We start from the raw sequence: 72,089 nt of genomic DNA on the forward strand, positions 1-72,089 counted from the left end.
TAACAAAACTATCAAAATCGATGGGTTACAGCCAAAGTCATTTTCAAAAGAAAATCCATAGCAAGAAATGTTGTATTATTAAACAGCAATAAAAACTGAGGGAACTTATCTCAAAAACATTGAATTATGTATGTATATATTCACCAAATATGTGGATATGATAAATTAATACATATGAGAGTTAAATATAATAGATTAAAAAATTGAAAATCAAACCCTCCTTATTAGGATTGTTAGAAAATGTATATATATATATATATATATACACATATACACACATACTTACATATTTTAAAATCTAGAACACATATAGACAGAAAACGAAAGGAAAAAATGCTTCCTGCAAGATGAAACCAAAAAAAATAGAGGTAGCTATTCTTATATCAGACAAAATAGACTTTAAAAACTGTAGCAAGAGACAAAGAAGGTCATTATATAATGATGAAGAGGTCAGCTCACTAAAAGAATATAACAGTTATAAATATATATGCACCTAACATTGGAGCACTTGAAAATAGAAGAAAAATAACTTACAGATCTGAAGGGAGAAATAGGGAGCAATACAATAAGAGGGGACTTTAACACCTCACTTTCAACAGTGCATAAATTATCAAGGCAGAAGATCAATAAGGGAATGTTGGACTTAAACTGCGTGCTAGCCCAGATGGATCTAACAGATAAAGAACAGTCCATCCAACAGCAGCGGCATACATATTCTTCTCAAGTGCACATGAATCATTCTCCAAGCTAGCTTGTATGTTAAGCCACAAAACAAATTTTAATCAGTTTAAGAATATTAATGTTATATCAAACAACTTTTCTGACCACAGTGGTAAAAAAAATCTAGAAAATCAATTGAAGGAAAAGACTAGAAAATTCACAAAATACGAAGAGATTAAACAACATACTTTTGAACATCCAATCAGTCAAAAAGATAAGAAATTTTTAAAATATCTTGAAACAAATGAGAACAGAAACACAGAATACCAAAACGTATGATATGCAGTAAAAGAAAAGTTTCTTCTCTAAAAGAAAAGTTAATAGCAATAAATGCCTAATATTAATTCCAGAATTTGTGGCTCCTTTGTCATAAATTAATTGGCCATATATATGAGGATTTGTGTCTCTCTCTTCTGTTCCATTGATCTATGTGTCTGTGCTTCCCAGATGGTGCTAGTGGTAAAGAACCTCTCTGCCAGTACAGGAGACATAAGAGACATGGGTTCGAGCCCTGGGTTGTATAGTTTGAAATCATGGTGTATAATGCAGCTTTGCTCTTTTTTCTCATTATTACTTTGGCTATTTTCAGTCTTTTGTGGCTCCATACAAATTGTTGATTTTTTTTTTTAATTTCTGTGGAAAAGGCCATTGGAATTTTTATAGAAATTGCATTCTCCTTTTAGATCATTTGAGATATAATGGACATTTTAAAACATTACTACTTCCGATCCATGAGCATGAACTAGCTTCTTAGTTATTTTTGTGGTTCCTCAATTTCTTTCATCAATGTCTTACAGTTTTCAGTGTATAGATCTTTCACCTCCTTGGTTAAATTTATTCTTAAATGCTTTATTCATTTTGATGTTATTATAAATAGATCTCTTTTCTTAGCTGGAAATTACCAAGCAACACTTTCACCTTCATTCCACAACTTTTCCATTAGCTGAGAAATGTGTTTATTGTTATGAGTCCAGCTAAAAATCAATATTGAAGAATGGATATATGCAAATAGTGATCTCTATACTTCTAGCATAGGGAATTATCAAAAGAATTTCAAAATTACATTATCTCTCAAAAAAAATTGTTAGCCTCTTGATTCCCTTAGGCATTGTGAAGCCTGTTAATAGTTTCTCAAGACTGATTTTGACCAAGTTCGTATAATTTATACTCTTACTCAAATTAATCAATTCTTTTTCACTTCAGACATATCTCTAGCTTCCTAAAATCTCATGCTGTCATGAATGAGAATACGTGTACAATTGCAGCTTCCAATTTTGTGGTTAATTTAGCAAGCTTTGTTCGCAGATGTTTCATCCAGTAGTGCTATCTTCTTATTAGTGGTATTAAGGGTATTTTGTGGGCTACAGAAACCTCCTGGGAGAACCACAGAAATTACCAGATATACATTGGTGCTAAATATATCATTCATGCCCATTTGTGTTCTCACCACATTTCTATGTCAGTAGTCCAGGATACAAAATTATGGATAGTTTATCTGTAGTTTGCCCCAAGTCCCACAAATAATAAGCAACCTGGAGCCCAGTTAAAATTAACAATTTTAATTATTTGTTACTAATATTACAAGGCAAAAAAGGAATGCAAGTTTTAACTACTCATACATAAGGAAAATGCAATATATTTATGTATTTTTAAGTTCTGTTCAAAAACTCTGATGGGAGAAATAGACAGGTCAAAGAGTAAGAGCATATTTCTGCCTCTTAAGTACAGTTACCCGCAGTTTCACTACTCCCCCTTTGTCAGTCTACCTCAAAAATATTTTCTCTTCTTTGAGCCTCAGAGAGATTAAATATCATGTTCAAAGTTCCATACCTGATAAATAGGAAGGTTGGATTGCAAATTCATATCCTGTTATTTTGAAAACATTTTCTTCACTCTGAAGAGATCTGAATGCTGTCACTTTTTTTTTTCCCATTTTCTTTAGTATGTAGAATTTCAGAGTATTGTAACTCATATCAGGTTAACTTTAGTTTATAATAATTAAATTCTATCTTATTTTATATTTGAATAAGTAGATGCCAAAGTATTGGGTTCAAAGTTGTTTCTTTTTCAAATATTGTTGATGCTTGCTCATTTTTTAATGCAGTTTTACAGCATACTTTAAAATGGAAAATATCTAAATAATTAAAAACTGGAATGGATGTGATACGACTTGCATGTGTCCCCATCTATAACTGTTCTCAATTCCAAAAAAGAGAAGATTAAGGACACTGAATTATTCTGTCTAGCTGACTGTGTCTCCATGAGTGACTCATAATTTTCTGTATTATTGCACTTGCAGTGTTAGCAAGGAGGGATTAATAGACTTTAATCCCCCTTAATTTAGTCCTGTTTTTCTTCTTATTCTTGTGGCTTAACTGTATTTTTCAGTCTTCAGTGCTCTCCTTTGCCTTTGGTTAAATTAAACGAGAAATACATGCACAGAGCCTATGAATCTTTCTAGAGACTTTTAAGTCTTCTAATGTAATTTATTTTAAATGTATTTTGACATGATGATAGTTTCTTTTCTCCTTGTCTTTCCCATCAGTTGTATTTACTTTTATGCTAATCTGCTGAAGTACAATTTGATCATATTTTCTGACATAAAATTGAAGGAAAAAGAGCTGTGAGTCATAGCAGACCTTTTAGTAATCTTTACCGTTCCAAAACCATTCAAGCAAATCAATTGGTAAAATTTGTTTTCAATAGGATGTTTCTTGACTTTAGAGAACATTTAAAATAAAAAAATGTCAATTTTTATCAAAAGCTCTCAATAGTAGTTTTTCTCTCATAAATAACGTTTACTTTATTGCATGCTGCTACTGCTAAGTCGCTTCAGTCGTGTCCGACTCTGTGTGACCCCATAGGTGGCAGCCCACCAGGCTCCCCTGTCCCTGGGATTCTCCAGGCAAGAACACTGGAGTGGGTTGCCATTTCCTTCTCCAGTACATAAAAGTGAAAAGTGAAAGGGAAGTCTCTCAGTCATGTCCGACTCTTAGCGACCCCATAGACTGCAGCCTACAAGGCTCCTCCATCCATGGGATTTTCCAGGCAAGAGTACTGGAGTGGGGTGCCATCACCTTCTCCTTATTACATGTTAAGAGTATTTTTTTTTTAATTTTCATAGGAATTTTGGTGGTATTCTCTAGCACACTAAATCCCTGACTTCATTTTACTAGTGTAAGTCTAAGAATATAAGTCTAATAGAAGAGCCTGGCAGTCATGAAGTCGAACACGACTGAAGCTACTTAGCACACATGTATTTGTAAGACCAAATGATCCCCATGTAAACGATTTGTTAGTTACCAGCCTCAGAATAGGGCATAATTAGTCCCTGCCAGTGTTTTTGAATTTCTTTTTTTTCCTGGAATAAGATGTAGCAGTTTGGTTGAACACATGTCTTAGAGATGTTTTTCTTTTCAAACAGGTAAGAAAATTTGATGTTGGTTTAGTAACAGTACAGACACTCAAAAGTTCAGCTTTTTTAATTTTTTTGTGAAATGGAAACAGCAAATCATCATTCCAACAAATGGGCATCTCCTCTCTCTGTCAAGTATGAGTAGCTGATAGATGGATGAATGACAGATCGATACAGAGAGGAGAACCAGTCTCTTTTCTAGATGTGTCAGAAGTTGACACCTGCCTCTGCTATTTGACAGATGTCAGACGCATGGACATTTTAAGTGTAGCTAGGACCCCAAGCTCATTGATAGTATTATTTATGGATGGCATCACTGACTCAATGGGCATGAGTTTGAGCAAGCTCTGGGAGATGGTGAAGGACAGGGAAGCCTGGTGGGCCACAGTCCATAGGGTCACAAAGTCCATGGGGTCATAAAGAGTCAGACACTACTGAGCCACTAGACATCAACAACAAGTTTCTGGATTAAGCATCATGTATGCTTTCAGAGATACTATTTATTTATCCAGATTAAGTTTTTTAATAAATGTTTCTCCAACTTGGGCTTGCCAGGTGGCTCAGTGGTAAAGAATCCTCCTGTCCGTGCAGGAGATGCCGCAGACTTGGATTTGACCCATGGATCGGGAAGATCCCCTGGAGTAGGAAATGGTAACCCACTCCAGTATTCTTGCCTGGAAAATCCAATGGACAGGGGAGCCTGGTGGGCCACAGTCCATAGGGTCACAAAGAGTTAGACATGACTGAGCAACTGAGCATGCACACACTCTCCAACTTAGATACATGTTACTCTCTAATTATTTTAATGAAGACAAACACAGACATGTGGCAGCAGATGCCAAACACCAATACAAATAGCTTAGTCTGTCCTGGTCTTCAGAATACTTCCAAACACGGATGATAAAAGCCAGATAGCTTTTTCCACATTATTCAGAAAAAAACCAAAAGGTGGTTTTGAATAAGCCTAACTATGAATTTAAAAATTTTCTACTTGTCTGTGTTTTCTCAACAACTGGAATATAAATTTCTTAATGCTTTTACTTATGATGGGATCTTTTAAAAAATCCCTTGCCTATATCAAAAGGTTAACAAATGTTAATAACTGTGAGCTAATCAGTTCTTAGACATAACAGAATAAATGTCTGCCTTAAAGCCAACATAAGCTCTAAAGCAGTACACTTTTCTATTCATTTCAAAAGCAAAAGCCTGTGTAACAAGTGAACGCAAGTTCTGTTTAGAGCAGCATGCTCTAATGCAGCAAATCTAGAAAGACAGTATCCTTACTAATTAGTAAATAAGATAAAGCACATAATATCATAAAATCATGGCCGCATGTAGGCCCTCTACTGAAAATGATTATTATGTATTCTAAGCTAGCAAGAATCCATTTGTAATTAAACCATGGGTTTTATGCCATGTGTCTTTTCTGAAGTGGACAATGAATTTTACTTAACATATTTATGAGTTTTCAAGTGGCTACATTCTCAAAGACAAGGTCTGAAAGATGAATACAACTGGCAAAGATGGTCAAGATTTAGAAGATAAAATGGAAGCTGCAGGGGATAAAAAGATCAGAAGTAAGTAGGATAAGTGGCTTATTGTTGAAAAATGGAAGAAAAGGACTTTTAAAAAGTGCATTACATTAAAGCCACCATGGTGATTATTTAAAAGAGGTCAGAGTTGAGAATAAAGCATCAGTTTATACAGTTACTGTGTAAGCCATAAAAATCTCTCTTTTCTAAGAGCTCCTATATAGTAGTATCTAGCATTAATACATAAACACTTTCAACTTTACAGTCTTCACAATATCCTAAGAGCCATTCCATTGTTGACAGCTTCAATTATGAGAAAATTCTTATTATAATGAGCCAAAATTTACTTCCTTAAAATTACTATCTTTTGGCCTTTGTTATGCCTTTTACAGCCATGTAGGCACCTTTTTCCTCCTATCCATGGCAGTGCCTTAAATACTGGAAGCTTAATACCATGTCCACTGTTAGCTGCTCTGCTTTAAATAATAGGCCAGTTTTCTTCAAGTCTTCGTCTCAGATAGTTCTGGCTTTTCAGTCACCCTGTTTGAGACTCTTCTTAACATCACTCACTTAATAATCAACTCTTTTAAAATATACCATATGGAACTGGTCATCAATGCTCAAGTTTCCTCTGAAGAGTACCAAGAAGCAGAACTATGGAGGACATTTATTAGTGCCCTCTCAGTAGTTATCCCCTCTGTCCCTACTAACAATACCCTAAATTCTCATTGGGAAAATCTCTTCTCCTATTTAGGTTTTATTGAAGTGAGGTTGCCCACATACCCAAATTTAGCCAGTTGGTCTATCCAGTGTTAAGAGTACATAGTCATGATGGTGGTTTAGTCATTAAGTCATGTCCAACTCTTACAACTCCATTGACTGTAGCCTGCTAGGCTCCTCTGTCCATGGGACTTCCCACGCAAGAATACTGGAGTAGGTTGCCATTTCCTTTTCCAGGGGATCTTCCTGACCTGGAGGTCAAACCCACGTTTCCTGGATTGTAGATGGTCTCCTGCATTGCAGATATATGCTTTACTGCTGAGCCACCAGGGAAGCCCATTAAGAGTCCATGTGCTGTGCTGTGCTGTGCTGTGCCGTGCCAAGTCGCTTCAGTCGTGTCCGACTCTATGCGGCCCCATAGACGGCAGCCCACCAGGCTCCCCATCCCTGGGATTCTCCAGGCAAGAACACTGGGGTGGGTTGCCATTTCCTTCTCCAATGCATGAAAAGTGAAAAGTGAAAGTGAAGTCCATAGTCCTATATAAATCAATTGACTTGAGACAAGTTTGTCAGGACTTCTGGGAAAGAAAAACCTTCTTATCTCAAAAGACCACCAAGAATTAATTCTTACTAACTAACTAAATGTAAAAGAGGAATGTTATAACCCAGGAGTTACTAGAAACCATCTTGCAACTCTGCAAGAACCCTTGTGAGGCAACAAAGTGAAGAAGTAAAGAGCTGTGCTGGCTTTTCTATTTCTGTATACACACCTCACTCTTTCCAGAGCACATGCGCATATATACAAGGCTGTAATAATGCTTTCTCATGCATGTTAATTATTTCTCAACAAAACTAGGAAAATAAATAAATAAGCAGTTACTAACCCAACATGAATAAATTGACAAAGGGTAACTGGAAATTTCTTCTTTCCCAGATGCTGAGAGTCAGACTAATGAAGCCAGTTAAGAAAACTGAATATAAAATAGATTCCCTAATACTTAGTGGGAGCAGAATTCATGAATACTTAGAGCCCCAAAAGTAGAGGGAAGGATTAGTACAATTAGGTAAATGTTTGCTGAGTCCAACCAGGGATAGATATATTCCTGTAGATAAAGTGCAATATGTTAGGACCAGAACAAAAATGTATACAAGATATTGACAGAACATGGAGGTAGTTACTGACATGAACTCAGGAGGTAGGAGATGATTTCATTCATTCATCCATTCATTTAACAGATATTTACTGAGCACCTCTTCGGTGGTAGGTGTTCTTCCAGGGACTGGTTATAGAACAGTGAAAAAGCAGTCAAAAATCCGTGCCCTTTTAAGCTGACATTCTAGTAAGGAGATGTAGAAAATACATAATGTGACAAATGGTTAAAAAAAAAAGTGCTGTGCAGAATAAAAAATTAGAGTAAGGAAATAAGAAAGTAGACAAAACAAGATGGTAAGTAAAGGTCCCCTAATAAGGTGACAGTCAAGCAGAATCTGACCCCTACGATGACATTTGACTTGGTTCTGAAAGGATGTATAGGAAGTCACCAGAAAGAAGTTGGGGGAAGAATTTCCAGGTATAGAAAATAAAGACTGAAAAAGCTCAGAAACCCAGAAGAGTTTGGGGAAATAAGTTGCTTTGTACCACCTAATATCCATTTCCTCTTCTTATGATGGTACCTTGCAATTTCTTAAGAAAACTACTTCTACTCATTCTTCATCTGTATGTTTCAGATCTGGAGTAAAACATGTATCCCAGATCTGAAAAACTAAAGCATTATATTGCTTAAATTGATGAGTAAATAATTCAGAATTGTCCAATATGTCCAATATGTCCAGTCTTTTCTTCTTTGATATGTTTACCAAAAAGAGATAGTCTCCTTTCTGCACTGGGATTTCCAGTGGTTACAATAATATGAGCCTAGAAGAAGCCATCATGCAGAGCCAGAGTATGAAAATAACTCAGTACAAAACAGAGCCAAAAGATGATGAGAAACTGAAGGCTGACCTTCACTTCTGAACTGCTCGATAAAGCTAGATAAATACCTGGCTGAAGCTAACCTTAGCCACGTATTTTTAAGTTTTGTGAATCAATACATTTCTATTTGGCATTGAACTTGGTACTCTATCATTTGCTGGTCACAGAGTCTTAATGTAAAGAATAGATCAAGGAAAGGACTGTCAGATGTTATTTTAGAAATTATGATAGTACTTAGGCAACTGTCCCACAAAGATTCCTATCAAACTATATCACAAAGCTACAGTAATCAAAATATGATATTGGTGTAAAGACATAGATAAATTGAACAAAATAGAGTCCAGAAATAAACCCAAGCTTATACGATCAATTAATTTACAACAAAGAAGCCTAGGTTGTACTAAATAAAGGATAGTTTCTTCAATTAATGATGCTGGGAAAACTGGATAACCATATGCAAAAGAATGAAACTGAATGTCTACCTTATGCCATACATAGAAATCAACTAAAAATGGATTAAAGATTTGAACACAAGCCCTCAAACCATAAAAATCCTACAAGAAAACATATGGGGTAAGATCCTTGAGTTTAGTCTTAGCAATGATTTACTGGATTTGACATAAACAGCAAAGACAACAAAAGCAAAAATAAATAAGTGAGACTACATCAAACTAAAAAGCTTCAGTACAGCAAAGGAAACCACCAACAAAATGAAAAGGCAACCTACAGATTAAGATAAAATATTTGCAAATCATATAGCTGACAAAGAGTTACTATCCAAATACATAAATTCAGTAGCAAAAAGCAAAGTAATTGAAAAACAGCAGAAGAACTCAATAGTCATTTTTCAAAAAAGAATATCAAAATGGCCAAAAGTTATGTTAAAAGATGCTCAACATCCCTAATCATCGGGGAAATGAAAATCAAAATGATATTGAGATATTACCTCACACCTATTAGAACAGCTGTCATCAAAAAGAGACAAGTATTGGCAAGGCTGTGGAGAAAAGAGAAGCCTGATCAGAATGTAAATTGATACCCCTATGGAAAACAGTATGGAGGTTTTTCAAAAAATTAAAAAGTGAACTACCATATGATATAACAGTTTCACTTGTGGCTATATCAAGAGATACACACCCCCATGTTTGTTGCAACATTATTTAAAATGGCCATAATATGTAAAAAATCTGAGTGCCCATCAATGGATGAATGAAGAAGTTGTGAGATAGATAGATATACACACAGAATGGAACATTTCTAGCCATGAAAAAAATATCCTGCCATTTGTGAGTCTTGACAAGATTTTGCCAAGTGAAATAAGCCAAACTGAGAAAGATAAATATTACATGGTATCATTTATATTTTGAATCTAAAGAAAAATTTTTTTAAAGTCAAACTCATAGAAATACAGAGTAGAAAAGTGTTTTCCAGGACCTTGGAGGTAGGGAAATAGGGAAAGGAAAGGGAGAAATGAAAAGAAAAAAGACTTACAGGAAAACTTAATTTTTGCATTTGAAGGATGTGAAGTTGTACAAAGTGGGGGAGGCAGTTTCAGAATATAAAGTAAAATGTTGCGAGATGTTTTGAATGCCTACACACAGAACCCTGGAGAGGGCATCTTCTCTGGGTTACTTACTCATAAAAATGTGCACATGTGTTAAACACAGTAGGTACTGAGGTGAGCAGCACTCTGTGGGTACGAAAATAGATTTAACATTTATATATTATTAAAGAGAAGCACAGCTAGACAGTAGCTAACGCAGTAAAAACAGATTAGGAGGAAAGAGACCTCAGTATAGAACTGGGCTCAGTTCCAAATACGATAAGAGCACGTGGGGATTTATAGCCAAGAAACAGATTGAGGGATCAGTGGATGAAAAACTACTAAAAGGAGATATCAAGGGTAGGAGAAACTCTTGCTAAACTGACCTAATAGGATTGGATTCTTGCTGAAGGCAGGCCAGAGTGATTAAATATCTAGGGTGGTGAGATTCTCTCTAAACTGACTTGGCAGGATTCTTGCTACAACTAGGCTGTGCAGGGAAGTCCAGCAGTGGGACAGGGAGGATTGGGATATATGTAAGGTCTGGTCTCCTTCAAAAAAGAGCTCCAAGAAGCCTGAATGAAGTTGTTCAGGGAGACTGTCTGCGTCGGTATGACCACAAATTTCAGTGTGCTTACAATCACTCCTTGGTTGGTTCATGTTGCTGGGTTTAGAGAACATGAGAGCAGCAGGGGACATTTCTCACAGTAAAAATGACGGTGTCCTTCAGAGTCTTGAAAAAATGTTTGTTTTGAACTCACTAAACCTGTACTTTCCCTGTTTTCTTATAGACTTATCATCTCTGAACTCTACTTACATAAAATTATAAACACATTAAAGTGAACTTATTAGTCGCTCAGTCATGTCTGCCTTTTCACAACCCTGTGAACTGTAGCCTGCGAGACTCCTCTGTCCATGGAATTCTCCAGGCAAGAATACTTTATATTTTGCCATCCCCTTCTCCAGGGGATCTTCCCAACCTAGGGATCAAACTCAGGTTTCCTACAATGCAGGCAGATTCGTTACCATCTGAGCCCCCATGGCACCACATACGACACATCTACCAGTCCACCTAAATGGTTCTCAGTGGTATTCCAACTTAGAGTGTGATCTTCTAAAGTGCACTGACATCAGAATCACCTGAAAGATTTGTTAAAAGGTTTGTTAAAAAGATTTCTGGATCAAAGTTTCTTGTAATGATGCTCAAGAATATGCATCTTGGAAAGAATTCAAGCCTATTCTTATGCACACTAAAGAACTGCTCAACTATGGAGTAAATATTGGTTAGATTTTAGATAAGACAAGAAGACTAAATTTTATTGATGTCTACTGTTTTTATATGCTTTACACACCCAGTCTCATTTAATTATCAGAACAATGAAACACTTACTTTGGCCATTTTAAAGATGCTGAAATTAAATCAGAGAAAACTAAAGCATGCATTCAAATCCACACAGCTGGGAAGTGCCCAAGCTGGTAGGGAATCTAAAAAACTAATACCCTTGACTTGTCCTGACTTCAGCAGGCTGTCTTCTCCCTGCATCCCCAACCCTGCTCTTATTTCTTGGATTATTCCAGGAGAATTTTTCACACACAAAAACATTTTTTAAAATGTTGACAATACTAATTTGAGTTGGAAACACCATATTACATAATGCTGGGTTGATCTCAGACCTCAGGAAAATATCAGATGTTTCCCAGATTATCATTTCTTCATAAAACATAGTCAGTATTATACATATTGAGCCTATATGTATCTCTCTCCCTGTGATTTGAGATTAGCTGACCACTCCCACCCTTGTCTTATAATTCTAAGAGGTGGATTAGAAGACGTCAAGGTAAAGATATCTAATTTCTTTAACCTCTAATTTTATTCACATCCTTTGACCACTTGAGGAAAGTATGATGCCTTGACTGTTTTAATGTGTTGAAAAAAGTAACTGTTCTAATGATAATTAGTCTCTTATTTTGAATTTAACTTTTCTGGCACTGAATAAAGACAAAAGATTCCTGAAAAACCTCACCATCTGGATGGCCTGAGAGATATTACAGTATAGTACAGTGAGTTACATATGCATATCTATGAAGAGATATGTGCAAAGGGATGACTTCTGTCTGGGGAAGTGGATGATGAACACTTCACAGAGAAAAGATATTTGTGCTAAACTATCATAGAGAAGAGAAACAAGGGCCATTCCAAGAAGGAGAATAGATTATTTAGACAGATCCTATACTTGTATAGGGGATGTGTACATCCTATACAAGTGTATAGGGTCCTACACTAGTGTAGACAGAGCCTACACTTGTATAGTGCTTGCCTCTTATTTATCTGCCTCATGTCTTTTCCATCTTCTTCACTCAACCCATCAGGGACCCAGATAAGGGATTTCACCTAATGTCTTTTTAGGGCCCCAAATCCCAGGTGATCATTTTCACTTGGTTTGTTGAACCAGTATCATGAATTATGCAGATTTTAAAGAAGCTATTCCCATTGGAAGCACTTAAATTCACATAACTCCCTTCATATACTTTAATTTCACTGAAATACTTTGAATTAGAATCTGAAAAAAGATTTCTTATGGAATAATAAAAAATACCAGATAAACATTTGGAAATTTCTTCCTAGTAATATTCTAAGAAAAATTGTAAAGTGTTATTCAGTCTAAAAACAGTAGTATGAATGCATATGATCTCTTGAGAGTTTCTTAATACATAAAGGAAGCTATAGACTTTACATGAAACTGTCTTCATTAAAGGTAGCATTAAATATGTACTCGAACATTTTGAGGTTTTATTTGGTCAGTCTCAAACATTGTGTCAGCATGCTTGGTTTACTCTGGGCATTTACCTGTTTACTCTAAATCACCACATTTCAATTTGGTGTAAATACTCCTGGTCTTTCACCTGCAACTGTAATTGCCTCCTCTTTTTAAGACAGTATTTTCTGAAATAAATACTGGTGTCTTATTTAAATTAGAAAAATTCTCAGTTTTAGCACTTCTACATGTTGATTTGTAACTGTATCCCAAAGTAACTGTCTCTATGACTTATAAATACTTAGACTATTATTCCATACAACTATGGAAAATTATTTCAAGTGATACCGCAAAAAAGGGAAATATATTCTCAAAAGAAGATAATTCATCAAGATGTTCCATTTGTTCTTATTTTGGAGAGAATATTGTTATAACATATTACAGATTCAGAAACATTAAATTTCAGTCTTGAAAAAGCATGTTTATGTATAAAATATGTCAAGATTCACATTATATTTTTCCCATAGCATATATTTCAATATAACTTTAATGATACAAAGTAAGGAAAGAACTAGGCATTTAGAACCCATCATCAGGAAAGCTAGGAGTCAATGAAATATTCTTAAACAGCTTGAAATCTGATCTGCACAGATATCATGAGACAGAATGCAACAGTAATGATATATACATCTTAACTCACACACATTTGCTTAAGTTTTCTCCTCCTTCTAACAGATGTCAGGCATCCATATAGCAAATTCATGCAAAGTACTGTCCTCACTGTTTCTCAACATGCTAAACATTGAGTTGCCACCTCACTCCATTTCACTACTTCATTCCTTACTCACACTTTTGCACTTGTCTTAAAAACCAGGGTGGCTATGCATGTTCAACAACAGCACTCCAGTCCCTTATCCCTAAGTTCTCATCCTTTGGTGTGCCAGCACCCTTGTTTTCACTCTGGCCCCATAGAGATCTCAAGTCCCTTGACTCCACATTTGTTTCCAAATCAATGAGCCTGTTCCTGACTCTACTTACTTACAGGTATATCATTTCAACACCTTCAGCCTGCTCACTCATTTGTCCTTCAGATGCAAAACCCCTGAACATCTTAAGCTTTTTTCAACTTACAAAGCCTCACTTTAGATTGGTATTTCCAGAAAATAATAGGGTCGTAATTTACAGATTGCCTGTTTCAGATGCTTTACAGCTTCCTTTCATATCAAACACTGTTCTTCACTTAGTCTAAACATCTGAATCAGTTAACATGTGTTGGTGGCAACAGGAGTCATACACAGGCCAGTTGGAACAGACACCATATGAAAAACGCTAGCCATTAAAACCAACAGATACTGGCTCTTGATGCAAGCAACAAGATACAACTCCAAAAAGGGAAGAGGAGGAGGGGAAAAGAGGGGAAAGGTGGCTCCTCTCACATATTCACTGTGAGCCAATCACTATGGCCAGCAAGATGGATTCGTATGATTGGCCCTCCTCCCAGGAAACCAGGCAGATGGAGGGATTGCCAGGAGAGAAAAAGGGTTTTGTTGTTGTTCAGTCACTCAGTTGTGTCCGACTCTTTGTGACCCCATGGATTGCAGCACGCCAGGCTTCCCTGTCCGTCCCCATCTCCCAGAGTTTGTTCAAATTTATGACCATTGAGTTGGTGATGCCATCCAACCATCTTGTCCTCTGTCGTCCCCTTCTCCTCCTGCCTTGTGAGCAGACAAAGCCACTACAGCTTTCTTGGCTCTCACTGAAAATTTCTTCTATTGATGATTTAAGGAGCCCAGTCCTTAACATTAGAAAGAGAGACAGTATCTTTGTTTCAGTCACAGAGTTCAAGAAAGTTCTTGACATTCTCTTTCCATTTCTCCTGGTTTTTTCTCTAGCTCTCTGATCTTCCTACTCAGCTTGGGATGGAATTATTGGTATTTTTCATTGATTGCCCTTATGCCTTTTTAAGTTATTATTTCTGAAAACCTCCCAGTACAATCCCATTGACACCCTTGGCTTCAGTTTCCATCTATACACTGATTCCTCAAACTGTAGTGCAGACTGACAGCTACCTTTGAGGTAATATGGGGAAATTTCCCACAGAAAATTCAGATATAATATTTCCAAATGAAATCCATCATCCATTTCCCCTTCCATGTCATTCTGGCCTCCTGCACATCCTCACCACCTGAGAATGGTGAGGATTCCATCCAGTTCTGCCTGGAATCCTCCTAGACTCACTCCCTCTCCCAAACTTTCCTTCTGTAATCCACCAGCAAATCAAGACAGGTCTCACTGCTACTGCCCCAGTAAAACATTCATCATTTCTCCTTGACATAACCCTCTGCCTCCAACCTCAGTCACCTCTAGTTTATTGATAGCTTTCAAAATGCTACTAGAATAGTCTGCAATGCTAATTTGGTCATTGTCCCTCTAAAGGCTGCCTACACAATAACATCCAAAGTCCTTTGCCTGCCAGGCAAGAGCCTCCCCAAGCCTCTTGTCTTCCTCTCTATCTAGCCTCATCTTGCCAACCCTGTAGCCAAAAATACAACACTACCTGTACCTAACAATTCTGTTAGCAGAATGTGGCATGCTGTGTGGCGGCCTATAGACAGTCAAACTATGCTAGTGGTGCTTTGTCCAAATACATGTCCTGTAGAATCCATGAGTATAATAAAATGTGTATAGTTTTACACGCCTGAGGTTGGGTTATGTATTACACAGCAATATATAACTGGAATAGGTACTTTTCTGATTCATGATTTTTCCCGTGATTAAAATCTCCACCATTAGTTGGAGAATAGATTCTTTTTTATTGAATCTTACATTTTCTTCTTGTGGGTTTATTACATAAAATCTTAGAAAATACATGAAATGTGAGAATAAATCTGGGTTCAAAAAATATTTATGTCCCTTATTTATTTGTTCAGTTCAGTTGCTCAGTCGCATCCGACTCTTTGTGACCCCATGAACTGCAGCACGCCAGGCCTCCCTGTCCATCACCAACTCCTGGAATTCACTCAAACTCACATCCATCGAATCCGTGATGCCATCCAGCCATCCCATCCTCTGTTGTCCCCTTCTCCTCCTGCCCCCAATCCCTCCCAGCATCAGAGGCTTTTCCAATGAGTCAACTCTTCGCATGACGTGGCCAAAGTACTGGAGTTTCAGCTTTAGCATCATTCCTTCCAAAGAACACTCAGGACTGATCTCCTTCAGAATGGACTGGTTGGATCTCCTTGCAGTCCAAGGGACTCTCAAGAGTCTTCTCCCACACCACAGTTCAAAAGCATCAATTCTTCGGCGCTCAGCTTTCTTCACAGTCCAACCCTCACATCCATACATGATTACTGGAAAAACCATAGACCTTTGTGACCTTTATGACCTTAAGCAATTTCCCTTTGTGAACTATTGGTTATACCCACTTTATAAATAGCTGTAGGGTTTCATTTAGTGAATAAGGGTAAAGTTTCTAGCATCTCAGATGCAGTCAGAAATTATAAACTAGCGACTATCAGTTCCTCATGGTGATAAGCAGTAAACCTCTAAAGAGAATTAAGTAGGAGAACAAAATACAAAGGATAAATATTTCAAGATCATACCATTGTACATTTGGAAAGTGCAAAAGAATTAAGTGAAAAAATTATTTGAAACAGTAAGAAAATGTATGTGGTAGTTAGCTACAAAATTTATATATAAAGGTCAATAGCTGTTTTATATTCCAAGAACACTAACTTGAAAATAAAATTTTAAAAAAAGACCTCAATGAAAACTAAACATAAAATACTCAAGAATATGGCTAACAAGGTGTATGATTATTTTAAAAAAACAATATAATTCTGCTAAAGTATATCAAATAAAACTTTAATCTCATGTTCAGTAATGCATAATTGTTTCAGTGATTATTAGTCCCCTTCCTTAAGACTTCAGGGATTACATGGTGCAGTGGAAAGCACTGTAGCCCCTCTGCACAGCCAACTTGTCTTTTCTCCCAAAGCAAGTAGGGCAGATATCGGCAACTGAGAGGTTGGAAAGTGCCAGGTTTATTAGTAGGAGAACTTCAATGAATGAAAATATAATGTGGAAGCCAATTAAAAGGCCAGTGTAGGACATCCTTTAAAGATTTCCTGGGATCTCAAAGAAATTTTAGAGGTCAGCCACCTCAAATTGACTTGAGCCAAGGATCAAAAAAAACAAATGTATAAAGTTCCAATTTTTAACAAATTACCCATATTGAAGGAGAGATAAGTAGTTTACTTTTCTGAAAATATGAAATTCAGAAGATAAACAACCCAACCAAATAAAAAAGGCTGATGTTCCTCAGATTTACAGAAGAAAAGTATGCACCTGTTTAGGGAGAGTTGGGTTCATTTTTAATTGTTTTCAAAGGTTTGCATTTGGTTTAATGATATGATCCTGATATTATTATGGTAATAAGATGTATTTACTAAGTATGCTGCACAAGATAATTATTAGTTATTTTGTATCTAAATTCTTAGAGAAAAATGTTTAATCATATGCTAACTTGATCATAATTATGCACATTTTAGGGATAGTTGTAATAATATGGATTTGGATACATCAAGTTTTATATTAGAAGGAAAATGATGATGTTCCCACAAGGTGCCTGGACATTTGTCTTATTTATGAGTCAATCACATTTTTACATTTTGGTGGAAACTTTGGTTCTGTCCAGACTTTGTGATAGAGCCCTGATATCCCTCTTCCAATAATGTATTTTCTCTTTCTTTCCCTAAACCCTGATATTTAGCTAGACTCATGGCTAATGGCAAAAACAGTTTCCAGCATCCTTTGAGTATGGTCATATGAGTAATTTCTAGCTGAAGCCAATAAATAAACATCTTGTATTTAACTTTTGAGAAAAAGATTTGCCTTTTTTTTTCTTTGCTCATTCTTGCTAGCTGGAAATTATTTTTCATACATAGAGAAATAAACTTATTTTTTAAGACATTGTTGTTTTGAGTATTTACTGTTACTTGAGCTAACTTAGTTCCACCTAAAGCAAAATTAAAGAATTAGATGAAAAAAGTAATAATAAGGCTACTTTCATGTTAGTAAGAGAAATTATGTAGAAGCAAATAATTTTTAAATATTGTTTAAAAAGTATTGGGGGGTGGAATCCTATAATTCTCCTTTTTTTAGTTAACTACTTAAATTTATTAGTGTGTATATGACTCAGTTAATAATTATAATAACATGATAGAAATCTCATTTTGCATAACTACTGCAGTGCAAGTTTGCTGTATTATTTAAGAATTTCAATTCTACATAAAGAATAGAAGAAACAAATGGGCTAGATGAAATTTATAAGATAGGCTGAGCACAATTAATAAACAATGTAATACTTATAAAGACAGGAAAAACTCTTAAGGTGAGTTAGATATGTACATATGGACAAAAAAGTTAATGTAAGAATCATGTAAGACATAGATATGATAAATGAAATGTCAGTGTTAAATAGAAAGGGCAGAAAAAAAGCAAGAGATGCTTAATATTCATGATTGGTGAAGAAAAGTCTTAAAAGAGTTATTTGGATTGCTCCTCCGGTTGCTCCTCATTTGCTACAGTTAAAGATGATAGCTTCATTGTATTGACTTTTTATTTTACTTTTCAGAGAGAAAGCAGTAAATGCTTCAAATACAGTTGAGAATAGACCTCCTGAGATTATTGTCATGCCTTATCCAGTCAGATATCCAGAATGACCTTTGGAATTGGCTCATAACTTCTAGAAAGTCTCTCTCATCCCCTAACATTATGCCTAGGTTTCGTAGCTGGTTTAAACCTTGTCACTGCCCAGTAATATATCAGGCAGTGTGTGCCAGTTCTGTTTGCTTGCTCAAAGGTCTTACTAGTGAATTCCATTACAAAAGGACTCAAATTTTCAAATGATGCATCTGTGCTCTCACTTACCATAACTCCTTTCTACAAACTACAGACTTCCAGAAGTTGTGTGACGAACTTACTGATTCTTGAGCTAAAGGAAGCCTTGTAGGATTAATAAGCTATTTATAATGAATGTGGCTGTCACCATCAACAGAACTATGAAATATTATAGCTCTGAATCCACTCCTTAAGAGCAAATAAGAAAATGAATTGACTCTTCAGAAGAAAATAACAGTCACAGGCTGATATTTCATCATTTCATCGTGCCACCAATTGACATGGCAAAGGTTCTAAAAATAAATTTATCCTTAGCTTAGTCAAAGAGATTAATATCATATACATTAATAAATTTAAAGTCAAGAGATTAATATCATATACATTAATAAATTTAAAATAAAGGTCAACTATTTTAATGATCTATGGATAGAAACTTAAAAAAAATTCTAAGTAGGCCCAAACACTTGCAGAGATATAAAAATGTATTAATTTTTTAAAACCTATGAGTGTTATTTCATTTAGAGGAAAATCTACATTTGGTTATCTCTGCTATAATTTTTTAATTCACAAAATTCAATCGTATGTAGAAAGGGCTGCCACTGCTGGTTTTATATCAATAGCTCTGATTTCCCTCTGTGTGCTCACAAACTATTCTCCATCTTGCTACCAGAGAGCTTTTTTCCCCCAACTTTATTGAGGTATAATTGAAAAATAAAGATTGTACATGTTTAAGATATACAACTTGATATTTTAATAAACATATACCTTCATACATATCCATCACCACCAGATGACTCTTTAAATTGACATCATTTTGTCAGTCCTTTGCTTGAAACTCTTCAGTGATTCCTTAAAAGGTTAAAATCTAAAGTCCTTTACATACCAAGCAATCTCCTAACTATGGGGCCTTTTGTCCCTCTCCCTTCCCAAGTTCTCCTCACTCCACTCCCAGGTATCTTGGACAGTAAACACACTGGGTCCTTACCTGGTGAGGACACCTGACCAGTGTAGCCTTTGATGGCTTCCTTCTCTAGATGCTTCTGTCCAGCACTTCCTAAACAATAGCCTCACTCTCTGTTCACACTTATAGCTTGGAGACTCCTTCCTTCCCTCCTATCCCATTCTTTTCAGCAGCCCCTGTCCAGTCTCACCAGTCACACATACATACAGACACATCTCTAGAATTGGATATTATCTCCTTTCTTAAGATCTGGAGAGTTTTTAAATAAAATAAATAGGTATAATAGTAATAGACACATGGGCACACACATAGTTCTGCAGTTTCCATTCCTTTGCTGCTGATGAGGATGAAGAGCTGGGCAATATTTGCCTTGTAAATTAACAAAGGCTGAAATATACACATATACATATGCAGATATATATATATATATGTACACATGTATAGTTCTTCTGTGTATTCTTGCCATCTTTTCTTAATATCTCCTGCTTCTGTTAGATCCACACCTAAGTTGTGTTAGGTCCATACCTAGAAGTTAGGTCCATACCTAAGTCAAGTGGGCCTTAGGAAGCATCACTATGCACAAAGCTAGCAGAGGTGATGAAATTCTTGTTGATCTGTCTCAAGTCCTAAAAGATGGTGCTGTTAAAGTACTGCACTCAGTATGCCAGCAAATTTGGAAAACTCAGCAGCAGCCACAGGACTGGAAAAGGTCAGTTTTCATTCCAATCCCAAAGAAAGGCAATGTCAAAGAATAGTCAAACTACTGCACAATTGTACTCATCTCACATGTTAGCAAAGTAATGCTCAAAATTCTCCAAGCCAGGCTTCAACAGTACATGAACTGAGAACTTCCAGATGTTCAAGTTGGATTTAGGAACCAGAGATCAAATTGCCAACATCAGTTGGATCATCAAAAAAGCAAGAGAGTTCCAGAAAAACACCTACTTCTGCTTTGTTGACTACACCAAAGCCTTTGACTGTGTGGATCACAACAAACTGGAAAATTCTTCAAGAGATGGGAATACCAGACCACCTGACCTGCCTCCTGAGAAATCTGTATACAGGTCAAGAAGCAACAGTTAGAAGCAGACATGGAAAATGAAGTGAAGTGAAAGTCATTCAGTCGTGTCTGCTGCCTCTTTGCAACCCCATGGACTATACAGTCCATGGAATTCTCTAGGCCAGAATACTAAGGTGGGTAGCTATTCTCTTCTCCAGGGGATCTTCCCAACCCAGGGGTCAAACCCAGGTCTCTCGCATTGCAGGTATATGTGCACCGGCACAAGGGAAGCCGAGGAACAACAAACTGGTTCCAGATTGGGAAAGGAGTACGTCAAGGCTGTATATTGTCAACCTCCTTATTTAACTTATATGCAGAGTATGTCATGTGAAATCCTGGGGTGAAGGAAGCACAGACTTGAATCAAAATTGCCAGGAGAAATATCAACAGCTTCAGATATGCAGATGACACTACCCTTATGGCAAAAAGCGAACAGGAACTGAGGAGCCTCTTGATGAAGGTGAAAGAGGAGAGTGAAAAAGTTGGCTTATAACTCAACATTCAAAAACCTAAGATCATGGCATCTAGTCCCATCACTTCATGGCAAATAGGGGGAAACAGTGGAAACAGTGACAGACTTTACTTACTTGGGCTCCAAAATCACTGCTGGAGAAGGAAATGGCAACCCACTCCAGTATTCTTGCCTGGAGAATCCCATAACTAGAGGAGCCTGGCAGGCTACAGTCCATAGGGTCACAAAGAGTAGGACACGACTAAGCGACTGACAACAAAATCACTGCAGGTGGTGACTGCAGCCATGAAATTAAAAGACACCTGCTCCTTTCATAGAAGTAAAGCTACGACCAACCTAGACAGCATATTAAAAAGCATATACATTACTTTGCCGACAAAGGTCCGTCTAATCAAAGCTATGTTGTTTCCAGTAGTTGTATATGTATGTGAGAGTTGGACCATAAAGAAAGCTGAGTGTCCAAGAATTGGTGCTTTTAAATTGTGGTGTTGGAGAAGACTCTTGAGAGTCCCTTGGACTGCAAGGAGATCCAACCAGTCCATTCTAAAGGAAATCAGCCCTGAATATTCATTGGAAGGACTGATGCTGAATCTGAAACTCCAATGCTTTGGCCACCTGATGCAAAAAACTGACTCACTGGAAAGGACTCTGATGCTGGGAAAGATTGAAGGCAGGAGGACAAGGGAACAGCAGAAGATGAGGTGGTTGGATGGTATCACCAACTGGATAGACATGAGTTTGAGCAGGCTTTGGGAAGTGGTGATGAACAGGGAAGCCTTGTTTGCTGCAGTGCATGGGGTCACAAAGAGTCGGACATGACTGAGTGACTGAACTGAGCTGATACACACGTGTGTGGGGGTGTGTATGTGTGTGTGTGTGTGTCGACTTGTTACAGAGGTAAAGATTGTGTTGTAATGGAAAGCTTTACTTTGGCTCTTAAGTAAAAAACTCAGAGAATGAGTTCATGGGGACATGCAACTCTGTCTCCCTCATTCATTCATTTGCTAAGCATTGTTTTTTAGAAGTAAGCAAAAAAATAGGCAAAGCTCTCACAGAATTTTTGTTTTAGAAGACAAACAATACACACAAATACATTAAAAAGTTGGTGCCTAAATGTGAAGCAAGTAGATAAAGCAGGATGAAGTGATAGAGAGTAACCTTAGTTGGGGGAGGCAGTGAGAAGGGCATTGCTATTTGAGGTATATTGTCAGGAGTTTCCCCAGATTGTGGCATTTGAGCAAAATCTGAAAGTTGCCTCTCACTTCTGAAGAACAGGCCTTCTGCATTTTTTGCTTCAGTATAGCATTTCCATATTTAATTATAATGCAACATTTTCAACACTGTGATGCAGTTTTAACATTTAACTTTCAAAATCCCATCCCCAAAATTGAAGCTCATTAATATTACAAAGTGAATAAACAGAAACTTCAGTTAAATAGAGTTGGGAGACCAGAAGGGGGAGCTCCCACCCGCTGCAATGGTAATAGAGCCCACCCAATATGGAGAAGAAATGCTCCTTTTTCTTGACACTCAGTCAATGAAAGATCATGGACTCTTTGTCTACTGTAGGTCTCCCAACTTCCTTTCCCTCTCTATTGAAGTGTTCTCCTTCCCTTGCTACATGGAGACTTGCATGTGGCTCAGCATGGTTGCAGACCCTGTATTGCAGTTCTCTGGTGATCCATGTAAATCTATCTTTGCTGGTGAAATACCTGGCAGGCTATTTGTTTCAGGTTAACAACATAGACCTTAAACAAGAAAATAATAAAGAAAGAGGCAGAACTTTGAACAAAGGTGCTGTCTCTTGCACCAGCCAACCTAGGCTAAAGAGAGTTACTGTAGTATAACAAAATTGGCTCTAAATTGTCAAGGCAAAGAAGAAAACTAAAGAGCTAATATGACTCTCCATATTGAAATAAAGAAAATCTAATCATTTTATTAGGTTTTTCTTCTGTAAAGCTTTTCTGTAACCTAGCTGTTCCCTTGTTCTACAGTCACAGAAAAATGCATAAATGGATTGGTTTCTTCTTACATTAAACAACAGAATAAATAAAACCATCTTCTTAATCAAGCTTCTATAAAGGCTAAGGGCATAATATTTAGTTGCAGCTGTGTGAAGCCCATGCATTGGCTTGCTTTATGAAATTACTAGTTTTTCCTTGTGTAAGTATGCCTTTTTTAATGGCACATTTTAAACTTTTTATTTGGAAGTAATTTTTATTTGAACATGCAACAACATTACAAGAATAATACAAAGAATGCTTGCATCTGTTTCACACAGCGTTGCTGCTGCTGCTAAGTCACTTCAGTCGTGTCCAACTGTGCAACCCCAGAGATGGCAGCCCACCAGGCTCCCCCGTCCCTGGGATTCTCCAGGCAAGAACACTGGAGTGGGTTGCCATTTCCTTCTCCAATGCATGAAAGTGAAAAGTGAAAGTGAAGTCACTTAGTCATGTCTGACTCCTAGCGACTCCATGGACTGCAGCCTACCAGTTCCTCTGTCCATGGAAGTTTCCAGGCAAGAGTACTGGAGTGGGGTGCCATTGCCTTTTGCTTTACCTTTATTATTTGCTATCTACCTATATTTTTCTGAACACATATGTATAACTTATGTATAATATCATCCTTTACCCATTAATGTTTCAATGTGTATATCCTAAGAATTAGGATACTCTCTTACATAATCAATATGAAATTTTTAACTCTTAGGTATCTATTAACTATATTGCAGTTTTATCAACAGATGGAACAAAGGCCTATGTAGCATTTTTTCATTAAGTACAGGATCCAGTCTAGGATTATACACAATACACTTAATATTCAGACTTCTTGAATTTCCTTTAATCTGAAATAATTTCTCAGCTTTTCTGTATCTTTTATGACATTGATATTTTTTGAGCAATACATGCATCCTTCCTCCCTTTCCTTCTCAGTAGAAAGATCATCATTTGGAGCTTCTCTAATGATTGGATTAAAATTCTTAATATAAATATTATTCAAGTAATTTTATGTCCTTTCCAGGGTATCATCTATAGTGGCACATGATGTCCATCTGCCCTTCATTGTTGATGTCAACTTTGATCTCCTGGCCAAGTTATGGTCCAGTTACATGACCACATGGTCACTATTTTTTCTCTTGCAGCTAAGAAGCAATCTGTCAGGAGATACTTTTCAACCATGCATATACCATGCTCTGCATCAAAACTTTCTCCCTTGATTTATCATCATTGATGATTCTTGAGTGAACTAGTCTTTACTGTTATAGTTGCAAAATGTTGATTTTTAAACTCTACCCCTCTCTACATATCAATCAATCATCTCTCAGCCTTCCTCCTTAATCAAGAGCTCTCCTTTCTACAATTACTTGCTCATTTGTTTATAATCAGTATGCACTCATAGATTTCCATTTTGCACAATGTTTCTGAAATCATTATTATACTTAATTATTTCAATGGTCAAAATGTCCAAGATTTGGCCTTTGTGAATCCTTGAAGCTGGCTTTTAGGTCTTGTGACTTGCCTGTGATGATCCCATCCTTAATGTTATGTATAGCGGGACCATGGGCACCAGTGGTTTTCAGTGTCTCTTTTTTCGGTGTCCTACTTATATACCACTGAAGAATTGGTGCTTTTGAACTGTGGTGTTGGAGAAGACTCTTGAGAATCCCTTGGACTGCAAGGAGACCCAACCTGTCCATTCTAAAGGAGATCAGTCCTGGGTGTTCTTTGGAAGGAATGATGCTAAAGCTGAAACTCCAGTACTCTGGCCACCTCATGCAAAGAGTTGACTCATTGGAAAAGGCTCTGATGCTGGGAGGGATTGGGGGCAGGAGGAAAAGGGGATGACAGAGGATGAGATGGCTGGATGGCATCACTGACTTGATGGACATGAGTTTGAGTGAACTCCAGGAGTTGGTGATGGACAGGGAGGCCTGCTGCTGCTGCTAAGTCACTTCAGTCGTGTCTGACTCTGCATGACCCTATAGACAGCAGCCCACCAGGCTCCCCCATCCCTGGGATTCTCCAGGCAAGAACACTGGAGTGGGTTGCCATTTCCTTCTCCAATGCATGAAAGTGAAAAGTGAAAGTGAAGTCACTCAGTCATGTCTGACTCTTAGCGACCCCATGGACTGCAGCCTACCAGGCTCCTCCATCCATGGAGTTTTCCAGGCAGGAGTACTGGAGTGGGGTGCCATTGCCTTCGCTGACAGGGAGGGCTGGTGTGCTGCAGTTCATGGGGTCACAAAGAGTCGGACACGACTGAGTGACTAAACCGAATCGAACTTATACCACCCAGGTGCTTAGGAGTGCAGATTCCTTGCTCATACCCAAACTTACTGGATTAACAAACTCAGATGATTTTTATGAACAATAAATATCAAAATTGATGACATAGATATAAAAGAACAGGCAAGAAAAACTTTATTTAAGACCATTGCAAACAGAAAGTGAAAGTGTTATTTGCTCAGTCATGTCCAGCTCTTTGTGACCCCCATGGACTGTAGCCCGCTAGGTTTCTCTGTCCGTGGAATTCTCTAGGCAAGAACACTGGAGTGGGTAGCCATTCCCTTCTCCAGAGGATCTTCCCAACCCAGGGATGGAACTGGGTTTCCTTCATTACAGGCAGATTCTTTACCATCTGAGCCATCAGAGACAAGACTAATGATATGGAGGACAGAGATGGAGATCAATTCCACTGAAATAAAAAGCGGAAGGATTTATAAGTGCTGTGGTGAGCTCATGGAAAAGAACTGGAAGACATTAGGAAGGAGGTTGGTCAATGTAATCAGGCCATCTGTGTTTGCTAATCGGCATTTATCCAGCAAATTAGGCTTCTATCCTCCCACAGAAACTGAAAAGAGGGGCCCTGACTTTCTTGATGGTTACATTTCAAAGGGATGACTCCCAGTTCCTTGAAAAAGACATTCCAGGATTTTAGATTTATATCTCAAAGGGGCAGAAAAATAATTTACAATTGCAAATCTTCCAAAGTAAAGACTAAGAAAAGCGAGGTCAAGGGTCTATAGACAGTAAGAAACCTGTCTAGAGCTTAGTAAAGCTAAAGGACTATTAAGGCCATCTTGGTCAATAATAATCTTCTACTTTGTTCACTTGTTATTCACCTTGAACGTGGCTAATTCAGTTTCTGCCATGTAGTAAGGTCTCAATAAATATATGTAGAATGAATAAATTAATAAATTAATCATGCACTTTATGATCAGAGTCATCGGGAGAAAGGGGTAGATGGCTTTAGAGTTTAGCACTAATGTAATCCTTTAAAATGGTTGTCCCCACCCTCCGGGGGATTAACAGTGTTTGGACACATTTCTCTTTGTCACACTGAGTGGAGATGATGTTTGTGCTACCGGCATTTAGTGGGCAGAGACCAGGGATGCTGCAGAAATTTACTTAAGCTTTGTAGGTATTCCTCTGTTTCCTTAGGTAGTATCTTCCAAATCTGTCTGAAAATCTGAAAGTCACCTGGAGAGCTTCATAAAAACCTTAATTCCAGAGTTATACTTCAGATATGACTGGATTGAAATGTCAGGGAGTGGGGGCTAAGTATCTGTATTTTAATGCAATTTAAAATCTGCCAAGGGAGATTATTTACAATGTATCTCCTTAACATCTCAGCACCATTTTTTTTTTCAAAACCCCCAACCTGTGTTTATTGTGATAAGGTGTCAAGTGACTGTTTTAAGCTCAAATTTAAGGAAAAGATTCAGTTGCCATTTCCAAACACAAGGGTGCCTGTGATGTTATTAAGAAATGGTCTTAATCATATCCTCTTCTAGTGTAGTCTTCAGGCTTATGGAGAGCATAAGAGCAGTTCCTGCTGAGATTTTCAATGCAGCCTCAGTTACTGCTGTGTTCTGAAATCTAGAGGTGTTGAGCTATTAGCATTTGCATCAGTTACAATTAAAGTAAAAGTTTGGTTCAACTAGGCCTTCTTAAGTAAGCCTGTGATTTAAAAAAAATTACAAAATGTTTTCCTTTGAACATGTTCTGGATTCTATCTCCAGAATGGGGCATAATCCTAGAGAGGTTTGTGGCACATGCTCCCTTCTTGGAAATTAGCTGAGGAAATTCTCTGTAATTATTTACTGGAATTAAAAAGGAAAAAATAGCCATTAATTAGTATCAATTACATAACTCTCAGAGAATTGGTGAGAAAACCTTTAAATATTGCATTACTGTGAAAATTAAAGTTTTATTCAAAGGCTATGGGGATTATAATAAAAATAATTTCCAGTGCTGGCTAAGGGCTTATTGTTTCAGGTACTCTTCTAAGTGGTTCGTATATATCATCTCATTTAACTCTGAGGCTGAAAGAGGTTAATTAACCTGCTCAAGGCCACATTGCTAGTAAGTGTAGAGGCAGGGCTTTAAATCGTGGGGCAGAGGGCTCAGGGTTGGGGGCAGACAGCTTTAGAGTTGCTGTTGTTGCTAAGTCGCTTCAGTCGTGTCCGACTCTGTGTGACCCCAGAGATGGCAGCCCACCAGGCTCCCCTGTCCCTGGGATTCTCCAGGCAAGAACACTGGAGTGGGTTGCCATTTCCTTCTCCATTGTATGAAAGTGAAATTGAAAATGAAGTCACTCAGTCTGACTCTTAGCAACCTCATGGACTGCAGTCTACAGGCTCCTCCGTCCATGGGATTTTCCAGGCAAGAGTACTGGAGTGGGGTGCCATTGCCTTCTCTGAGCTTTAGAGTTAGCACTAGTGTAATCCTTAAAGATGATGGTTCTCAACTGGAGGTCTATTTCCACCCCCACTCCCCGACTCCAGGGGACTAAGAATGTCTGGAGACATTTTTGTTTGTCACACTGAGTGGCAGAGGGTGTGTGTGCTACAATTCCCACAACAAAGAAACATCCAGACCAAAATGTCAGTAATGCATTCCAAAGTTGAGAAAACCTTTAACATAAAACCCGAAACAGTTTTAATAGCAAACTAGATTGGAGTGTTTGACATCACTAAGAATTTCTTCAGCCAGATGATTTAGAGAGGGTCTCTCCTCAGCAAACTAAACTCTAAGGAGTTATAAAACCTCTCCAATTACTGGTAGCAGGGTGAGGTGTATGTGGACACACTGATCAATTTTTGAGGGGAGTAGATTGTCTTTGAGAAGGATCTTTTCATGTAAATTAAAGAAGCAAATGTTCAGCTCAACAGAAAATAAAATCTCCTGAGGTTAATATTAATATTCTATGAAAAAAAAAAAAAAAACTTTGCTCCTGGAAATATCTCATACCATTAAAGAGGAAAACCCATATTGTCAATTTCAAATCTAGAGAGAACATGGAAAAGAAAAGACCAAATCTCTCTGGAATATTAAAAATCTTTATTTTAATCTAGTGTTTCATCAAAACTGCTTGCCAGAACTGTTGATTATAAAGCTGTCTGTTTCCAGTTTCTGAGTCAACTCTACCAGATGTTTTATTTCATGAATAATTGTTTGTTTCTTCAAAGATATTTTCATTTCAGAGCAAAATGCATTGAAATGTTAATTTCTGTGTAATTGAGGTGATTTGGATAACATGCCTTCTATGTTACATGCATTAAGAACTAAGAGTCTATTTAACTGTAATTAGATGACCTTTCTGGTTTCGAATTAAATTTGGATGAAAGTAAGCCGTTCAGGAAAGGAGAACATCAAGGCTGTATATTGTCACCCTGCTTATTTAACTTCTATGCAGACTACATCATGTGAAATGCAGGGCTGGATGAAGCACAAGCTAGAATCAAGATTGCCAAGAGAACTATCAACAACCTCAGATATGCAGATGACACCACTCTTATGGCAGAAAACGAAGAAGAACTAAAGAACCTCTTGATGAAAGTGAAAGAAGAGAATGAAAAAGTTGGCTTAAAACTCAACATTCAAAGCACTAAGATCATGGCATCTGGTCCCATCACTTCATGGCAAATAGCTGGGGAAACAATGAAAACAGTGAAGACTTTATTTTAGGGGCTCCAAAATCACAGCAGATAGTGACTGCAGCCATGAAATTAAAAGATGCTTGCTCCTTTCATAGAAGAAAAGCTATAACCAACCTAGACAGCATATTAAAAAGCAGAGATATTATTTTGCCAACAAAGGTCCAACTCGTCAAAGCTATGGTTTTTCCAGTAGTCAGGTATGGATGTGAGAGCTGGAATATAAAGAAAGCTGAGGGCCAAAGAATTGATGCTTTTGAACTGTGGTGTTGGAGAAGACTCTTGAGAGTCCCTTGGACTGCAAAGAGATGCAACCAGTCCATCCTAAAGGAAATCAGTCCTGAATATTCATTGGAAGGACTGGTACTTAAGCTGAAACTCCAATACTTTGGCCACCTGATGCGAAGAACTGGCTCATTGGAAAAGACCCTGATTCTGGGAAACATTGAAGGTGGAAGTAGAAGGGGATGACAGAGGATGAGATGGTTGGATGCCATCACCAACTTGATGGACATGAGTTTGAGTAAGTTCCGGGAGTTGGTGATAGACAGGAAAGCCAGACATGCTGCAGTCCATGGGGTCACTGAGAGTCAGACACAGCTGAGTGACTGAACTGAAAGCAGTTCATATATGGAAAAATCTTGATGTTATGTAAAAATCAACATAATTTTATATTTCCTTGCTTGATTTTTGAACACATGAATTTAAATATATTGCAACTGGAAAAGAAATAAAAATGAGTAAGAGTCTACCAGAAATTAAATTTAACCTTTCCTTTTGAAGACACTTCTGACAAATTTTGAGGAAAATCAAAAGAATACTTTATATTTCTTTAAATTAATAGGCTTTATGAATACTTCTCTCTCAAGTCATATTTCAAAGTCAATAAAGGTGAGCTACAGATTTTAAATACATATTTTAAATGTTTCAATGACTCCTTTCTAAGCCAGCATCTTTGAAGTCTTTGGAACAGATGATGATAAAATGAAATTCTTCTGATACTTCTATTTTTAAATATATCTCTTTAGTATAGTTGTTCTCAGTAGCTAACAATAATCTTCTGTCAAATGTAAAATGCTGCATGTAAAATATTTTTCAAATTTAAAATAGTTATGGATAAGCAATCACTGTGCATTTTCATTTGTAAAGAGGAAGAAGAACTAATTACCAAGCAAAGCAGTCTTAGAGCAAAAAGAGCCTTAAGTTTACCTAGTGCATCACATTCCTCTTAGAGCTAAGAACGTTGATGTCACAGAAGGTGATTTTTTCAAAGTAACGCAGAGGAACTGGAACTGGATGTCAACCTCTGAGTCCATACAACCTCTTTCACTACTTATGCCACTACTCCCAGGAGCAAAAACTAGATTCATCCCCATTCAACACCTAGAATGTCAACACAGCGTAAAATACCAAACTACCTGGTGTGGCCAACAGATGCCAAAGAACTTAAAATGTAGTTGGAAAAGTAACAAAATAGACAGTGATAAGTAACACAGGGCACAAACAATCACAGTGAAAGATTTCCAGTTCATTTATCTGAGTAAGCTCTTCAACTGGGCATGAGATTACAGGAGAAAGAATTAAAGGACTTTTGGGTAGGAGACCTGTGTGAACAAACATACATAGGTAGGAAATAATATAGTTTAAAAAATGCAAAGACTAATTTGACTAGGGCATGTGATTTGCATGGAGGATGTGGTAATAAAATTAAGAAAGATAGTTAGTGCTCACTGATTTTTGTGCATTACAACTTCTTAAGGGTTGTAGAGAGGTAATTTTTATAAGATGAAGGAAAATTTTGTTTGTGTATATCTGACTTTCTTTTTGGTTGCATTGTGGCACCCACGTAGCAAGATGTGACTTTAAGAACCTACTAAAATTGATCCATGTGAACTTTAGAACTGAAGATTTTTGAAGTTTCTGATTATAATTGATATTAATTTATGGTATCTCTGACATTTGTAAATAACTTTCTGAAAACTACAGACATAGTTCATTATTATTAATTAATAATTAATTAATTAATTATAGAAGTTGTTAAATATTTGGAGATCAACAGTAAAGCTTTTTGTGGCAAAAGAAAAATGATAATTAAATGGCCAAGAAAATAAGCAATTAAAATAGACTTTTAATAAAATCTTAAAGAGTATATTTGTTATTGTTCTCCCTTTTGTTAATGTTTTTACAAGAATCTAGGTAGTTTTTTTTTTTAACTGTGCAGTTGGGGTACCACCTTATAAAGAGTTTAGGATTCCTTTACCTTATTATGTAGTTACTCTTTTAAAGTGGTGCTGACAAAGGGGATCATCTAGGTCAGCACATTTTTGCATCAATTATTTGATGCCAAGGGTATAGGCATGAAAATAAAATGAATATTTTAAATTTAGAGGCAGTATTTCAATTTGAATCCATAGATTCCTATTATAATATAAAACATATAGTTCTAAAAGTAATGATGACTAATGTTTATTTAGCATTTTGAACCAAACATTGTTCTAAGATGTTTACATGTACATAGAGAACAAGCCTATCAGGTATTTTATAGAGAGGGAAACTGAAGCACAGAGTTTGAGTAAATGCCAATTGGTGGTGCTGGAAAATACATGCAAACAGTCTTACACCAGAGCACATTTTCTTAACTATTGTGCCACGTTGCTTCTTTTGGAGGAAAGAAGAGAGCAAGGGAATTTCTAACTCAAAGAAAAATGTAGAGAGAGAATAGGAAAGATTAGTAGATGAATGAACCCTCATCTTAAAGGAAGGTTAAGAGAAACTTAAACTTAGCAATGATAAAAGTAGATTAGAATTCATAATGTGAATGTACTTTTTTAGTCATCCCCCCGAAAGGAATCAGTACTCTGTGGAGAATAGCTGACTCTATTTAGGTTAGAAAATCTCCAAATTAGTCAATACATTTTGTTATTGCAAAATAACAAGGATATTTCCAAAGCTGTCTATGAACAAGCTAAAAAATCTCCATCCAGTGGTCTTCCATTGCTATACTGTCACAACTAGGCCACAGGGGAGGTACTGTGAGAAAATGTAAGGAGTTAATTATTGGAACCAGTTGAGATGGAGAGCAATTATATATTCATGATGATACTCAAAATGAATAAACAATATGAAGTATACCTGAAAAAATCATATGCAGTATGGATAAACTTTATTAGCATAAAATTACCAACAGCATAAATATATGACCAGTAGTGGCTGCAGAGATGACCATATGACCTCTCCATCAAAGTCTGAGTGTGAACTGCCATGAAATGGCTTTGTGAGCATGGTCCAAGTATCAGAAACATCCCCAATAAAAGGGTATTAAATCAGAGTTAGGAGATTGGCTATGGGGAAATAGACTCTCGGTAAGGTCACAAGCTTGTTGATCTGCATAGAAAGCAAGAACCAAAAGGGTCTTAGATATGTATCAATATAGATGGTTAAAAGTATAGAGATTTTTCCCTCAGTTCTCATTGAATGGTTATGCGTGTACTGATGTTAAAAGACCTGGGGACAGCAAGAAACAGATTTCTCATATCCAGAAGTCTCTTACCTTGCTGATACAGAATCACAGGCACTATCTGCCACAGTAGAGACTTTGCCAGTCAAGAGAGGCTATGCTACAACACGGTGCATCTCTTCCTTCTCTGAGTGGTCAGCCTGCATTCAGTAGTTTTTTGGGGGATAAGGAGATCTTTGGTTAATTAAGTAATAATTGTCATCAAATATTGCAATGAGCATGTTTATGGTATATTCTCCAATTTGCAGGATAATATGAACTAATATGATATTTAATACCCCTTAGTTCCTTAAGATCTGATAGATTATTTTTTAAATTATTCCTGTTACTTAACCATCTGTACATCCATTCCTTCACTTGATAGATCAATAATTATTTTCTTATTATTTGTTAATAGTAACTTTACAGGATTGTTGAAGGTGATGCCTGGCACATACTGAGGTCTCAGAAAATGTTGTCTATTAGACTACTCCTATTGCTGATATTGATTGTGTCCTAATATTAGCTTATGTGATGTAAAACTGTCTCCTAGCTAACAACTAGTGTTTTAGTTATGTTTTTGCGATTGAGGTAAAGATGAATATTATAAAGACTTTTTAAGAGAGCATTATCTTTCTATTACCTTTTATTATTTCTGAAATGTCACATTCTAGTTTAGAAGATGTTTTCAATTTATGAAACTTGTAGAGATAATTATTTTGATTTTAACACATATATGTCTCTAGCATCAAGGCAATAAATGAAATAAATATTCTCCTGCCGGGGTCCAGCCCCGGTGGATCCAGGGAATTCGAAGGGTGGACGGAGTCAGCGAGGAAAAAACTTATTTATTTATTAATATAAGACTAGATTAGGAAGAAATAGTGTAGTAGGAAAATTTAGTGGAGAAGAGAGGCTGATTAGCTTGGCTTACGTGGAAAACCAATAAAGTTCCGGACGAGGAACTTGCACTGTCTACGTTAGGCCACCGGCGCCTGTTTGAATATCGGAGAGTGCCCTGCCTTGGGCTCTCTCTTACGGATCTTAGAAGCCGGGACAAGTAAGTAGACACAGTGAGCCTCCACGTTCCAAGGGATCAGCCTGAAAAGGAGAGGGAGGGAGCAAGAGAAAGAATCGACACATGGGAGGCCAGGCTTGTGCAAAAACCCCCTCCAACTTTATTATTTAAAAGGTGTTTATATACCCTAAATTTTACACAATGGAAGATACAGAGTCACGCAGGGGCAGCAGTCCTGACCCTTTCTGTATATCTTTTTTGTATGCAAAAGGTCTCAGGTGATTTACATTATCTTCTGGCCAGGAGGCTTGCTAACACTTTTTGGGCTCTCTTTCTTAATGAATGTTAATCTCGTTTCCCCTGAAGTGTTTTTCTTTAATCTGCATCTCCTTAAAGCACTAAAGTTACATCTCTATAGAACAAAGGTGCAGTGGGTTATAACAAAGAAGGTACTTAACTCAAAGATCTAATGTTGCTAATACCAGGTCTACTACTTGTTTTTCTATATACCAACTATATCTAAAAATGAAGGATATGAAAATTTGGCAGCAAGTATTGGCTCAACAAATGAAACTTTTAATCAGTCCTATCCTAATGATTTTGACTCCTCGGAAGCCCCTACATTCCTAGGATGTTTTAAGCTTCCTGTGCCTCCTGGTCAGGAGGCCTCAAACAATCACATGTGCAGCTAGCTGTACGAGTCCTGCAGGCAGGCTAGAAAGCCATCAAAGGGGTTTTTGGATTGAAACACTTTTTCAAATGCAGAAGACTAAAGCCCTGAATTGACTTTTTCCAGAGAATGTCAGAAGACTGGAAAAGCAGGCAGATTCTTATTTTGGGGGGTACACGCTCAGGAAATGCCAGGGGGTAAAACCTGAGATCTGACTCAACCCTGCCCATCAGATCTCTGCCACATGATCTTGTCACGGGTGGAATTCCTTACACTGGCTTCCAGCAATTCTCCCTTCTTCAGAATATTTGAGGGAGATAAAAAAGCTTCATACTTCTCTAGTTCCTTAAGAACATACCATAATGACCACTGACATAAATGTTATAGGGAGGAGTGTGTACCCCTGCCTACAGTACTAGAAAATACTTTACCCTGGGGTGCTAGAGTTTCTCCACAACTCTGGAAAACTGTTGCCCCCATACAATCTCTCTCAGTTCTCAAGCTCATGAAGGAAAAGTCAATGATGGGAGGGAAGGAAAGAAGGAAAAAGAGGTGGCTTTTGGACAGAGCCTACAGATAACATGTACCTGCTGAATGATAAGCCAGGGAAGGAAAAAAGTGAAATATTTTGAAATAATGTTAAAATAATTATAACAACCCAGAACTTATCTTTTTGGCTTGGGACATGGCAAAAGGAAGGAAAATATATTCGTTATTCGTTTGATACGCACATGTAACATGCATCATTCAGGAGAGCCTCCACAGGTACCCAAGCAAGCCTGATTTAGTATAACTTCTTTAACTCATAAATTAAATACATGTGCTATAAGACCTAAGCTTCACTTTCTATATCTCTTAAATTCTGAGAAGACAATGAGTAAAAGAGAATCACTTTACAAGGCACCATCACCAAACACCTTGCTGCTTAGAGAGATTAAACACGACACAGAAGCACCTTGTAGTCCCATGGTGAAAGAATCTGGCAGAGCAGGTGGCAGCAGTCATTCATATTCACAGTATGCTTGGAAATCAAGAGACAGCACCTCTATTAATAACTATTCTAATAAACTCCAAACTTTTGTTATGCCCAGAGTCCGAGTCCCCAAAACTGAGAGAATAAGACGTCCACAGCAAAGCAAAAGCATAAAGGGGTTTATTACTAGCTCGAACCAGGGCCTAGGTTTCATCCAGCACAGTGGAATCTGACAAAGGCCCTGAGCTCTGAATCACATATACTTTTATACAGATGGTTCTTTGTTTCTGTAACAGCATAGCTGATTGGTTAAACCATACGCGCGCGTGGGACTTTTAAACCTCGCATCCCTATTTGGATTGGCTCGGGTCTGGCGCAGGCGGGGGCTATGGGGATTTTTCTGATTTTTTTCTGATTGGTCGAGCTACACTGCCTGCGGGAGTTCCCAGAGCCTCAGCTTTTCTCCGGCCTAGCCTCCCCCTGAGTGTCTGTCCTGGCTTCCGTTTGGTCCTAACACTTTTTACTGGCTTAGTAGGATAAAAGTTGATTCTCACACATTTAAATTTCAAATAGATATTCTTAATCTGCCTGTAGCTCTTCCTCAGTCAGTGAGTCAGACTCAGGCTCTTTGCCTCAGGTATCTCTACTATCTTCAAGTCCAGATTTCCAAAGTCCCCATGTTTGTCTGCCTCAATCCTGAAAGAGAAAGAATGTAACAGATTGGTCACCCATGGACATTTTTTACAGCAGACCTAGAAATAGAATACGTCACTTCCACTCACATTCCATCGCTGAGAATTCAGTCACATGACCACACCTAAAGGCAAAGGAAAATGGGAACTGTAGTCTAGTCATATGCCCCTGAAGAAGAAAAAGCAGATTTGTCAATTGTTAGCCACAGATCTCAAAAAAAAATTCTAATAAAAACTGTACATTAAAATTTTAACTATCTCTTTGAGAAGCCTTATGATTTTTTAAAATTATATAAAATACAAATGTGTTTTACATATATATACACATACATATATGTGGAGTTTTAATTCTCAGAAACAGTTCATATTGAAAGTGTCAATCTAAAAATTCTTCACTGATCCCACTTGAACTTGAAATCACACCCATCAATAGCTGGACAACCTTGTCAGAGATTGTTTATTCAGGCAGGATCAAGGATGTCAGTGTGCTGTTTGATATAAGTTAGGATGTAAAAGCACTGGCTCTGTAACTGTGCCGTTTGGTATAAGTTAGAATATAAATAAAGACTGGCTCTTAAAATACACAATCTTGTTCATTTTCATTAGAACTTAACTAGTAGACATTAGCAGAGCACTCACTGGAGACTGTTCACATATGCCTTTATAGCTGACCCTAGCGCCAAGCAGGGAATTACTCGGGCAGAATGCCAGATGTTCAGAAATGCAAATAAATTGCTATCTTAATTAATGCTTAAAATTGTTTTAAGAAAAAATACACAAGATTATCTGTCATAGTAATAAAACAATTTTCACATATTTGCACAGGAAGTACAATCCAGACAATGCCTTAAGCAGATTTTAATTTTCTATGTATTCATACTGCTCAATCAGTTTTCATCTGGGTATTGCAATACCAAGCATGCATGTACTACTTACTGGAAAAATATGAATGATTTTTGATGCACTGTTATTATAACCCATCTCAGGAAGAGACTTCAGAAATGCTATATCATCCTGTCATCCCCAATTTCATAGTTCTGGTGCCCTTAATAAATTTATGACTGAGGGAGACCTGTGCAATTAGAAAGCTACATCAGAGTGAGATATGGCCTTGGCAAAAGCTAAGTAGCTTAGGGAAGCTGTTACTAAAAGCAGCCTCTCCCCAGCTAGGAAATATTATATTTCAAACTTAAAAGCAGCCTCATCAATTAAAATCACATATCAAATGAGTATGCTAATGGCCTATCAATAATTTCTTTAAAATTCTTCTTCATCTCTTCTACAGGGGGAAAAAAAGAACAGATTGGTACACTGCTTCTTAATTGGTATATTCATTAGATGTCTCTTCATAGAAAGCATTCAGCTGGATTCTGTGAGGCAAAATCAGTTAGGCGTGGCCTCTACCTCAACAGACAAACCATCTGTTGAGAATCTCAGGAAACGAGAATCAGGGATTAAAAAAAAAACCTCAGGTGGGAACGTGAAGAGAGATGTGCTGAGTAATTGCTTTCTCATATTGTAGAAAAAATATGGGTAAGGCAAAGAATAATTTGGGATGTATTTACATATGCTGTGCTGGGCTTTTAAATTAGTTTAATTGGTATGTGCTTAAAAGCTGAAGAACAATTCAAAATATTTACCAACTAGTAAAGTTTATATACCAACTCAACAGTATAACCTGAATCTAAGTAACTATTCTGCCTCTACCAGGGTGCCTGCAGTGGCTGTGCCAGGAGAAGGCTGTAGTAGAATAGAGATTACCAGTGGCCTACTATCAAATGAGACAACACCAAACACTTGAAGGTGATTTTTGCCTTTACTGTGAGACCAGCTCTGTTGTTCTATCAGGAGAGGGGGGACCAGATAGATTAAACCACTTGCTGTAGTTGAGGCTGCCATGCTATGATTTCTTTAGGCCATCTGGAGGCTCCATGTCATCTCATAGTGGTAGATATATTTCTAAGACACTCACTGGGGTTTGAAAGGAAATTAAACTATTAGAATGTTGAAAAAATGCTTGTAATGGCTTCTTTTGAAAAAGTACAGATTTGGGACAAAGAGAAAATTCTGAACTATGCATGTTGAAATATTTGTGGAATGTGAAGTGTCCTTTTGCAAGGTCATCCAGTCATTCTTTGCCAATCAAGCATCATGACTAGGTAAGTCCCCAACACACTCCCTTCTGCTACACACACATGTACAACCTTTTCTCAGATACTACAACTCCTCCTAACTTCTCTCCAATCTCTCTAATAGTCTCTATTTTTCTCCATAATTTACCTTATTTACCAAAATTGCATTTTTGTTTACTTTCCCTGCCCCCCAGGAAGGATGTCAGCTTTTTGAAAACATGGTTTTGTTTTACTATTGTTATTGTTCATTGCTGCATCCCCCTTTGCCTAGAACAGTGTTTGGGACACAGTAAACTCTCAATAAATACTAGTGTCAGTTCTGTTCAGGGGCTCAGTCGTGTCCAACTCTTTGCGACCCCATGAACTGCAGCACGCCAGGCCTCCCTGTCCATCACCAACTCCTGGAGTTCAACCAAACGCATGTCCATCAAGTCACTGATATCATCCAGCCATCTTATCCTCTGTTGTCCCCTTCTCCTCCTGCCCCCAATCCCTCCCAGCATCAGAGTCTTTTCCAATGAGCCAACCCTTCGCATCAGGTGGCCAAAGTATTGGAGTTTCAGCTTTAGCATCAGTCCTTCCAATGAACACCCAGGACTGATCTCCTTCAGAATGGACTGGTTGGATCTCCTTGCAGTCCAAGGGGCTCTCAAGAGTCTTCTCCAACACCACAGGTCAAAAGCATCAATTCTTCAGTGCTCAGCTTTCTTCACATTCCGACTCTCACATTCGTACATGACCACTGGAAAAACCATAGCCTTGACTAGAGGGACCTTTGTTGGCAAAGTAATGTCTCTGCTTTTGAATATGCTATCTAGGATGGTCATAACTTTCCTTCCAAGGAGTAAGCGTCTTTTAATTTCATGGCTGCAGTCACCATCTGCAGTGATTTTGGAGCCCAGAAAAATAAAGTCTGACACTGTTTCCACTGTTTCCCCAATCTATTTCCCACGAAGCCATGATCTTCGTTTTCTGAATGTTGAGCTTTAAACCAACTTTTTCACTCTCCTCTTTCACTTTCTGCCATAAGGGTGGTGTCATCTGCATATCTGAGGTTACTGCTATTTCTCCCGGCAATCTTGATTCCAGCTTGTGCTTCTTCCAGCCCAGCGTTTCTCATGATGTACTCTGCATATAAGTTAAATACGCAGGGTGACAATATACAGCCTTGACGTACTCCTTTTCCTATTTGGAACCAGTCTGTTGTTCCATGTCCAGTTCTAACTCTTGCTTCCTGATCTGCATACAGGTTTCTCAAGAGGCAGGTCAGGTGGTCTGGTATTCCCATCTCTTTCAGAATTTTCCACAGTTTAATGTGATCCACACAGTCAAAGGCTTTGGCATAGTCAATACTTGTGTAGTTATTAATAATTAGTCCAGTAAAGAGTTAATGTTTTTGGAGTAGGCACCCCTGTCCATTTTAGTTCACTGATTCCTAAGATATCAATGTTTATCCTTACCATCTCCTGTTTGACCATGTTGAATTTACCTTGATTCATGGACCTAACATTCCAGGTTCCTATGCAATATTTTTCTTTGCAGCATAGGGTTTTACTTTGATCACCAGACACATACACAAATGAATGTTGCTTCTGCTTTGGCCCAGCCATTTCATTCTTTCTGGAGCTATTAGTAGTTCTCCTCCACTCTTCCCTGGTAGTATATTGGACACCTTCAGACCTAGGGGACTCATCTTTTGATATGTCCTAGAGGACATATCTTTTTGTTCTTTTATACAGCTCATGAGGTTCTCATGGCAAGTATACTGGAGTGGTTTGCCATTCCCTCCTCCAGTAGATTACCTTTTGTCAGAACTCCCTGCTATGACCTGTCCGTCTTGGGTGGCCCTACACAGCATGTCTCACAGCTTCATTGAATTACACAATCCATGAAGGGGTATGTATACATATATCCTTTCCTTTTTGGTTTTCCATTCCATTTAGGTTACCACAGAGCATTGAGTAGGTTCTTTTTAGTTATCTGTTTTATGCATAGTAGGGTATATATGACAATCCCAATCTCCTGTTCCCTTAACCCCTTAACTCTCCCCCCTACCCCTTGGTAACCATACACTTATTGTTCTCTACATCTGTGTCTAGGAGTAGGTACTTTTTAAAGTTTTTTTGTTTGTTTGCTTGTTTTTAGTATGAATGTCCTTACAAATTTGGGAATAGAAATGGGGCAGTCCTAACAATAATAACTTAAATCCTGACTCCCCCTTCTGAAGCTAGAATTTTTATAGGGGTGCTTCTTATTGTTCACAAACTAGTCCAGTATCAAATCATCCTGAGACAGAAGAGTCAGTGTCTGGCGTTAGCATCTTTGTGCCTCTTCTCCATCTGATAAGCATCCGCTGCCCTCTAAGCCATGGGAGGATACCTCCACCTGCCACATCAGAAGTTGTTCACCATGGAAACACCTATTTATTACTACCCCTTGCTTTTCTCAGAAACATCAGTCCTCAAAATGCTAGAGTAGTAGAGTGGTCCCTACAGGAGGAGGGGGAGACTCTTTTTCAAATGATATCCACTCCAACTGAAATCCAGGTAGTCATTTTTGTCCCCTTCTGGCTCCAATGCCTGTGTGCACAGACCCGTTTCAAACCAAGGGATCAGGAAAGTAACAAAGGGCCTGATACATTCTCCCTCATCTAGGTCATCTTTCCTGCTACCACTTAATAGGCTTCCTTGAAAATTTCTTTTCTCTGCTTTTGGCTAACCCTTGTCTCATTTACATGAGACACTAACTCACCAGTTCCACAAACACCATTGTGAATTTTGAATCCCATCTTTAATACTTTTCAGATGCATTAATACCATACAATAACACTGTCAGGTAGGCATTATTATTCTATCTAACAAATGAAGAAATTAGCATTTATTCAGTTACAGTGACTTGTTTAAAATAACAGAACTCAAACTGTTTATATCTTAGATTGGGACTTGAACCCATGTGGCTGGGGCTCGAACTCAGCCAAAACCCAGTTTGGGACTCTAACCCACATGACTAGGACTCAAACCCAGCCAAAACCCACAGTACCTGGTTTCAGGATGTAATGAAGCTCAGGTTCTTGATGTCTCATCACATAAAGAATTCAGTGAGAGACAAAGTGATAGGTAAGAAATGGATTTATTTAGAAAGAAACCCACTTGCAGAGGGTGAGTCTGGGGGCTTTGAAATGTGGCATAGTTAGTAATTTCATAGGCTAATGAGTGGGAGGTTTATTCCAACTATTTGGGGGAAACGGTAGAGATTTCTAGAAACTGGGCCACTTTTGGGGCTTTTGATAGTGCCTTGGAACTGTCATGGTACCTCTGGGTGTGCATTTAGCTTGCTGATTGAGGGTGAAGGTCTAGTCAAAGTTGACTTGTCTGCCATCTTGGACCCATTTTATTCTAATGGGTTTATGTTGTGTCCTTGGGCGATCTCATTCTTTCAAAAGTTGTATCCTGCCTCCTTCCCTCCTGTTTCAAAACTAGAAAGTGATGAAAGATAAAAGTGGGATTCAATCTCAGAATTTTTCTTTAATCTCAAGTGTGAGCTCTGAATGGCTAAACCATATCTAGTTAAAATAAACATACTGAATAACATTACTCTTTTCATGAATTATAGTACTCGAAAAAGAAGGAAGCAAGCTTACTCTCAGAGGACTGAGAGAAGCTAGGAAACCAGATGAACAAGATTCATAGTGAACATGGCTAAACTATAGTAATTTCACCTGGGATGAGGTGAATTCCAATTTCAGCATTGATCCCAGCCTCTCAGTTAATCAGGTTAGGAGACAGACCTTTACCTACAGTACTTCAGAAGGGACCTGCTGCCTTAACCATCATTCAGCCCTCTCCCTGTTTAAAATACTTGTTCTCATGATCGTCCTCTCTAAAAGCTGTTACATTTCATTATGTTGAGGAACTAAGAATAAAGGCAAAATGATTTCCTAAATGTTATTCCTGAATATTCATTGGAAGGACTGATGCTGAAGCTCAAATTCCAATACTTTGGCCACCTGATGCAAAGAACTGACTCATTAGAAAAGACCCTGATGCTGGGCAAGATTGAAGGCAGAAGGAGAAGGGGGTGAGAGAGGATGAGATGGTTGGATGGCATCACCAACTGAACGGACATGAGTTTGAGCAAGCTTCGGGAGTTGGTGATGGACAGGGAAGCCTGGGGTGCTGCAATCCATAGGGTCACAAAGAGTCAAACTCAACTGAGCAACTGAACTGAACTGAAAAGTTATTAATTCAGTTCTATAAACTGTGTGATTGAAATTGGAATCCTAGTTCTTATTGAAAATGGAGCTGAAGAATGAACTTCACAAACACATCAATACTGTAGCAAGCAAATAGGATTTATTAAAGAGAAGGAAAGTACAAAGCTCTAAGCATAGACACTGAGATGGGGTAAAGAGTCCCCCAAAGGCAGGGCTTAAACAGTTTATATCCTTACCGGTATTAATCTGTACATTTTTGGTTGGCTTCTGTCCTTGAAATACATCATTGGAGATCAACCCTGGGATTTCTTTGGAAGGAATGATGCTGAAGCTGAAACTCCAGTACTCTGGCCACCTCATGCGAAGAGTTGACTCATTGGAGAAGACTTTGATGCTGGGAGGGATTGGGGGCAGGAGGAGAAGGGGACGACCGAGGATGAGATGGCTGGATGACATCACTGACTCAATGGACGCAACTCTGAGTGAACTCCGGGAGTTGGTGATGGACAGGGAGGCCTGGCGTGCTGTGATTCATGGGGTCACAAAGAGTCGGACACGACTGAGCAACTGAACTGTACTGAACTGAACCTATCAGTTTAAAGGTCAAAATGTTTAAACTTAATATCTTTACAGCTTCTTTTGATCCTGAGATTAAGTTGCCACCCTTTTTCATGCCCCGTGGCCATCCCTCAGGCATATGGAACAGAGAAGTTAATTGTTGCCTTTCCTGGGATATGAGTGCTGATAATTTATCAGACCAAGGACACATTCCAGGAATTCAGGACAAAGGGTATAGCTTTAGGTTAATGGAGTGAAATGTTTATTGAAAACAAGACTGAGGTCTCAGAGTCCTGCACTGACTGCCTAGCAATTTATACCTCATAATCAGGTCCTTTGAAAGTATAGAACTACCTAGAAATAAGCGAATAAAGGTACTAAAGTGATATTTGTGAGGCTGTTAATCTAATCAGAAGAAATAATTGAACTACACACATCCCAGAGAGCCCCTCTCAGTCCATATAAAAGTGTAGAGTGCTTTGAAGTATTACATATATTTATAAAATGTACATCTCTACTTTAGCATCCTAGCACAGTACTTGCAGTAATTACAAATGTTTTTAGTTAATTTAGAAACAACCTTTAATCATCCCATCCATCTTTCTGCCAGTAAAAGATAGTCTCTATGTTACAGTTCTTTTTGTTTTATAACTTTAAATTTCTCAAATTATGGACAGTTTAATAGTTTCCTTAGAAATTAAATTGGAGGAAGAAAAAAGAAAGTGTATAAAATAATAATTAAGCTTAACTCCACCCCAGTTCTTCATAAGTCTCCCAAAATACCTTGCAAATGCTATATTTCTGGCAAATTTAGAAATCTACTTGTACCCAGTGCATATTGAAAGAGTGTCAAGGGAAAATGCAAATTTGCATGCCTGAGGCAAAGACTGTGCCAGAAAGCATGGAGGCTACAGAGAAACAGTAAAACGTTAACAGATGCTCAATTGGCCACGTTAGCATAGAGCTTCTTGTGTGCTCTGGGGAGAGGAGAGGAGGCAGTAGGACTGGGACTGCTCCAGTGGCTGAATCTCCATTTCCCTTCCTCTTCCCTCCTGCAATTCCTTCTCTGGCCTCTGGTTTGCCTCCATCTACTTTCTTTTCTCTTCCTCTTCTCACTTTCCTCCTCCTCCTTCAACCCACAAAAATGTTACAGAGGCAGTTTAGCAGGGGGAGATGGTAAAGACATTCAACTCCCTTTTCCCTCAGACGCTGAGCAGAGCTCAGGATCACTAAGCTGGTTTGGGTAAAGCTGAGCCTCAATATTTATATATCTCCTTTTCTAAAGTTCAGTTCAGTTCAGTTCAGTTCAGTTCAGTTCAGTCGCTCAGTCGTGTCCAACTCTTTGCAACCCCATGAACTGCAGCACGCCAGGCCTCCCTGTCCACCACCAACTTCTGTAGCCTACCCAAACCCATGTTCATTGAGTCAGTGATGCCATCCAACCATCTCATCCTCTGTTGTCCCCTTCTCCTCCTGCCCTCAATCTTTCCCAGCATCAGGGTCTTTTGCAATGAGTCAGCTCTTCACATCAGGTGGCCAAAGGATTGGAGTTTCAGCTTCAATATCAGTCCTTCCAATGAACACCCAGGACTGATCTCCTTTAGGATGGACTGGTTGGATCTCCTTGCAGTCCAAGGGACTCTCAAGAGTCTTCTCCAACACCACAGTTCAAAAGCATCAATTCTTAGGCACTCAGCTTTCTTTATAGTCCAACTCTCACATTCATACATGACTACTGGAAAAACCATAGCCTTGACTAGACAGACCTTTGTTGGCAAAGTAATGTCTCTGCTTTTGAATATGCTATCTAGGTTGGTCATAACTTTCCTTCCAAGGAGTAAGCATCTTTTAATTTCATGGCTGCAATCACCATCTGCAGTGATTTTGGAGCTCCCAAAAATAAAGTCAGCTACTGTTTTCACTGTTTCCCCATTTGTTTGCCATGAAGTGATGGGACCAGATACCATGATCTTCATTTCTGAATGTTGAGCTTTAAGCCAACTTTTTCACTTTCCTCTTTCACTTTCATCAAGAGGCTCTTTAGTTCTTCTTCACTTTCTGCTATAAGGGTGGTGTCATCTGCATATCTGAGGTTATTGATATTTTCTAAGGTATTGCCTTTCTTTTTTTTTTTTTTCCAGAGATGGTCAATGAGAATTCAATCTAAAGCTGTCTAATTCATTGATAAGAAAGTGAAAAAGAAAATGAAGTCACTCAGTTAACATTCTTAGCCATGTGATAAAATATAACCTATGTCAAATGTCATTCTTCAGAATTCAGCATTATCACAGAAGACTCATTAGCAACTCACCAATACCCTCAAAGGGCTTCCCAGGTGGTGTAGTGGTAAAGAATACACCTGCCAATGCAGGAGACACAGGAAATACAATTTAATCCCTAGGCTGGGAAGATCTCCTGGAGGAGGAAATGGCACCCCACTCCAGTATTCCTGCCTGAAGAATGCCATGGACAGCAGAACCTGGCTGGCTACAGTCTAAGGGGTTACAAAGAGTCATGCATAACTGAGCAAGCACCCAATAGCTTCAAAATGTGGCCTTGAGAACATTGAGAGGGATTAACAGTTCAGGCACTGGGTATTGTATATGGATTATCTTATTTAGACCATAGAGCAGCGTTGAGAGATGTTATTTTCTATCCTCAATTTATTGGTGAGAAAATTAGTGTAAAATGATAAACTAGTTTGTTTGTCAGATACTTGTTGGGAGAGCTGAGATTCAAACCCTTGTCTGCCAGAACTCCTTAGAACTAACCCATATAAACAATAGTCATCTGAGATTTCTTCTCCTCATCGTCTTTCAATGACTTTCCTATTATTTTTGTTACTTCTAACAAACCAGAGTTACCAGGCACCTAATTCTCATGGATATTCTTTTCTTTCCTCCTTTTTCAATTAAAGATGCTAATATCTAGCCCCCTTGGATGATCTACTCTGTGAGAAATCAATGTAATTATCAAGTATCCTGCCTGAGATAAGGAGCTGTGAGATCAGTCTCTAAGGTGGGTCTGGGGCCTGACAAGAGTTTCTCCCAAAAGTCATGTCTCTTCAGTTTCTTCATTTTAAACCAAACTCCAGGTAAAAAAAAAAAAAAAAAGATGTAGATAGATTAGACACATGTAATGAAATGACCAATGGGAAGAATGATTAATCACTCCAAACAGCTGAAGGTAAACACTGGTTAGTCCAACTGCCATTCAAGAGGGAAAAGAAATAGGTGAGCCTTGGAAATAGAGGTAAAAAGAGCACCATCTGACTAACGATCTCCACATGAAATGCATGGAGTTCACTTCGAGAGTTACAGTGGTGGAAATAAATGATGCTGGTTTTGTGGAGGCAAGGACTCATGGTCCAGCTCTCTACTTCCCCACCCACTTCTTCTCTGGGAACAGAGACCATAGGAGCAGCTATAAAGGATGCTATAACCTGATTTACAAAGATTCCATATTCACACCCACTCCACCAGGTGGGTAGAGAGAAAAGCAGAGTTCATTCCTGTCATGGACTGAAAGTTTGTGTTCTCTTCAGAAATTCATGTGTAGAAGGCTTAATCTCCAATGTGATGATATTTGGAGATGGGGTCTTTGGGGATTAATTAGGTTTAAATTAGGTCATGAAGATGGACCCCTCATGATGGGATTAGTATCTCATGAGGAAAAGACCAGAACTCTCCCACTTGAGAATACAGCCAGAAGGAGGTTGTCTCCAAAACAGGAAGATGGCTCTCACAAGACACCAAATGTGCCACACCTCGGTCTTGGATTTCTCAGCCTCCAGAACTATGGGACATAAATTTCTGCTGTTTAAGCTACCAGAACTATGATTTTGTGATAGCAACCCAGAAACCTAAGACAATGCCCAGAGTCTTTGGTGAACATTGTAGATACATAGAGAATTGCTAGCCCAGAAATCCTGGAATGTTGAGGTTAACACAAGAAAGCATCTTATGGATAGGAAAGAGGAAAAATGGAGTTGGAGAGAGCCCATTAATGAGAAGCTCTGAGTGAGCTGAATCAACTAGTATCCCTGGATTCTAATAGGATAAAGTAATCCTAATAGTGGAAGAGTAGGAATTCTTATTTTGAGAATCATCCCTAGAATCATGTCTCAAGGACCCCCTGGAAGCAGTGATGGCATCAGACAGCAAGATCACCAATAAACTTCTGCAAACAGAGTGGTGGTCAGGTTTCCCAGTGCTATCTCCTCCTGGTGAAAAGAACCAACACTGCCTGGTTCTTGGATTGAAAAGCCCCAAAGATCATGGAGTTATCAAAGGAGCAAAAACTTCATTGAGGGAAGAAAAACTATTTTGCAATTGCACTGTGCAATTGGGGAGCCAGGACTGTTTAAATTGACTATCATAATGAATAATGGTTCATTTGTACTCCAAATTAGAGAAGTTTACTTATACCTACTCAGGACTATGTTAGAGTTTCCAGGCTAGGAGGCCAAGATCCCATCTGCAAATTTAATCTTTATTTACAGGAGACAGTACATTATACAGCAGGGCCTAATCCACAGGTGACTTGATAATAAGTTTACAGTTTATTTCTTCTTTTCCCAACTTCTGCTAAGGTATTCACAGACAAGAGCTCTCTCTTTTATTCATCATGGTGTCTTTTCTCCACCCACTCTCTTGGAACCCAAGAAATGCTGTGCCTGTCCTTCTCTTTTCTTTTCCACTGAATGAAGGCACGAAGAACCTCAATTCGTCATTCACAGTGCTCACATCACCCCCAGTGGCATATGTCTGTACAGCAGCCTTGAAACTGCCAGCTCTGCCTTGCCTCTCAGACTTGTTTTTTCTTCTTATGCCATGTATACAGAATGTCTCACAGAACATACGGCTGAACAAATGCCACATTTGCACACTTTATTTAAAACCCCTAAGGATAAATCATTTATACAATAGTTAATTGTAAGTCACTTTATTTGTTAGCTTAGACCTTATAGAAGTAAAGGTCTAAATACCAAGGGACCTAAGAACACACGCCTCCTTGGAAGCAGTCTGGTTCTACTTTCTAGATAGCTATGGCATAGCTGGTTTTGTAGTTTTAGGGGAAGGAAATTGGATTTCTTTGAGAAATACATTGGATTTCTTTAACTTTTTTCTTCTGTAATATTGGAGTAATAATAAGGGTGCTTTTAAATGCCACAATTTTTCTTACAACCTTTGTGAAGATTACATGAAATAATGGTATAAAGCACTGGTCACAGTGTCCAGCATATAGGGAGAACTCAATCAATGCTGCTAATGAAGAGAAACTAAGGGACCTGCCCAAGACCCCACAATGAGTACCTAGATGGGCAAAGGGAGGGGAGGACCTGAGTGGCAAAATTTCTTATCTCCTGAGGTGCAGACCAACACCTTTGCTCTCCTGTTTGCGGGTGGGAATGGTGCAGATAGATGAGGAAAAGAAGGTAAAACCAGAGCAAAGAAAACTGGCTGCAGCTATTGTCTCCTTTCCCTCCCCTTAGATGAATAAATACAGTGCTTAAAATGACTGCAGTGATACAGGCGGAGGTCTCTTTACTTAAAAATTAACAAAAGGATAAAGATCTCTTTCTGAATTTTGCTTATTAGCTGAAATAAAAATAACCTAGCTATGCGATAGCTGAATTTGGATTTCCTTCTCTATCCTACCTCTCTCTCTTATTTCTCCAGTCCCTAGCAATCCTTCAGCTCCACCTTCAAAATTCCATGGGGAATGAAAATTTCTGGGACCAGCTCTGACTTAGTCTTCCTGGGCCAAGCCCCTAGCATGGGGCCTTCCTTGGTTCTTTCACTTACAGTTCTTTATTTCTCATTTTTCTATCAGCACTCATAGTACACAGATCATTGCCCCATGGAACTAAATGACAATAGGCAGGAGGAAGGCTGATGCCACTGACAAGGTGCTTTTGTGCAAATCAGGAAAAAACACCTGCTCAAGTCAATGCAGCCTCACCAGACTGTGATTTAGCTTGAGTAACAAGTTGAATGTCGACTTGCCTCTCTGCCTTGGGTACCTTTGTGCAGAGCAGAAAAAACGCATCATCCTACAGATTAGTCCTGGTGCTCAGCAAACATTTCTTGCTGTGGTTCACCTCCGCCCTGATCTTTTACCCAACTGCTTATGTGGCAGATAGATTGTAATTTGTGGCAAGCATCTTAATGAAATCTTGAGTGGGAGTAACAGTTTTATAACTATAGTTACAAGCTCCAGTAGGTACAGAAACAAACAACATAATGGTGTACAGACAGCATAATGATGTTTTCCCAGAACATTTACTAACACATGTGTTAAGACCTTTCCATGTATGATCACATTTAATGTTCACAACAGTCTATGAGCGATGTTTCCATTTTATACATGAGAAATCATTAAGAGAGAGAAGTTCATTAACTTGAAACTGATGAAGCAAAGACTTGAACCGATGTTGGTCTGGCTGTTATTTCCTTATTTTGAGACTAATAGATGTAAAATATTTTAGGTTTTACTGATGTACAAGTATAGCATTAAACATCATGGAAAGAAGCTATAATTCTCCTTTCAGTTTTCTCTCAGTCATTCTGATGGTGATTCCATCTGGTGCCTTTAACAAATATATTTGCTCATCATCTTCTGATCAATAGAAAGCAGATTGCAGGCTCAAAGCCATCAACAAGCAATAGAATCCAAATAAATTGAATCACAATTTAATCCTAATATTATCTATTTATAGTAAGTGATACTGGTTCTCCATTTCCCATCTATCACGCAAAGTTTCCTTTTTAAAGAAAATCAAGAAATATTTAAAGATAAAACTATTAAACAAATAACAATGAAATGAATTCAGTATGATAGGATTGTGGGAATGGCAGTCATAGGTGCTTAGATATAGAAAAAACTGGGGAGATGTTGAGCCAACAGATAAGAATTAAGAAACAGTACCACGCACCACTTGGCCACTTCCATGGGCTTTGATGTTAAGGAACTTATGAGTTTACATCCCAGTATTGCTGGTTGCTAACTGTTTACTAGTTCTAACTGGTTACTAGTTCTTAGAAAATCATTCAGTGTCTCTAAACCTAGTTTTCTCATCTCAAAAATAGTTCTTAATATCCACTTTAATGGTATTATTGTGACAGGAAAATGAAATCATTTTTGTGACAATGCCTGGCATATGGAAGTTCAGTTCAGTTCAGTTCAGTCGCTCAGTCGTGTCCGACTCTTTGAGACCCCATGAATCGCAGCACGCCATGCCTCCCTGTCCATTACCATCTCCCAGAGTTCACTCAGACTCATGTCCATCGATTCCGCGATGCCATCCAGCCATCTCATCCTGGGTCGTCCCTTTCTCCTCCTGTCCCAATCTCTCCCAGCATCAGTCTTTTCCAATGAGTCACCTCTTTGCATGAGGTGGCCAAAGTACTGGAGCTTCAGCTTTAGCATCATACCTTCCAAACAAATCCCAGGGTTGATCTCCTTCAAAATGGACTGGTTGGATCTCCTTGCAGTCCAAGGGACCCTCCAGAGTCTTCTCCAACACCACAGTTCAAACACATCAATTCTTTGGTGCTCAGCCTTCTTCATAGTCCAACTCTCACATCCATACATGACCACAGGAAAAACCATAGCCTTGACTAGACGGACCTTAGTCGGCAAAGTAATGTCTCTGCTTTTGAATATACTATCTAGGTTGGTCATACATTTTCTTCCAAGGAGTAAGCGTCTTTTAATTTCATGGCTGCAGTCACCATCTGCAGTGATTTTGGAGCCCCCCAAAATAAAGTCTGACAGTGTTTCTACTGTTTCCCTATCTATTTCCCATGAAGTGATGGGGCCAGATGCCATGATCTACATTTTCTGAATGTTGAGCTTTAAGCCAACTTTTTCACTCTCCTCTTTCACTTTCATCAAGAGGCTTTTTAGCTCCTCTTCACTTTCTGCCATAAGGGTGGTGTCATCTGCCTATCTGAGGTTATTGATATTTCTCCCGGCAATCTTGATTCCAGCTTGTGCTTCTTCCAGTCCAGCGTTTCTCATGATGTACTCTGCATATAAGTTAAATAAGCAGGGTGACAATATACAGCCTTGACGTACCCCTTTTCCTATTTGGAACTTTCCTATATGGAAGTTGATCCGCAAATATTAGTTTATTCTACTCTCTCCCTTCTCTTTAGTTAACATAGTTGGAGAAGACTGTTTCATCTTTCTCCTCATCTGTTAGTAAGAACTCTTTTTATTAACTTCTTTCTTTACTTTAAACTGTGTTCATTAAATAATGAGCAGGAAAAGTACTTTTTAAAGTTTACATTTTGTATGAAGCAAAACAAGTCAACAAACTGGAAATTGATCATTGCCATGCCAGTATAGCACCTGGACATCCCTTCTCTACACTCAGATCTAACCAGTTTTCTAACCTTGTTGTTCATTGTTTTGAGTCACTAAGTCATGTTTTCATTCATTGCAACCCCTTGGACTGCAGCACTCCAGGTTTCCTGGTCCTTCACTATCACCCAGAGTTTGCTCAAACTCATGTCCATTGAGTCAGTGATGCCATCCAACCATCTCATCCTCTATTGCCCCCTTCCTCTCCTGTCATCAATTTTTCCCAGCATCATGGTCTTTTACAATGAGTTGGCATATATCAAGTGACCAAAGTATTGGAGCTTCAGCTTCAGTATCAGTCCTTCCAATGAACATTCAGAGTTGATTTCTTTTAGAATTGACTGGACTCTCAAAAGTCTTCTCCAGCACCACAGTTCAAAAGCATCAATTCTTTGGCGTTCAACCTTCTTTACGGTCCAACTCTCATATTCATACATAACTGCTGTAAAAACCATAGCTTTAAATATATGGACCTTTGTCTGCAAAGTGATATGTCTGCTTTTTAATACGCTGTCTCGGTTTGTCATAGATTTTCTTCCAAGGTGCAAGCATCTTTTAATTTCATGGCAGCAGTCACCATCTGCAGTGATTTGGGAGCCCAAGAAAATAAAATCTCTCACTGTTTCCACTTTTTCTTCATCTATTTGCCATGAAGTCATGGGACCAGATGCCATGATCTTCGTTTTCTGAATGTTGAGCTTTAGGCCAACTTTTTCGCTCTCCTCTTTCACCTTTATCAATAGGCTCTTTAGTTCCTCTTCACTTTCTGCCATTAGAGTGGTATCATCTGCATATCTGAGGTTATTGATATTTCTCCTGGCACTTTTGATTCCAGCCTGGCATTTCACATGATGTACTCTATATGTAAGTTAAATGTACAGGGTGACAATATACAGCCTTGACATACTCCTTTCCCAATTTTGAACCAGTCTATTGTTCCATGTCTGGTTCTAACTGTTGCTTCTTGACTTGCATACAGGTTTCTCAGGAGACAGGTAAAATGGTCTGGTATTCCCATCTCTTGAAGAAGAATTTTCCACATATTGTTGCAATCCACACAGTCAAAGGCTGTAGCATAGTCAGTGAAGCAGAAATAGATATTTTTCTGTAATTTCCTTGCTTTTTCTGTGTTCCAGTGGGTGTTGGCAATCTGATCTCTGGTTTCTCTGCCTTTTCTAAATCCAGCTTGTACATCTGGAAGTTCTCAGTTCACGTACTGCTGAAGCCTAGCTTAAAGGATTTTGGGTATTACTTTGCTAGCATGTAAAGTGAGTGCAATTGTGCGGTAGTTTGAGCATTCTTTGCCATATCCTTTCTTTGGGATTGAAATGAAAACTGACCTTTTCCAGTCCTATGGCCATGGTTGAGTTTTCCAAATTTGCTGACATATTGAGTGCAGCACTTAAACAGCATCATCTTTTAGGATTTGAAATAGCTTAGCTGGAATTCAGTCACCTCCACTAGCTTTGTTCATAGTGATGTTTCCTAAAGCCCACTTGACTTCACACTCCAGAATGTCTAACTCTAGGTGAGTGATCACACCATTGTGGTTATCTGGCTCATGAAGTTCTTTTTTGTACAGTTCTTCTGTGTATTCTTGCCACTTCTTAATATCTTATGCTTCTGTTAGGTCCATACCATTTCTGTCCTTTATTGTGCCCATCTTTGCATCAAATATTCCCTAGGTATCTCTAATTTTCTTGAAGAGATCTCTAGTCTTTCCCATTCTATTGTTTTCCTCTATCTCTTTGTATCATTCACTTAAGAAGGCTTTCTTATCTGTCTGCATTCAGTTGGGTATATCTTTCCCTTTCTTCTTTGCCTTTCACTTCTCTTCTTTTCTCAGCTATTTATAAGGGCTTCTCAGACAACCACTTTGCCTTCTTTTTTTGTGGGATGGTTTTAGTCACCACCTCCTATACAGTGTTATGAACCTCCATCCATAGTTCTTCAGGCATTCTGTCTACCAGATCCAATCTCTTGAATCTATTTGTCACCTCTACTATATAATCATATGTGATTTGATTTAGGTCATACCTGAATGGCCTAGTGCTTTTCCCTACTTTCCTTAATTCTGAAGTTTGCAATAAGGAGTTCATGATCTGAGTCACAGTTAGCACCATGTCTTGTTTTTACTGACTGTATGGAGTTTTCTCATCTTATGGTTTCTTATTCCTTATTCCTTGTTTTCTGTATAATTTTACTTCCCTGAACTACCATTTGAAAGTGTCACCCTCCCAATGGCTCCCCTAAGCATTATCACATCAGAAAGACACAACCTTGAATTTTTTTAAGTTCTGTGTTCTGAGCTTATAGAAAATTAGGCTTAACTCTAAACACTATACTCTCCATATTTTCCCAAAGTAAGAGCATGAAACACAGATTGTAGCTTTAATTATTGTAAAACATTAGTACCCTGCACTGATGGAAAAGTCCTGAGTAGGATCAGATTCTCACTAGCGTGAGGAGGTCCTAAGTCACATGATTATTTAAATGGTGTAGACATTTTAAAAAATTATTTACTTATTTGTTTATTTATTTTTGGCTATGCTAGGTTGCTACATGCAATGAGCAAGGGGCTCCGTTTTAGTTGCAGTGGCTTCTCTTGTTGCAGAGCGCAGGCTGTAGGGCATGCAGGTTTCCGTAGTACAGCGCAGGCTCAGTAGTTGTGACCTGTGGGCTTAGTTGCCCCACAGGATGTGGAATCCTCCCAGACCAGGAATCAAAACCCTGTCCCCTGCATTGCCAGGCACACTCTCAACCACTGGACCACCAGGCAAATCATTTAAAAAGCAAAAATATCTCCTTATTCTTATTGTTGTACCATCCCCTAGGGTCAAAGTTGGGTTCTGGGCATATCCATAGGCTAGCCTACAAGTAGGGAAAAGAAAGGAAATCCAGTATCAGAAATGGAAAGTCAGCCTCCAGTTTTGCTGTAACTATCATGGAGGGTTGATTTAAGGAGAATCAAATCTCTGTTTTAGGAGGGGCTTAGTCATTAGGGAAATTAAAATTAAAACCATGATAAGATACTACTTAATACCCACTAAGACAGGTATAATTAAAAAGACAAAAAATATCAAGTGTTGGTAAGGATGTGGAGAAATGGAAATTCTTCTACATTGCTGGTGCAAATGCAAAACAGAGTACTTACTTTGGAGAACAGTCTGGAAGTTCCTCAAAAAGTTACACATAGGTTTACCACATAGTGCAAGAGTGCATTCCACTCCTGGTATATACACAAGAGAATTGCAAACATATCTTTACACAAAAACTTGAGCATGAATGTTCATGGGTGCAGTATTCATAACAGCTAAATCTCCATCAACTGATAAACTGATATACAAAATACAGTATAACTATACAGTGGAATGTTATTTGAGCATACAAAAGAAATGAAGAGCATGCTACAACATGGATGAACCTTGAAGCATTATGAAAAGTAAAAGAGGCCAAATACAAAAGGCTATATGTTACATGACGCTGTTTCATGATAGGTCCAAAGTAGACAAATTTAAAGAGAGGACAGTAGATTAGCATTTGCCAGGGGCTGCAGGGAGAGGAAAACGGGAGTGGCTGCTCTGTGTGTAATTGGTTTCTTTCGGGGGTGATGAAAATGTTCTGGAATTAGGTAACAATGAGGATTACACAAGCTTTTGAACATATTAAAATCACCAAATTGTACACTTTAAAGTGATGAAGGTTATGCTAGGTGAATTATAGCTTAATAAAATGAGAAACCCTCTGTGATAAAGTAGCATTTGAACAGAAAATTGAAGGAATGAAAGGAGCAATCTACCCGATATCTAGGGGAAATGAATGCCAAGCAGTGTGAACTGCAGAACTTATTCCACAGTTATATGTTCAATATTTAATATTCCTGTCCTCATTCAGTCTTTGTTACTGTCATGGCATACTTTAATATAGTCACATTTTGTGTAAATAATGAGAGAACATAGAATCTTAAGAGACATAGGAAGGGGGGATTTTAATTATTGAATCATGAAGAGAGGAAGGTGGAAATATGAAACAATATAGGAATAATTAGAATAAACTAAAAAAAAAGCTGCAAAGAAAGAGAAGATGATAAGCACTGATACATTAGTAAAAAGTTCAGTTCAGTTCAGTTCAGTCACTCAGTCGTGTCCAACTCATTGTAAGCCCATAGACTGCAATACGCCAGGCTCACCTGTCCATCACCAGCTCCCGGAGCTTTCTCAAACCCATGTCCATCGAGTTGGTGATGCCATCCAACCATCTCATCCTCTATCATCCCCTTCTCCTCCCGCCTTCAATCTTTCCCAGAATCAGGGTCTTTTCCAGTGAGTCAGATCTTCGCATCAGGTGGCCAAAGTACTGAAATTTCAGCTTTAGCATCAGTCCTTTCAATGAATGTTCAGGACTGATTTCCTTTAGGATTGACTGATTTGATCTCCTTGGGGACTCTCCAACACTACAATTCAAAAGCATCAGTTCTTCAGTGCTCAGCTTTCTTTATAGTCTTTATAGTTAAAAAAAAATTAAGCACTAAAATTATACAGATATAGGTTATATCTCACACTGTATCAACTAGCAATTTCCTTGGGAAATTTTCTTCACTCTGTGTTCCTCAGTTTCCCACATCCTATATAAGGTATGAAAGCAATAACATCTACATTGCTGTGAGAAATATGTAGGGTATTTCACCTTATTCAGTAAAATGCTGAATGTGACACTGATAGACCCTTAATATATAATAATCATTCACAATAATTATCATGAGACCCCATACAAATTCTGAGCTGTCTTAGCTTTTTAAAAGTAAAAGCTATATGTTCCAATATGTTTTTAAAACAATGAATGAGACATATAGACTACATCCAGAAAGACTCTTTACATTTTAGCTATTTAAGTATTAAAATCTTAGAATTGGCATAAAAGACTATACAAAGAGTTTTTACCTACATTTTAAGGTGCCAAATGGTTAGAAACTGACCTTTGTTAGAGAGACAAGAATGTATTGAGACGAAGTCAAAAGATATTTTCCACACGCACTCAATATTTTTAGAAAACAAACATGTTATGCTTAAAACTATTTTGAGAATAACACTGTGGTGAAAAACAATACCAACAATCACTTTACTAATTAAAATGTATGAAACCAAACAACTGCTTTGGGGAATTGATCTTGCTGATTTAGAGTACTAAAAGTGAGTACTTCTCATATTTCCCTCAGTGAGATAAACTTAGTGAAAAATCTGGCTAAGCAAGGATGAGCAGAAGTTGACATATTTGAATAGTTTTGCTGGCATATGTCAGAATCCTGTTTAAAATGTGAGAGAGGATGGAGTCTTCTGGGAATTGAGGTGATCATGAAACAGGGAAAGATTACTGGATTAGAGGTTGGAGTACAGAGGTCACATCCCTGGCTCTGAACTCTCTAGCCAGAGGAACATGGCATGCTAGCACCTTTGTTTCTCAGTCTTCTTTTTTAAAGATGAGAGGATTTTTCTTGGTAGGCTGAGATCCTTCTCAGTTCTAGTATTGTATGGTTCTATATGCTGCTGCTGCTGCTGCTGCTGCTGCTAAGTCACTTCAGTCGTGTCCAACTCTGTGCGACCCCAGAGACAGCAGCCCACCAGGCTCCACTGTCCATGGGATTTTCCAGGCAAGAACACTGGAGTGGGTTGCCATTTCCTTCTCCAATGGTTCGATATAATATTTCCTTTTTGGGAAGAAAAATGGTAAGCCTGAATTCAGGTTTTTTTCCTTTGTCTGTGTTAGTTACTCAGGCGTCTCAGACACTTTACAACCCCATGGACTGTAGCCCACCAGGCTCTTCTATTCATTGGATTTCCCAGGCAAGAATACTGCAGTGGGTTACCATTCCCTTTTCCAGGGTATCTTCCCAACCCAAGGATTGAACCTGGGTCTCCTGCATTGGGAGCAGACTCTTTACCATCTGAGTCACCAGGGATAAACCAGATAAACCTTATAAACCAGGTTTATAAGGCAGCTGTGAATTCCAGAGCATGGGTCAACTTTGCCTTTGTGGGTAGTTGTCAAGGATATGATGCATCTCTTTTCAGCTCCTTTTCCGTCTTTGCTGTTGTGGTTCATTTTGCCTTTAAGAAAATGAACTAGAACTCTTCTATGAACTTCTTATTATATATTTATTAGATAGGATAAACTCTAAACTGGAAACAAAAATGAATTAAGGAATTGGAAGATTTAGGTGAGAATCTTACCCATCATGCATCAAAAGAGATGAATAAATCAAAAATATAAAAGGAGTTAGGAATCAGGGAGGATTTGTGAGAAGTTCTAACTTATATCTCATGGCAGATCCAGAAGAAGATGGAGGGAGTAGAAGAAACACAATACTTAAAAAAAATGAAAAGAAATTTTCACAAAGACATGAGTCCTCAAATCCAAAATACAATATGATTATAGAGCAGGAAAAAAATAAAAGAAAAACAAAAATAAATGTATACATAGCTCTATCCCACTGATCTCTTTTACTGGCATCAAGGACCTTACTTACATCAAGGAAACAGAGCAGAACTTGGAAACACTACAGAGGGAAAAGAGAGATTAACTATTGGGGGGAAAAAATAAAGATGAGATTGACAACTGACTCTTCAATGGCAACAATTGATGCCAAAAGACAAAGAAGAAACAACTTCAACATGCTGAGAAAAAAATTAGCTCTCAACCTTGAACTTAATATCCACTTAATATTATTCAACAGCAAGTGAAAATTAGGAAATATTGGTTGTAAATATGCAAAGGGAATTTATTTGCCAAGCACCTTTAGTAAAGGAATTAGTGAAGGGAAAATCAATGTTTACAAGAAAATGGACCTAGAATTAGCAACAAAATTGGACCATGGAATGCTGAAGTCAGTAAATTGGCCAATTTAATTTTAAAATCTTACTTTTTGTATTAAAAAGAGGAAAATTAAAATTAAACATTCAGCAAGTGTTGAATGAGCAGTTAAGTTGTACTGGGTCATTGACTTTTTAGTAGTTGCACAGAAATGTGAAATTATAATTTAGTAAACATTTTCAGAATGCAGAGTTCCAAAGAATAGCAAGAAGAGATAAGAAAGCCTTCCTCAGTGATCAATGCAAAGAAATAGAGGAAAACAACAGAATGGGAAAGACTAAAGATCTCTTTAAGAAAACTAGAGATACCAAGGGAACATGTCATGCAAAGATGGGCTCAATAAAGGACAGAAATGGTATGGACCTAACAGAAGCAGAAGATATTAAGAAGAGGTGACAAGAATACACAGAAGAACTGTACAAAAAAGACCTTCATGATCAAGATAATCACGATGGTGTTATCAGCCAGAGCCAGACATCCTGGAATGTGAAGTCAAGTGGGCCTTAGAAAGCATCACTACGAACAAAGCTAGTGGAGGTGATGGAATTCCAGTTGAGCTGTTTCAAATCCTGAAAGATGATGCTGTGAAAGTGCTGCACTCAATATGCCAGCAAATTTGGAGCACTCAGCAATGGCCACAGGACTAGTTAAGGTCAGTTTTCATTCCAGTCCCAAAGAAAGGCAATGCCAAAGAGTGCTCAAACTACCGCACAATTGCACTCATCTCACATGCTAGTAAAATGATGCTCAAAATTCTCCAAGCCAGGCTTCAGCAATACGTGAACCATGAACTTCCAGATGTTCAAGCTGGTTTTAGAAAAGGCAGAGGAACCAGAGATCAAATTGCCAACATCTGCTGGATCATGGAAAAAGAAAGAGAGTTCCAGAAAAACATCTATTTCTGCTTTATTGACTATGACAAAGCCTTTGACTGTGTGGGTCACAATAAACTGTGGGAAATTCTGAAAGAGATGGGAATACCAGACCACCTGACCTGCCTCTTGAGAAACCTGTATACAAGTCAGGAAGCAACAGTTAGAACTGGACATGGAACAACAAACTGGTTCCAAATAAGAAAAGGAGCACGTCAAGGCTGTATTTTGTCACCCTGCTTATTTAACTTATATGCAGAGTACATCATGAGAAACCCTGGGCTGGAAGAAGCACAAGCTGGAATCAAGATTCCCAGGAGAAATATCAATAACCTCAGATATGCAGATGACACCACCCTTATGGCAGAAAGTGAAGAGGAACTAAAAAGCCTCTTGTTGAAAGTGAAAGAGGAGAGTGAAAAAGTTGGCTTAAAGCTCAACATTCAGAAAACTAAGATCATGGCATCTGGTCCCATCACTTCATAGGAAATAGATGGGGAAACAGTAGAAACAGTGTCAGACTTTATTTTTTGGGCTCCAAAGTCACTGCAAATGGTGATGGCAGCCATGAAATTAAAAGACACTTACTCCTTGGAAAGAAAGTTATGACCAACCTAGATAGCATAGTAAAAAGCAGAGACATTACTTTGCCAACAAAGGTCCGCCTAGTCAAGGCTATGGTTTTTTCCAGTGGTCATGTATGGATGTGAGAGTTGGACTGTGAAGAGAGCTGAGCACCAAAGCATTGATGCTTTTGAACTGTGGTGTTGGAGAAGACTCTTGAGAGTCCATTGGACTGCAAGGAGATCCAACCAGTCCGTTCTAAAGGAGTTCAGTCCTGGGTGTTCTTTGGAGGGACTGATGCTGAGGCTGAAACTCCAATACTTTTGCCACCTCATGCAAAGAGTTGACTCACTGGAAAAGACTCTGATGCTGGGAGGGATTGGGGGCAGGAGGAGAAGAGGACGACAGAGGATGAGATGGCTGGATGGCATCACTGACTCGATGGACATGAGTTTGCGTAGTCTCTGGGAGTTGGTGATGGACAGGGAGGCCTGGCGTGCTGCAATTCATGGGGTCACAAAGAGTTGGACATGACCGAGTGACTGAACTGACTGAAACATTTTCAGAATGTAAAGTTGTAACCAAAGTATAGAAATATAATCAATGACTTACAAAGAATAAGAAAGAAGAAAAAGAAACATAGAATGATATAGCATTCAACAGAAAACATAAAGGAGATAAAAAATAGTAGAGAAAGAATGGTAAACAGAAGATAGTAGAAAATTAAGATAATAGAATAAAAGTCCGATAGGAATAGTTTTATCTTTAAAGTCAACGTCTAGTCCTGAAAATTAGATACTCCACATACACCACTAACCACAAGCCTATCTTTATATATGTGCCAAAAAAACATGAAATACTGCAGTTCAATTAAAAAATTCTCCACCAACTTACAATTTTTCCAAAATAAAACTAAGATATTAAAATGTCCATTTGTATAAGTAACAAGTTTTAATAATAGGATATAAAATGCGTAAAACATTGCTTCCTGATCAGCAATTAATATGGTTGTTAGCAAACAACTGCTTTATATCCAGTTAAGGGAACTGGTCTGGAAAAAACATTGTTAAGAAAAAAGTTCTATGGAGCATAATTAAAATAAATTATAATAATTAACATATCAATTAGAAGACAGAGATTATCTGACTGGTTAGATAAAATAAAATCTAGTTATATGCTGTAGGAAATAGACACACCTAAAACAACCACACAGATGGCTGAAAATAACAAGATAGAAAAGATATACACTGTATATTATATGGATTAGGTTCTGTTACAAGTGACAAGCCAAAAGGATAGTGCTTAACTGAATTTGAAGTTTGTCTCTCCTGTAAATGGAGTCTGAAGGCCAGTCTCTAGGGCTGGCAAGACATCTTCATTCCATGGAATCTCAGCAGCCCAGCTTCCTTCTCTTCACAGCACGATCTCTTCCTTCCCTCACACTCACGATTCAGTATGGTAGAATCTGCAACCTAGGCAGCAGGACTGAGGAAGGGATAAAGAGACAAAAAGAAAGTGCCAGCCATTTTAAGAAATATTCTCATGCTTTACACATAAAAGTGCATTTAATCCTCAAAGGGCCCCCTGAGATGAAAACTACTGCTGTTATCACAGTGCAAAAGGGCAGACTGAGGCACAGGGAGTAATGGCACATGACTGGTAAGTGGTACAAACAGAATTGGAACCTACTTGTCTGAATCCAGGGCCTGTGTTCTTAAATACTGTGTAGTACTGACAAATAGCTTAACTTCTCTGGACAAGTATTTCCTTACCTGTAAAATCAAAAAGATAGTCTAGTTGGGGGCCTGGAGGTCAAAAACTGATGTCAAATAGGCCCAATAAAGTCTACAAATAAGTTTTATTTGGACATATTGTATTTTTTATCTTTTTTGTTTTAGAATTCCTTTAAGTGGGACATGCAGTGTCCAATCTGCCAAGGCCCTCCCATGCTTTTCCTTGTATCATCTTTTCATCGCTTTACATTTCTGGCACCAGAAGACCTTTAAGGTGGGACCACCTTTCCCTTTTGGTGTTGCCATCCATCAGTGGGTAGCATCACCTATGCAGTGGACATGAACTTGGGCAAACTTTAGGAGATGGTGAGAAACAGGGAAGCCTGGTATGCTATAGTCCATGAGGTCACAAAGACTGGGCGACTGAACAGCAACAAAAACACCTTTCCCTTCTAGCTCTACAATGCTATCATAGCTTGCTGAGGAAGGTTCACCAAAATTATAGGGTACTTGATTCATGTTAACATCATTAAAATAGCTCAGAGAATTACTAGACATTTTGTTAAATGAAATAGCATCCAAATATAAGCACCTTGAGTTGTTGTTGTTGTTCAGTCACTAAGTCGAGTTAGACTATTTGTAACCCCACGAACTGCAGTGTGCCAGGCTTCCCTGTCCTTCGTGATTTCCTGGAGTTTGCCTCAAACCCATATCCGTTGAGTCAGTGATGCCATCCAACAATCTTATCCTCAGTTGCCCACTTCTTCTCTTGCCCTCAATCTTTCCCAGCATCAAGGTCTCTTCCAATGAGTCGGCTCTCTGCATCAGGTGGTCAACGTATTGGAGCTTCAGCTCCAGCACCAGTTCTTCCAATGAATATTCAGGGTTGATTTCCTTTAGGATTGACTGATTTGATCTCCTTGCTGTCCAAGGGACTCTCAAGATTCTTCTCCAGCACAACAGTTCAAAAGCATCAATTCTTCAGTGCTCAGCCTTCTTAATGGTTCAGGTCTCACATTCATACATGACTACTGAAAACACCATAGCTTTTACTATATAGACCTTTGTTGGCAAAGTGATGTCTCTGCTTTTTAATACACTGTCTAGGTTTGTCATAACTTTTCTTCCAAGGAGCAAGTTTATTTTAATTTTGTGGTTGTAATCACCATCTGCAGTGATTTTGGAGCCCAGGAAAATGAAATCTGTCACTACTTCCACTTTTTCCCAATCTATTTGCCATGAAATGATGGGCCCAGATGCCATGATCTTCATTTTTTGAATGTTGAGTTTTAAGCCAGCCCTTTCACTCTCCTCTTTCACTTTCATCCATAGGCTCTTTAGTTCCTCTTCAAGCATCTTGAGTACCCTGTACTCATTTTTTATATACTAAATACATAGGGACCTAAAGATTATCATACTAAGCAACATTAGACAGATACCATATGATATGACTTATATATGGAATCTAAAATACAACACAAATCAATAGAACTACAAAACAAAAACAGATTCACAGACAGAGAGAATAACTTTGGTTGCCAAGAAGCAGGTGGAGGGGAGGGAGAAAATGGAAGTTTGGGATTAGCAGAGACAGACTATTTTATTATGTAGGATGGATAGACAAGAAGGTCCTACCGTATAGCTCAGGGAACTGTATGCAATATCCTGTGACAAATCATAATGGAAAAGAATAGGAAAAAGAATATAAGTTTATACATATAAAATATGTGTATAACTAAGGCACTTTGCTGTACAGAATAAATGACAAAATTGTAGATCAACTATATGTCTATAAAATGAAATATATATATGGCAAACTCCAGAGATTGATACAGTGTGGTTCTAAGATTAGCTTTCAGTCCATATGCATTACTATATGGGGAACCCTCCAAATAAAACTGATTAATAAATCTAGTTGCTTTTTTAATTGACTTTATTTTTTTTAAGCAGTTTTAAGTTCACAGAAAATTGAAGGGAAGATACAGATATTCCCAGGTGCACTCTACCCCCACACATGCACAGCCTTTCCCATTATCAACATCTCCCAGCAGAGTGATATACTTGTTACAGTTGGTAAACCTGCACTGACACATCGTATTCACCCAAAGTCCATAGTTTATAGTTCACTCTTGTGTCCATTTAGTTTTATATCAACCTTCTGTTTCATTACCTTGATTTCACATCTCTAACCTAAGCCACCTAAATATGCTTCCTAATTAAAGTTATACTGTTGTGGCTGGTTGCTTGTTTCAGGACCAGTGTGTTAATAGAGGGGACTTCTCAATACTTCTATCTTCAATTGCTCGAGGTTGAATGGGGCTTTAAAATCCAACCCCACTGCTTCATCTACCAGGTCATGGCTCAGTTGTTCATCATTTCGACACTGGCTGTTTGTTTCTCTTCCTAATGGCTATTGCACTCTGTTTCAGAGCTGTTTGGGTGCAGGCACAGAGGAAGAAGATAGTTAAGTTTATCTACCTTGTGCTTTAGCTATCAAGTGTAACACAAGGACAAAGGAGTAAGGGAGTGAGAGCATCTTTATAGTGACAAATATTAAGTCTCCACTGGCAAAGGGCAAAGTGAAGATAAAAGAAGACTAATGGACAGAACAAGTTGGAGAATCACATGCTCTGGAAAGGAGTAAGTTACATGGCACATCTAAATAGTTTTTTCTGTGTGCTGGAAATTAGGGTGGGAGCATTGCAAAGGAAGCTCTTATAAGGAGAAATTATTTGAATTGATGCTACATTTGCTTTTGATTGAAATGTTGCAGTTGATTAACCTACAAATCAGTAAAATGCTAAGAAGGGTGAAAATCTCATTGGAAATAAATTAATTAACAGACTTTAGACAGTCTAAAAATTGAATCATGATGAGCAGTCAGGTTGTCACTTCTCATTAAGCCTTTTCACAATTAAAAAAACACTCTGTGCTTTAGGAGACAAGAATGTGCTGATCGAATTCAGTGCTCATCAAGATATGATGGGTGAAAGAGCTACTAAAAAGAGAAAGAAAAAGAAATGAATGTTTCTCTCCTCTAATCTGCTTCAAATTAAGTCATATAATGATGGATGGTTCAATTTACTTTGCATGACCCGAAGAGCAGAAGGCAGGTTGATTTCCATGGATATCTGTATATCTGGAAATCTTTGGTCCATTAATTAAATAACACATCATCAGATAGTTAAATCTTATAAGGAAATGTGACTTCTGAGTTGTGTGTCATTTGATATGAAAAGGGAGAAAATAAACACAGAAAGAAGCATAACAAGTTCTAAAATTTCTCATGACAAAGACTTTTAAGTACAAGGTGCATGTGTAATCAAAGCACAGGCATCTGAAAAATGGTTTAAAATAGGAACAAATATGTGCCACACACTGCGCATCTCTTCCTAAGGCACTTTCCACCTGGCCCTTCCCTGTTCAAACTGGATGGACGGGTAATCTATCCCTTGCCCCAGGGTAGATTTTAACAGCTGAGCACAAGGAGTCTTCTCTGTCATGTCTGAATCATCTGAAGTCTCTAGAAATTTACTACAGAGGCACTAGTTTGAAAGAAAAGATGTTTTGAGAATCAAAGCAAGGCCCTGAAGGATCTGAGACATAAAGTTTATGTCATAAAAAATACATTTGGGAGAATAGATAAAGGCCAAAACAACCTTGTCTCCTGAATATTCTGTCGACTAGGGAAGAGGGAAGAGCTGCCAAAGGAAAGAAGAGAACATACCTCAGTGTGTCCCTGATGAGGATTCTGTGTCTTACTCCTCACCTGAGGTCCAGAAGCAGCTGACAAGTTTCACAAACCTTTATGTAAATTGCAGGTCTGTAATTCCAATTACATGTTATATGAACTAGTAGTGTAGTAGTGTTGGACTTTTTAAATCCTTATTTCCATAAGGATATAGGTTTGGAGACTTGAGAGCAGAGGTTTAGAATCTGTCCCTTTCCTTGCAGGAGAAGAAAATATACCTTTGCTCCCCATGACTGGAGAACAAAGTGAAAACGCCTACATTGGGCAGACACATGTACAACATCATTTTAGAGCTCTCCTGCTTCCCAGTGTGGCACTGGAGTTAACAGGACTTTCTTCATGTGGCCACAGAATGATGAAGTCATGACTTCGAGAGCTGAGGCCCCTGGTCCCTGGAGGCCTGATGGCTGAGGTGGTGAGGGCACTGAAGTTACCTACCTATGCTGTCAAACGGGAGACTAGAGGGTGCTGAGAATGTCCCAGGAGAAGCAGCCTTGGGGTCAGATGTTCCTTACTTCCACTCTGTCTCATTTTCATTCTCATACATTGGAACTAGACCAGATCCTCAAGAATTTGGCAAAATATTGGCAAAATGGGAATGAAGTTAATGATTAACTGAGACAATGAGGAGTTTTTTAAAAACCCAGAACTGACTTGATCAAGAGGAATTGGAGGACATGAGATAAAAGTTGAAAACTTCTTTATTAAGAAATAAAGTAGTTTTTCTTTTCTGCTCTGGAGTGTGTACTTGAGAAGCTAACAGCATCTTGAAGAAGACACAAAATCCAGGTCAACAGCAGAGATGCATTATGGGATGGGTATTCATTTTTATGATAAAGTTCCTTACTTTATAAAATAATGCACCAGATTTCAATGCATACAAATACTGAATCACTATGAGGTACATCTGGAACTAATATAATGCCATATGTCAATTATACCAAAATAAAAAAATAAAGAAGGAATAATATATATCAGTACGTGAGCTGTGAAATTCCAGATATTCAAGCTGGTTTTAGAAAAGGCAGACGAACCAGAGATCAAATTGCCAACATCCTCTGGATCATCTAAAAAGCAAGAGACTTCCAGGAAAACAACTATTTCTGCTTTATTGACTATGACAAAGCCTTTGACTATGTAGATCACAGTAAACTGTGAAATTTTCTGAAAGAGATGGGAATACCAGACCACTTGACCGGCCTCTTGAGAAACCTGTGTGCAGGTCAGGAAGCAACAGTTGGAACTGGACATGGAACAACAGACTGGTTGCAAATAGGAAAAGGAGGACGTCAAGGCTGTATATTGTCACCCTGCTTATTTAACTTATACACAGAGTACATCATGAGAAACGCTGGACTGGAAGAAACACAAGCTGGAATCAAGATTGCCGGGAGAAATATCAATAACCTCAGATATGCAGATGATACCACCCTTATGGCAGAAAGTGAAGAGGAATTAAAGAGCCTCTTGATGAAAGTGAAAGAGGAGAGTGAAAAAGTTGGCTTAAAGCTCAACATTCGGAAAACGAAGATCATGGCATCTGGTCCCATCACTTCATGGGAAATAGATGGGGAAACAGTGGAAACAGTATCAGACTTTATTTTGGGGGGCTCCAAAATCACTGCAGATGGTGATTGCAGCCATGAAATTAAAAGACACTTACTCCTTGGAAGGAAAGTTATGACCAACCTAGATAGCATAGTAAAAAGCAGAGACATTACTTTGCCAACAAAGGTCCATCTAGTCAAGGCTATGGTTTTTCCTGTGGTCATGCATGGATGTGAGAGTCAGACTGTGAAGAAAGCTGAGCACCGAAGAATTGATGCTTTTGAACTGTGGTGTTGGAGAAGACTCTTGATAATCCCTTGGACTGCAAGGAGATCCAACCAGTCCATTCTAAAGGAGATCAGCCCTGGGTGTTCATTGGAAGGACTGATGCTAAAGCTGAAACTCCAATACTTTGGCCACCTAATGTGAAGAGTTGACTCACTGGAAAAGACTCTGATGCTGGGAGGGATTGAAGGGAGGAGGAATAGGGGATGACAGAGGATGGACATGAGTCTGAGTGAACTCCAGGAGTTGGTGACGGACAGGGAGGCCTGGCGTGCTGTGATTCATGGGGTCACAAAGAGTTGGACACGACTGAGCGACTGAACTGAACTAAACTGAACTGAATATCTAATAATATTTTAAATAAGTTAAAAGTAAAATAATGCACAAAAGAATGCTTTTAAAATTCTTCACTCTTAAGTGCATATATTATTGAAATTATATAAATGTTTGGGGAAACCACCAATTGTCTAAAGCCCATTTAACAAAACTCAAGCATCCAGGCATCTGGATCAGGCTTCCCTGACAGCTCAGATGGTAAAGAATCTACCTGCAATGCAGAAGGCCCCAATACTCTGGAGAAGGGATAGGCTACCTACTCCAGTATTCTTGGGCTTCCCTTGTAGCTCAGCTGGTAAAGAATCTGCCCACATTGTGGGAGATGGGATTCAATTGTTCAATCCTTGGGTTGGGAAGATCCCCCAGAGAAGGGAAAGGCTACTCACTCCAGTATTCTGGCCTGGAGAATTCCAAACTGTATAGTTCATGGAATCGCAAAGAGTCAGACACGACTGAGTGACTTTCACTTTCACAAGCATCCACGTTGCTTAGAGCTGATGGAAATTGTGTCTCAGAACCCACTCAGAAACAGTCAACATTAACATGAATGAGCAAATGGACAGGAAAGAAGGAACATCTGCTGAGAATTGATGGCGAGGTTTGAGCCTTCCTTTGGTGGCATCTGAAAAAAGTTTAATTGAGGATGGGAAGAATGAGCACTGGAGAACCACATGTGTACCAGTACATGCCCACAACCATGGAAATCAGATAAAAAGAGAAGCAAGGAAATTCTGGAGGAGGTGGAGCATGGTTGATGAGGCATCACAGAAGGCTGAGGCATAGTTAGTTCTTGTCAGAGGAGAGGTTAGAGCAACAGTAGGAAATGGAGTGAAGTGTGGTGTGAAAATAGTGTTTCCTTGTCCCTTGCTTCCAGGCATGTAAGCTTACAACACTTACTGAGGACACCTAGGATCTTCACAGGGCTTCCCAAGTGGTGCTAATGGTAAAGAACCCTCCTGCCAATGCAAGAAACATAAGACACAGGTTCGATCCCTGGGTTGGGAAGATGCCTTGCAGAAGGTCATGGCAACCCACTCTAGTATTCTTGCCTGGAGAATCCCATGGACAGAGGAGCCTGGCGGGCTACAGTCCATAGGGTCACAAAGAGTTGGACATGACTGAAGTGACTTAGTACAGCACAGCACAACATAGACGCTTCACAAAGTGCAGCACACACACACAAAAAAAAAACAAGCACATTTAAAGCACTTACTAGGTTGATGAGGTCAGTTTTCATGCCAGTCCTAAAGAAGGTCAATGCCAAAGAATGTTCAAACTACCATACAGTTGCACTCATTTCACATGCTACCAAGGCAATGCTCAAAATGCTTTAATCTAGGCTTCAGCAGTGCATGAACCAAGATCTTCCCAATGTACAAGCTGGATTACCAGATCACCTTGTCTCTTGAGAAACCTGTACGCAGGTCAAGAAGCAACAGTTAGAACCAGACATGGAAAAATGGACTGGTTCAAAGTTGGGAAAGGAATATGTCAAGGTTGTATATTGTCACCCTGCTTATTTAACTTCTGTGCAGAGTACAGCACATGAAATTCTAGGCTGGATGAAGCACAAGCTGGAATCAAGATTGCTGGGAGAAACATTAACAATCTGAAAATATCAGATATGCAGATGATACCACTCTAATGGCAGAAGGTGAAGAGGAATAAAGTGCCTCTTGATAAGGGTGAAAGAGGAGGATGAAAAAACTGGCTTAAAATTCAATATTCAAAAACTAATGAATGGCAAACGTGGCATCTGGTCCTATAGTTCAGTTCAGTTCAGTTGCTCAGTCATGTCCAATTCTTTGCAACCCCATCACAGCACACCAGGCCTCCCTGTCCATCACCAACTTTCAGAGTCTACTCAAACTCATGTCCATCAAGTCAGTGATGCCATCAAGCCATCTCATCCTCTGCTGTCCCCTTTTCCTCCTGCCCCCAATCCCTCCCAGCATCAGGGTCTTTTCCAATGAATCAACTCTTCGCATCAGGTGGCCAAAGTACTGGAGTTTCAGCTTTAGCATCAGTCCTTCTAATGAACACCCGGGACTGATCTCCTTTAGGATGAACTAGTTGGACCTCATTGCAGTCCAAAGGACTCTCTGGTCCTATCACTTCACGGCAAATAGAAGGGGAAATAGTGGAAGCAGTGGTATATTTTGTTTTGGGGGGCTTTGAAAATCACTGTGGATGGTGAAATTAATGAAATGAAATTAATGAAATTAAAAGATGCAGGCCCTGTGGAAGAAGAGCTATGACAAACCAAGACTACATATTAAAAAGCAGAGACCTCACTCTGCCAACAAGGGTCCATATAGTCAAAGCTATGATTTTTTCAGTAGTCACAGACAAATGTGAGTTGCACCATAAAGAAGACTGAGCACTGAAGAACTGATGCTTTCAAATTGTGGTGCTAAAGATGACTCTTGAGAGTCCCTTGATCAGCAAGGAGATCAAGTAAATCCTAAAGGAAATCAGCCCTAAAGATTCATTGGAAGGACTGATGCTGAATCTCTAATACTTACGTGAGCTGAAGAGAAGAACTGACTCACTGGAAAAGATCCTGATAGCTAATTCTGGGAAAGATTGAGTGCAGGAGGAAAGGGGGCTACAGAGGATAAGATGGTTGGATAGCATCATCGACTCAATGGACATGAGCTTGAGCAAGCTCTTGGAGATAGTGAAGAACATAGAAATCTTGTGCACTGCAGGCCATAAGGTCACAGAGAGTCAGATACGACTTAGCAACTGAACAACAACAAAAACAAAGTATGGTGAAAAAAATCCATATATCAGTTCACTTCAGTTCAGTCGCTCAGTCGTGTCCAACTCTTTGTGACCCCATGAATCGCAGCACGCCAGGCCTCCCTGTCCATCACCAACTCCCGGAGTTCTCTCAGACTCACGTCCATCAAGTCAGTGATACCATCAGCCACCTCATCCTCGGTCGTCCCCTTCTCCTCCTGCCCCCAATCCCTCCCAGCATCAGAGTCTTTTCCAATGAGTCAACTCTTCGCATGATGTGGCCAGAGTACTAGAGTTTCAGCTTTAGCATCATTCCTTCCAAAGAAATCCCAGGGCTGATCTCCTTCAGAATGGACTGGTTGGATCTCCTTGCAGTCCAAGGGATTATCAAGAGTCTTCTCCAACACCACAGTTCAAAAGCATCAATTCTTCGGCGCTCAGCTTTCTTCATAGTCCAACTCTCACATCTATACATGACTACTGGAAAAATCATAGCCTTGACTAGACAGACCTTAGTTGGAAAAGTAATGTCTCTGCTTTTGAATATACTGTCTAGGTTGGTCATAACTTTCCTTCCAAGGAGTAAGTGTCTTTTAATTTCATGGCTGCAGTCACCATCTGCAGTGATTTTGGAGCCCCAGAAAATAAAGTCTGACACTGATTCTACTGTTTCCCCATCTGTTTCCCATGAAGTGATGGGACCGGATGCCATGATCTTCGTTTTCCGAATGTTGAGCTTTAAGCCAACTTTTTCACTCTCCTCTTTCACTTTCATCAAGAGGCTTTTCAGTTCCTCTTCACTTTCTGCCATAAGGGTGGTGTCATCTGCATATCTGAGGTTATTGATATTTCTCCCAGCAATCTTGATTCCAGCTTGTGTTTCTTCCAGTCCAGCATTTCTCATGATGTACTCTGCACAGAAGTTAAATAAGCAGGGTGACAATATACAGCCTTGATGTCCTCCTTTTCCTATTTGGAACCAGTCTGTTGTTCCATGTCCAGTTCTAACTGTTGCTTCCTGACCTGCATACAGATTTCTCAAGAGGCACATCTGGTGGTCTGGTATTCCCATCTCTCTCAGAATTTTCCACAGTTTATTGTGATCCACACAGTCAAAGGCTTTGGCATAGTCAATAAAGCAGAAATATGCAGTCAATTCTTGTTATTCCTAGTAATTATGTTTTATAAAGTCATTATGGACACTGGATTAGAGAACTGCTTCTAGAGGAAATAAGAATTAAGTTACTACAAGCCTCTTCCAATATTCATTGGAAGGACTGATACTGAAGCAGAAGCTTCAATACTTTGGCCACATGATGCAAAGAGCTGATTCACTGGAAAAGACCCTGATGCTGACAAAGATTGAGGGCAATAGGAGAAGGGGACAACAGAGGATAAGATGATTGGATGGCATCACCAACTCAATGGACATGAGTTTGAGCAAGCTCCAGAAAATAGCGAAGGGCATGGGAGCCTGGCACACTGCAGCCCACTAGATCAGAGAGTCAGACATGACATTGTGACTGAAAAACAGCAGCAAAGCCTCTGATTGCAACACTGTCATTAACCTATCAACGCATAGCTTTGCTTTATGTGTTTTTCTGTTTAAAGACACCTTATTTAATGAATATAGTCATCCCTTGGTACCTGTGTGGAATTGATTTCAGACTCACTAGTGTTACCAAAATGCAAGGATGTTCATGACCCATAGTCAGCCCTCTGAATCCACAGTTCTGCTTTCACAGGTTCAGCTAACCAGGGATTGTATAGCACTATAGTATTTGCTATTGAAAAAATATCCAAATGTAATTGGACCTGTGCAATTAGAACCTTTGTTGTTCAAGAGCCAACTGTATTGTTAATTCAGTAACATTAAACTTACAACCACACTATAACTTCTGCATGAACAAAGCTTATCTAATATGGGTATTTTCTCCATAAGGACTATCACAACCTTCCTGCACTTAGGAACACTAGGCAGCAGTTCAGCAGTACACTTGGGGGCCATTTGAAACAGCAAAATCACCAATAGGAAAGGAAGAAAAGAGGCTAGAAATATGGCACAAAAAGACCACAAAAGGACACCTGTTTTTAGGATGAAAGCTGAAAACAGAGAGTAGAGTATCACCTTGTTCAACCTCAACAGAGAGCACATACATCAAGGAACTCAAATTCAGAGGGTTACAAATAAGTTTTAGTTAGAAGGCAAGTTTGCAAGTGGAGAATCTGAATAATGAGGACTCATGGATGTTCAAGATGTTAGTGGGTGCAGACC

The sequence above is a fragment of the Oryx dammah genome, unplaced genomic scaffold (assembly GCF_014754425.2).
Source record: "Oryx dammah isolate SB20612 unplaced genomic scaffold, SCBI_Odam_1.1 HiC_scaffold_3, whole genome shotgun sequence".
Lineage (NCBI taxonomy): Eukaryota > Metazoa > Chordata > Mammalia > Artiodactyla > Bovidae > Oryx > Oryx dammah.